This window comes from Telopea speciosissima, chromosome 9, assembly GCF_018873765.1.
Source record: "Telopea speciosissima isolate NSW1024214 ecotype Mountain lineage chromosome 9, Tspe_v1, whole genome shotgun sequence".
NCBI lineage: Eukaryota > Viridiplantae > Streptophyta > Magnoliopsida > Proteales > Proteaceae > Telopea > Telopea speciosissima.
This window is the reverse complement of record NC_057924.1, coordinates 18,299,087-18,370,615: the sequence shown is the minus strand read 5'-3', so window position 1 is coordinate 18,370,615 and position 71,529 is coordinate 18,299,087. Positions and strand designations below refer to the sequence as shown.

General features: G+C 41.9%; 5 protein-coding genes and 1 non-coding gene across 6 annotated transcripts in view; all 6 read left to right on the top strand.

The window, feature by feature from the left end:
* The first annotated feature begins 14,130 nt into the window (after window positions 1-14,130).
* LOC122638707 (probable pre-mRNA-splicing factor ATP-dependent RNA helicase DEAH9) lies at window positions 14,131-14,844 on the top strand. The gene is made up of 3 exons (XM_043831561.1): window positions 14,131-14,291; window positions 14,413-14,557; window positions 14,668-14,844. Exons 1-3 carry the CDS (start codon window positions 14,191-14,193, stop codon window positions 14,842-14,844), a joined length of 423 nt encoding a protein of 140 aa, XP_043687496.1. The 5' UTR covers window positions 14,131-14,190.
* A 4,946-nt stretch (window positions 14,845-19,790) lies between these two features.
* LOC122638706 (secreted RxLR effector protein 161-like) lies at window positions 19,791-21,018 on the top strand. Its single transcript, XM_043831560.1, has 2 exons — window positions 19,791-20,147; window positions 20,953-21,018. The coding sequence occupies exons 1-2, from the start codon at window positions 19,791-19,793 to the stop codon at window positions 21,016-21,018; spliced, it is 423 nt and encodes a 140-aa protein (XP_043687495.1).
* Window positions 21,019-23,320: 2,302 nt separating this feature from the next.
* Window positions 23,321-24,597, top strand: LOC122640140 (trans-resveratrol di-O-methyltransferase-like). The gene is made up of 2 exons (XM_043833285.1): window positions 23,321-24,171; window positions 24,257-24,597. Exons 1-2 carry the CDS (start codon window positions 23,395-23,397, stop codon window positions 24,566-24,568), a joined length of 1,089 nt encoding a protein of 362 aa, XP_043689220.1. The 5' UTR covers window positions 23,321-23,394; the 3' UTR covers window positions 24,569-24,597.
* A 6,582-nt stretch (window positions 24,598-31,179) lies between these two features.
* On the top strand, window positions 31,180-31,251 carry TRNAT-UGU. The gene has a single exon. It is a non-coding gene; the product is annotated as a tRNA-Thr (tRNA).
* An 8,066-nt stretch (window positions 31,252-39,317) lies between these two features.
* LOC122641041 (trans-resveratrol di-O-methyltransferase-like) lies at window positions 39,318-63,858 on the top strand. The gene is made up of 4 exons (XM_043834357.1): window positions 39,318-39,353; window positions 51,392-51,394; window positions 62,617-63,435; window positions 63,534-63,858. Exons 3-4 carry the CDS (start codon window positions 62,662-62,664, stop codon window positions 63,843-63,845), a joined length of 1,086 nt encoding a protein of 361 aa, XP_043690292.1. The 5' UTR covers window positions 39,318-39,353; window positions 51,392-51,394; window positions 62,617-62,661; the 3' UTR covers window positions 63,846-63,858.
* A 3,612-nt stretch (window positions 63,859-67,470) lies between these two features.
* The window catches only part of LOC122641039 (trans-resveratrol di-O-methyltransferase-like), a 12,945-nt gene continuing 8,886 nt past the window's right edge, over window positions 67,471-71,529 (top strand). The window contains exon 1 of the mRNA XM_043834356.1: window positions 67,471-68,332. Within this exon, the coding sequence (XP_043690291.1) occupies window positions 67,541-68,332 (792 nt within the window). The 5' untranslated portion in view covers window positions 67,471-67,540. The remainder of the gene's footprint in view (window positions 68,333-71,529) is intronic.

Below are 71,529 nucleotides of genomic sequence, written 5' to 3'. Positions count from 1 at the left end.
CCAGAGTGGGTGAGGGTGTGGGTCTGAGCCAAGAGCTCATTGCTCGTTCTCCCACCATAGACTTGTTGGGCTCGACCTCTAACGAGCCCGCTGCATTAGAGCCCCGCCAAGCTGATGTTACCGAGGTCCTCCTGCCCCTGGAGTCCGGCCATGGGGCCCAGCCAATTCCTGAAGATCGAGATGAGAGCTCGAGATTGTCCTCAACAGACGATGAAGAGTCAGGCGAAGAGCGATCTTCTGAAGATGGGGTTAGCTCGGTCCAATCCACCACTAACATTCCCGAGTCGAAAGAGGGACGCATCGGGACAGTGGAGAGCATGGTCACCGAGGTCGATCTCCAACTCCTGAGGGCTACATATGCCATACCCGAGGACATCGAGCTCCGAGTCCCCAACCTCGGGGAGATGGCCTGCTTCATTCAGCCTGGCGAGGTGGCCTTGTATGAGATTACATTTAAGTAAGCTCTTAGGTTCCCAGTGCTCAAACTGGTGGACCAAATCTTGGACCACTTTCACCTCTCTCTTGGTCAGCCGACGCCGAATGCGTGGTTGCTACTGTACGGCTTCCATGTCTTCTTCTCCAAGATGGGCCGAGCCACGAGCGTGGCCCTCTTCTCTCGACTCTATTTTCTGAGGAAGTCTTTGGAGAAGGGGTGGTATTACTTTACCCGCTGAACCAAGAAGGGTTCGGCCCTAAGCAGCCATAAGTTCCTGGTCGGGGTATCGACCACCAATAAGCATTGGAAGCCTCAGTTCTTCTTTGCCTCCATCCCTGACTGCCCCTTCCGAACCGAGTGGAAGGAAGTAAAACTGAGCTATGTCAATAGGGTAGTGCCTCTGAATGAGAATGAGCTGACCTCGCTCGAGCTGATTCGTTAACACCCGCCCTTCAACGTCCAGTAGCTCGTGAACAAGGAGTTCTTGCAGAGGTGGAATCTAACCCGGGGTAGGAACTCTGAGCCAAGCTTACTACTTGTGTTTTTTCCTTTATCATACTCTGACTTCTTTCTTTGTTTTGGCAGTGGTTGGCAACATCCCTCAGATGGAACAGGCTCGGCTCTGAGCTGAGCTTCATGAGGAGCGGAGGAGGAAGGCCGCCGAGAAGAAATCCCGAGCCGAGTCCTCCAAATTGGTGAAGGGCAAGGCCGTTTTGCAGACCCTGAAGGACACAGTGGTCGACCTTGAGGCCGGGAAGGGCAAGGCCCTGATAAGCCCGTCGAGGAAAGGGAAGGGTCAACGGGAGAAAGGCGAGATGAGCCCGTCGAGGGATTTGAAACGGTCCAAGATCTCCATTAACCTCACGAGCGGCAACCCCCCTGGGGTCACCTCGCCTCTGGAGATTGCTCGGCTGGCCTTAGGGAGGGTCTCGGCCAGCAACATCCTGGTCCAACTGAGCTAGCGGTTGTTCCTAGGGGACTCGGCTCTAACTTCTGCCGCACACACTAAGAAGTGGCTCGAAGCAGGCCAACTCCCAGCGGACATGGACATGCTGGAGGGGCTGACCGATCTGGAGATCCTCTCCACACTCTTCCAAGACTTTACCATGGTGAGTTTCTGCTCGGCTTCCTCTGAGTAATACTACTTTTCGGGCTCAGGTCTTCTTATGCTCGGATGGCTTTTTCAGGGGTTTTCAAAGGCGGTCGAGACCCTTCGTCGGTTGGAGCGACTTCTAACCACGAACGCCTCCCTTAAAATCCAGCGTGATCAGGCCAATAAGGAGGCTCGCGCGGCTGTCGTGGCTAGTCACAAGACCGCAGAGAAGCTTGTGACTGTCGAGGCCGAGATCAAGGGCCTTAAGACTACGGCGGCGAAGCACGAGGAGGAGGATGAGGTCTTGAGGGGTCCGCTCAACCAAGATAAAAAGAAGGCCGAGGCTGAGCTGGAATGCGTCCGAGCCGAGGTCGTGAGTGAGTACCTCGCATCCAAGGAGTACGAGGAGCTTTGCCATAGTCTGTGAATGCCCTCGTACGAGTCTGGGTATGACGGGGGCCGAGCCGATTGTTGGTTGAGCTCCGAACCGTCTACCCCAACCTCTCTCCGTTCGAAGATGATGCGGCCACTATGGTCGAAGAGTTAGGAGACGAGGAAGGGGTCAAGGTTGTGCAAACCCTGCTGGCCGAAGTCACTCCATTGGCCGATCCCTCCATCTCCACCGAGGACCCCAAGGACCCTCCCACTGAGCATACCACTGAGGGCATTACCGAGGATGTCGCCAAGGACCGTGCCGAGGAGACCACCCCCTAAATGACCCTTTTTCTTCTTCTTTTTGTTTTATTTTTTTTTGATGTACATGTCCCCGTGCTCGGGGTTTTGACAATTTTTCTTCCTCCTTTCTTTTTTCCTTTTGTATGTACCAAGCCGAATGGCTCCTTTTTGTACCGCGCCGAGCCATCGGCCTAGAATGAATGGAACATCTTTTTTCTCCAAATTTATCTAAGTGTTTGAGCTCAGTAATCCTTTTTATTTTTTGTCAATGTTATTCTATTTGCCCGAGCGTCGAGACCGAACGGTCAGCTCGTCCATTCAGCAGAGGTCAAGGACTTGGTAATTCTTAACGATTTTGTCCCTAGCTGTCGGATCAGCCTTGCTATCTGGCAGTAGCATGCAAAGGAGGACCGTGGCCGAGCTCTCGACTGTCCCGATCCTTTGACCCGTTCGTTAGTTTTAGCTTCCAGGTCGGGTCGGCTAGCATGTTGGGCCATGTAACCGAGTTGTTGGCTTGGCTGAGCTCCTTGACTTGGAGGTTTTTTGCTTGGTTTTAGCCTTTGTTCGGCTCGGCCCTGGCAAGAATTAGCCTCGTCAACTCGCCAGCCTATAAGGGGCGGTCTTATGACTTGATCGCCGATCTATGAGGATCAGTCTTTGGCGTCGGCCAACTTATGAGGATTGGTCTTATGACTTCGTTGCCAACCTATGCGGGTCGGTCTTCGTCATCGGCCAACCTATAAGGATTGGTCTTATGACTTAGTTGCCGATCTGCAAGGATCGGTCTTTAGCGTCGGCCAGTCTATGAGGACTGGTCTTACGACTTGGCTGCCAAAATATAAGGGTCGGTCTTCAACATCGACCAGTCTATAAGGACTGGTCTTATGACTCGGCTGCCGACCTATGAGGGTCGGCCTTCAACGTCGGCCAGTCTATAAGGACTGGTCTTATGACTCGGCATGTTTTTTACTCGAAACAAACTATAGAATGGAGGAGAATCTTAATTTATTGACTTTCAAACTGGAAGGAACGTCCGAGCTGGACCATACAAAGTTGAGGTTGAGGCCGAGAACATAGGAGTTCGGACTGTGCCGAACTGAACAAAATACTAATTGAAAAAATTTCTTCAAATTTTCCGAGTTCCAAGGCCTCGGTATCTTCATGCCCCCCAAAGTCTGCAAGCGATATGTCCCTGGGCGAATTTTCTTGGAGACTATATACGGTCCTTCCCAATTTGGCGCTAACTTTCTTTGCTGTTTTGGCTGGGACGCGCTGAGCTTTCTGAGGATGACGTCTCCTTGGCAAAAATGCCGCTCCTTTACTCTCGAGTTGTAGTACTTTGCCATCTTCTGTTGGTAAGTTGTGTTCCGAAGCAAAGCATTCTCTCGGACTTCATCAAGGAAATCAAGATTGGCCCTGAGTCCGTCTTCATATGTCTTCTCGTCAAAGTTGAGCACTCGATGCGATGAGGCCTTAACCTCCACCGGGGTGAGGGCTTAAGTGCCGTATGCTAGCCAAAACGGGCTTTCTCCCATGGGTGTTCTTACTATCATCTGATAGGCCCACAGGACGTTCGGGAGTTCTTCCACTCACCTTACTTTGGCCTCATCCAATCTTCTCTTGATCCCCGATAGCAGTGTTCGGTTCGACACCTCTACTTATCCATTAGCTTGCGGATGAGCGACTGACACTGGGCAAAAATCTATGTAAAAGTGCTTACAGAACTCTCAGAAGCTTTGATTGTTGAATTGCGCACCATTGTCCATGATGAGCACTTTGGGTAGCCCGAACCGATAGATGACCTTGTCTTGGAAGAACTTCTCCATGTTCTTCTTGGTGATGGTGGCCAGGGGTTCGGCCTCGACCCACTTAGTGAAGTAGTCGATGGCAACAACCAAGTACTTTCGATTTTCGGATGCCGGGGTAAAGTCTCCAAGAATATCCATCCCCCACATGGCGAAAGGGATCGGGCTCAACATCGAGTTCAGCTTTGTTGCAGGTAGGCTCAGAATTGATGCGAACAACTGGCACTTCTCGCACGTCTTGACGTACTTCATGGCCTCTTCTTGCATTCTCGGCCAATAGAAACCTTGCCAAAGTATCTTGTATGCTAATGCTCAGCCACCCATGTGGCTCCCGCATATTCCTTCGTGCACTTTGGCCAAGGCACTCTCGGCCTCTTTCGGTCCGAGGCATCGAAGGAGAGGAGCCGAGATAGCTCTCTTGTATAATACTCCGTAGATCATTGTATACTTTGTTGCTCGAATCTTGACTTTCCTTGCTTCGTCTCGATTCTCTGGGAGTTGATCATTTTCCAAGTAGTTGACGATCGGGTCCATCCAGGTCTGCCCGTCTTCCTCTATGTGCTTCACACTTTCTTCCTATAGGGACTGCTTCTCAAGAATCTCTATGTATACAGATCAGCTCAAATTTGGTAGGTTGGCCTCGGCCAACCGTGAGAGGGAGTCAGCCACAACATTTTCTTGCCTCGGTACTCAGATCATTTCAAAGTGCTCGAGCTCTGAGATCATTGCTCGGGCTCGGCTCAGGTATGCTGCCATTCTTTCATCCTTTGCTTCATACTCGCCGTTGACTTAGTTGATGACAAGTTGCGAGTCGCTCCGTACTTTTAGTCGATTGACCCCTATGGCTTTGCTGACTCGGAGCCCGGCTAGGAGGGCTTCGTATTCGACCTCATTGTTTGAGGGTGGGAACTTGAATCTTAGGACGTATTGGATGCAGAAACACTCGAGGCTAACCAACATCAAGCCCACTCCACATCCGTCGAAATTGCTCGAACCATCAACATTCATGACCCACGAATGTTCGGCTTCGGGCTCAACCTCAGCCTCTATCGTTGATTCAGCATCCTGCACCTCGGGGTCGGGTATAATGCATTCCGCTAAGAAATCCGCCAGGGTTTGTCCCTTTATCGCCATCCTCGGCTGGTAGCTTATGTCATACTCTCTTAGCTCTACTGCCCACGCGATCAACTAACCCGACACATCTGGCTTGTGTAGTATCTTCTTGAGGGGTTGATTGGTTAACACCGTGATTGGATGAGCTTAAAAATACGGCCTCAGCTTCCTTGCGGCCATGACGAGGGCAAATGCTACCTTCTCAAACTTGGAGTATCTAGTCTCGGCATTGATGAGAACATGACTAATGTAGTATATGGGCTTTTATGCTCGGCCCTCCTCCCTGACCAGTGCCTCGCTGACTGCGACCGGGGTCACGGCGAGGTAAATTTGAAGTTCTTCTTTAGGCTTGGGTTGGGAGAGTAGAGGCGGATTCTCCAAGTACTTCTTCAGGTCTTCAAAAGCTTGTTGGCACTCGTTGGTCCATTTGAAATCCTTCGGGCTTCGAATGTTCTTCAAAGTTTTGAAGAATGTGAGACACTTGTCACCTGATTTTGACATGAACCATGCTAGCGCCGCTACTCTTCTGTTCAGCCTTTGTACTTCTCGGATTGTCCTTGGAGGGCTCATCTCTTGAATTGCTTTGATCTTTGTCGGGTTGACCTCGATACCTCGTATGGAGACCATGAAACCAAGGAATTTCCTTGAGGTTACACCGAAAGTACACCTTACGAGGTTCAACTTCATTTGATTCTTCCTCAGCATGCCTAAGGCCTCTTCTAGGTCGGCCAAATGATGCTCGGCTTCAACCTCTTCAATAGGATGTCGTCGACGTAAACTTCCATGTTTCTATCGAATTGTTCACGAAATATGTGATTCACTAACCGCTGGTACGTTACTCTGACGTTCTTCAATCCGAACGGTATAACTTTATAGCAAAAATTTTCTTGGTTGATTCGGAAAGCCGTGTAGGACTCGTCCTCTTCGTGCATTAGAATTTGATTATAGCCGAAGTATGCATCCATAAAGCTCAGCATCTCGTGCCCGGCAGTAGCGTCTATCAATAGATCGATCCAAGGCAGTGGGTACTCATCTTTCGGGCACGCCTTGTTGAGGTCAGTATAGTCAATGCACATCCTCCACTTCCCATTTGGCTTGGGAACTATGACGACGTTCGCCAACTAAGTCGGGAACTTTTCTTCCTGGAAGAACCCTGATCGTTGGAGCTTTTCCACTTCCTCCCTGATCGTAAGTTGTCGATCGAGGGCGTAGTTCCTTCTCTTTTGTTGGATCGACTTTTGGCTCGGATCCATATGGAGTTGGTGCTCAGCTATGTGCCTCGGTATGCCCGGCATATCGGCGGCTGACCAGGCGAAGACGTCACCATTCACCTTCAAGAAGTTTTCGAGCCGATTCCTTTGTTCTTCGCTCTGTAATAATCCGAGTTGTACTATCTTCGTTGGATCTTCATCGCTGAGGGAGAATGGGATGAGGTCTTCCATGGGTCTTCTGCGCCTTTCATTGAGCTCATCCCTCTAGTCTTCAGGGAGGTGCTCGACGCACATTGCCATTCCTCGGACATTCCCCTTGTTTTGCTTGACGAAGGCAGCGTAGCACTCCCGGGCTTTCTTTTGACCACCTTGAATTTCTCCGATGCCATTCTCCGTGGGGAACTTCATCTTTAAATGCATTGGTGAGATTATGGCTTAGAGAGAGATCAGCAATGGGCGGCCGAGTATGGCATTGAAAGCCACCATCGACCGTACTACCATGAATTTGACTTAGATCGTCGCTTGACATGGAGCTTGTTCGAACGTGACTACTAGGTTAATTGAGCCCTTGATTGTGGCAGCGGCCCCCGAGAACCCATGGAGGGAAGTTCCTTTTGGCTTGAGTGCATCATCGCCAAAGCCAAATAATCGGTACGCGTCTAGCGACACAAGGTCCACTGATGAGCTCGTGTCGACCAATACCCGATGAACGGGTCTCCTCGCAATTTCCACCTGCACCACCAAAGCATCATCGTGAGGCAAACTTATTCCTTCAAGGTCGGCCTTGGTGAAGGAGATTGTTGCTTCGGACTTTGACCTTTTGCTCGGCATCTCCGCGACCCCAACGAACTGCGCATTCGCCTTGGCCTTTCATGTGGACTCTTGTCCGGGGCCCCCAAGGATGGTGTATATGGGGGCCCCCTTGTCATTGCTCTACCCGAATCCATCATCTTTCCTTTCGGTTCCGTCCTTGGGCTCGTTGTGTTCGGCCCTTCTGCCATCTATCCTTGGCTCGACCTTTCTCCTATCGCTATCCTCGGGTCGCCAACCCCCACATTCTTCTCGGCTTCCTTTGACATATCGCTTCAGGTGCCTTGCCTTTATCAGTTCTTCAATTTATCTTTTCAGTTGATAACAATCCTCGGTGCCGTGACCGGTGTCCTTGTGGAATTGACAATACTTATTGGGATTTCGGAATGACCCAGGCTTGCATCGATCGGAGTCAACGGATGTACCTACCATCCTGTATTTGCGTCAAAATCTCCTTACGTGAGGTATTGAGTGGGGTGTAATCGGGGCCCTGAGCTCGGTGGTCAGTCTTGGGCTGCTTTTCATCTTTGCGGTCATTAGTCGTCGGCCTTTTCTTCTCGGCACTGCCTTCGTTCCCCTTCTGGGTTTAGAGCACCTCCGCCATATTTGCAAACTCGTTGCACCTCTCTAAGAGCTCAACCATGTTTTTGGTCGGCTTTCGGACCAAGTCCTTGATGAGGTCCATGTCAGTGAGTTCGTTGCTCATCGCAGTATGGGTCGTGGCCTCATCCAAATCCTTGATGTCTAAGGACTCTTTGTTGAAAAGCAAGATGAACGCTCGGATTGACTCATCAGGCACTTGCTTCATGCTAAGGAGGTTGACCTTCATCGTCTTGTGCTTCATGCTACTCTAGAAGCGCATGATAAAAGCTCAGCAGAGCTGAGCAAAGCTTGTTATGGAGTACGGCGGCAACCAGGAGAACCATGAGGTCGCCGTGCCCTTGAGAGACAAATGGAAAGCTTGGTAAGAGACGATTTCGATCCCCCATACATGGTCATCATCGCGTTGAAGTAATTGATGTGGTCCGTTGGGTCCGTGGTTTCATCATATTGGTCGAAGGGAGGCTGCTTGAACCCGATCGGTAATGGTGCAGTCATGCTCTCGGGAGGATAAGGCTACCGTCTGTCAGTGAGTAGGCATCCGGTGTCACCTGTTTCTTCAACCCCTCAACCTGTTCAGCCAATTCTCGCAATCTCCTTTCCAGCTAGGTTTCGGGTGCTCAGCCATTCGGCTCGTCAGCTCGGTGTGAGTTATCTTCTTTAGTAGGCCGAGGTCTACCATTTTACCCCTCAGGTCAAAATCAGTTCGCTCGGTCGTCCCGTTAAGGTCGACCATTCTGGTCGGCTCGGTCAGCCTCACCCCTTCTTGTTCCTCTTTCCACTTGGAAGTTAGACCCGCGGGGGCTTCTCTGTTGCTCTTCTTGGAGAAGCGGGTTTCAACGCTGGGGGCTATGGCAAGATCTTTCTCCTTACCTCGTAACACTTCGCCCATTTGGCCCGTCCCCTTGTTCTCAGTGTCCTCTCGGCTGCCCGTCCTCTTTGAGTCGACAAAAAAATACCGATCTTCTCGCTATCGACGTGGCTGGTTCGATCTCTCACAGGGCCCTCTGGCTCCGACGATGCTCCTGCTCATCCCGTCGAGCGCTCCTGTTAGGACACGGGGGAGGAGTTTTTTGACGGGGTGGATGAGATGACTCCCCTCGGCTCAGCTCAGCTCGGCTCAGCTCAGGCCGACGTCAGCCACCATTCTGCTGCAAGTTTCCCTCGATGAGTACTGGTGCCAAGGGGGGTGGAACTGGCGGCTGGCCCAGTAACCCACCCTGGGCCATCTGTCCCATTAAAGTTCGCAGCATCTCATTGGTATGCAGCAGTTGAAGCTAAACGTCCATGAATTGTCGATTGTTCGCCGGAGCTTCCGGATCCAAATTTCTCGGCATGGGTGGTGGCGGCGGCAAATTTTGCCTTGGATGGTTCGGATCGTCCCTTGGCCGCCCTTCTGTCGTCATGTCCAACACACATCTGCCATTCCCACGCTAGGCTGCGCTCCTCCCCCTCGCGGGGGTCTCCTGATCGTGCCTTGCCGTGACGTTTCAGGGGGTGGTGAATGGCTCTCTTGCCTATCAGGTTGCGGCTCATCTCCGAGCGAGGCAAAGCCGTGCTGTCCTGATCTTGTTTGCACCACCATTATCTTCGCTCCTTGGATTGGCAGGAACGACGATGACTAGTTGACGTCGATCCCACAGACGGTGTCAAATCTGTTGCGTGTGAAAACCTCCGTCGCCATGTTCACCCACGGATGAGCCTGTAAAAATCAAGCGAGCGCAAGAGAGCCGGTGTGGCTTCGGCCTAGGACTCTTCGACGCTCAAGTCAGGTCTCCAGTGCAACAACGTAATAGCTTAGTGAAAATCGAGATGAGCGTTTGAGCTCCATACCTGAGTATTTTATTGAATGAGGTGAGCCGGTTGGAGGAGTCCTTGTATGGTAGGAGTCCCCTGTTGGTAGGGCTCTTCCGCGCGGGGCGGAGTGGAGAGTTATTTTCGGGGTAAGACTCTCACTAAGGTAAGAGTCCTTATTGGAGAGCGATTCGGAATCTCGTGGGATCGTGGTTCGATCCTTATCTCGTGATTCTCGGGTTGTGCTGTTGTGGCACCGTGATCCCCGGTGGGGCGTTATGGTAGCTTCTGTGGAGGGCTCGACCTCGGGTGGCCGTGGCCTCAGTGCTCAGCCCTGGGCGGCTGTGGCCTCAATGCTCGGCCTCGGCCTCTGCGCATGTGGCACGGACTTTTCTTCGGATGCGCGGAAGCTCGGCCGAGCCATGGTGTTCTGCGTATGGCCGACTTGAGTGGGCTCGGCAAGCCTGCGCCTCGGCCATGGAATTTGGCCATGATGAGGAGATCACTTCCTTGCCCTACGCTAGGTGTTGCACCGCGCACCGGGTGCTCGGCCCAGTTCTCGGCAGGCTAAGTGTTCGGCCCCGGTGTTCGGCCTGGCACGAAATGAAGTGCTTCCTTTCTTCAGGTGACCGGTTTGGCTCGACCTTGGGGGGATCGGCTCGGTTCTGGGGTTTGGTCTCAGCACATCCACATGGTTACCTCTGGTTGGCTTGGTAGATCCATGACTCATCACTAAGCCCCAAGTAACTTAACACAAAACCATCATTTCCGAGGAAAAGTTCAAAGAAAACTGAGATTTCCTTGATCACTTTAAATACTTTGTTGTTGACCTGAATTTTGTAGTTTCAAAGTTGGTGTAGGGTGTCCTAAGGATAGAAGTTTAAGGCCACTTCAAATGAATTCTACGCAAAAAAAATTATACTTGTTAGTCTTGAAGCTTGATGTTTTATTCTTTATTTAAAAGGGAATAAATTTTCATGATAAATTTCGGTTCACCTAGTTCTATGAAATGTTGCCACTGGATCAAATTTTCTAAAATATTCTTAAAAAATAAGATATACAACTCTTTAATTTATTGCTAATTTTCCCCAGGTGGATAAGATATTGTCAAAGGTAGGAAAGAATGAAAATGAGAGCAGTTTGAAGAAATCATCTCAGCTTGCAATCTTGTGCACTTTTTCAGTTCATCTCTTCCATTCCCGGTTAAATAGGAAGTGTACATGGTCAAATAGTCACACGAAATTGTTATGCCAATTAAGTAAATAAGTCTCAACCAGCCATAACCCACTAGGCAGAAGATCTCATCACTGACAAAGAAATAATTTCTCTTAATCCACTATCTGCCATTTTTTGTGTGCTTTTTATATGTTTTTTTAATTAAATACAGAAAACATGTATTATATTTAACTTTTTTTTCTTGTTTGGTAATAATATATTGGGAAAAGTTTGATGCACTGAACAGCTGAGACAATTTATGGGGCCTTTTAACAACCAAATACAAAAGGACCCTTACTCCAAAATATCAATTCACTTAGTTAAGAACAAAACATTGTTTAGTCTGTCAAAATAGAAGGTGTATAAATTTTACACAAGCGTTGTATGTAATACATAGCACGAAAGAAACAACACCCAAATACAGAGGAAGATGGTCATTCCATAGTAATAGTTTAGTAGTGTCTGGTCCATAAATATTTGGTTATGCACTTGTGGGCCAGATGCTCATTGTGGAGCAACCGAATTCAACCGTGTGCGGTTGTATGATTGGCATGCCCCTGTGTGTGGATTCTTTGATTCATTCCTCGAAATCTTAGCCACCGAGATAAAAGCTTCCAAATGTCTTCCACTGACTGGATGGACATTTGTAAAATCACTGTCCAGGATTTTTGTGTGTGTTGGGTCCCCGGTGTTCGGTGACGCCTTTAAAGCCCTCAGTTGTGCCACCCAAGCTTTGGTCAGCGCCGTCGGAGCTTGGAAGGTGCTGTCGGACTCTTGGCGATGTCGCCACTAGCCCTCGGTTGGCTCTGTTTGGCTTTGTCTAGTCTTCCGGTGATACCTGATCATTTTGTGGGTGTTTTTACAGGTTTTGGGTGATATGAGAAAGACGTCATCTGTACATGTTTGGTTGTCATCATTGTCGGGTGGTGACAAAATTCAATGTCTACAGTCTTTTGGATTTTTTGGCCAAAATTAGCATTTCTAAGCAAACTAGGCCAACCAGGGGTTGCCATGTGGCAAGCCACTGGCGCCACAACCCCCTTTAGACACTAAAATTTGTCAACCTTTAGGACACTCTAGACAATGGGGAATTGAGTCTAACATCTCTCCCAAATATCAAACAACAAATAAATGACTGGTTTGTCCATGGTATAATTGTTGATTGGTGAAGCTTGATCTCAGTTTAATCCAGGAAGTATTGTTTACTTTCTCCAACAATGTTGGTTTTGGTCTTTCATTTCATCATTTAAAGAGCACGTTTAGGCTCTGGTGCAAAGACGATATCATTTGGCCATTATTTTATGCAAATTAAGATTTTTGGGAACCCCCTCTTTGAGCATAGTTTTGGCGGTGTTCCTGTCAATCTTTGCATCATTGGATAGTACACGGAAAAACCTTTCTAACGATATATTGAATACTGGAATCTAATGGCCGGATCTCCATGTTAGAATTTGACGGTCGGATCTTTGCATAATCGGTGCATATTGCTAAAATGCGCCTCACAGACCATGCACTAGCGTATGCTAACATGCATTGGCACACAATGCTAAAGTGTGTAGGCCACAAGCTAGAAGGCTAACATGCGCCGCCACACTTTGCAAACGTGCATTTACGCACACTAACGTGCACCAAAATGCATTCTACGCCTATAAATACCATCCATCATTCAAATAAAAGAAGAAAGAAAAAACTGGAATAATCCATAGAAAAGAAGAGAGAGAGAGAGAAAGAGAAATTTTCGAAAAATTGGGAAAAAGATGAAACCCCCTATGGGATCTTAGAATTTTGTTCGGGAATTCAAGAGGGCTTGGGTACTCTGCAGAACTAGTCTGCACTCCTTATTTGGGCCAAAAATATATATTTTTTCTCTCCTCCCTTATTTTATTTTAGGCCAAATGTTCTTTGTGCCGAGGGCGCAGGTTGTGCCCAGACACATGGGGGTAGGTGAAATGACCACCCTGCCCCCCTGAATGGTAGGTTCATGAGTCTGAGCGCAAGCTGCGCTGCGGCATAGAGAACATCATCCCTTTATTTTATTAAGTAACTTGAATTAGTTAAATATTTCATAAAATCCCTTTTCATTTTTTTCTTTATAAAATATCCATATACACGCTTTGAGTATTACATTTTACGTTGCTATAATGTTAGGATTTTTGTAAATAATTTAAAATATCTGTTATGATGCTAGGATTTCCATAAATAGCATAGAATATTTCATTTTCACGTTGTTGTAATGGCAAAATATCTATGAATAGAATTAAAAAAGTTTCTCTTCGACGAGGGTGCTCCCTGTTGTGCCTTAACCCCCAGGGAGTGAGACACATCATCCTACGTGCTTTGAGTTTGACAGATTACGTTGACCAATATGGACCCTCAAAATATAATTTATTCTGTGGGAGTCCAATTGACGCCCAATCAGCTACATTGGACCTTGACCTAAAAAGCTGGTTTTGACCTTTAGAACCCTCAAATTCCTGTCAGATCCTATCGGCCAATCTAGGCCCTCGAAATGAGATATTCTTTTAGGGAGTTCAATTGACGCCCAATCAATTGCGTTACTCTCCTTGTCCTAAATAGGTAGTTTGGACCTCCATAAACCCCAAATTCTTGGCAGATTCTCTCAATCAATTTGGGTCCTCAAAGTAGAATCTTTGTCTGTGGGAGTTCGATCAACACCCAATCAATTACATTGGACTATGTTTCTAAGGGAAAAAGAACGTTGCTTAATCGCGTGGCTCCTACGCCAAGACATAGGAGTGCATGAAATTACTGCACAACCCCTACTTAAATAAGAATTCTCATTCGTATCTCATTGGCCCTCGCGCTGGTGCAGGGGCTACACAACCAGGCAGCGATCACTTGTCCATAAAAATAATGAGACTCCTAACCTCGGCTCCTCACACCCTACTTCTATGTTGAAACGTCCTATTTCTGAGCATGGTTTTAAATATAAGTATCAATATCTGTATCAGTTTCAGTCGATATTGATACCAATATGTAGCAACCGTATTGGGTCGTATCAGATAGTTTTGCCTTCATTCTTAATAAAAAGAAAAAGGGCAAAAGAACCTTGCTTGACAGTGTGGCGTTTGCGCTTAGACACAAAGGGAGACAAAATGATTGCCTCATCCCTGTGAATGCTAAAAATATCGCTCTTGTTAATGCTCTTGCGCATGTTGTGATTGGCCTGCATTGGCGCAAGGGCCACGCTGCCAGGTGGAGAACCCTCTCCCTAAAAAAATTTAATTTTTGAGACAAATTTAATCTTGCTAAGAATCGTTCCACACAGAATCGGCCAGCTATCAATATCGGCCAAAGCGGCCGATACCGACACCATGCCTGGCAGATTTACAGAATATACACATACAGTAAAACTCATATGTTCCCTCCAAATCCTTGCACACGGATACACACGAAGAAAGCGTGAGACTGCGAGGGATGGCTCAGTTCTGGAAGCCTGGTTCCGATAGGCCTCGCCTTATCGACGATGAAGAAGGCGGAGTTCTCTTCTACGCTACCTCTTCCTCCACCTCCTCCGGGTACCCCCTGTTCATTTCTTCCTTTATCCTCTTATCATTGACCTATTTTGCTTCTTTGATAGTTTTTTCCCCCTCCTTATTCTATCCATTTCATCGTCTCTTCGAGAATTTTTACTCACAGATTCGGTTATTCGAGCATCGAGAAGCAGAGGCAGAGGCTCCCAGTCTTTAAATACCGTACTGCCATTCTCTATCTGGTTGAGACTCACGCCACCACCATTATTGTTGGCGAGACCGGTAGTGGTAAAACCACTCAGATTCCTCAGGTCCCTTTTTTTTCCCCTTTGTTTTGGTGCATTTTTTGTTATCCCAATTCCAAGCATTCTACGGTATACTGAAGGGTTGTTGCCTCATTTTTGCTTTTGACATATTTCAGTTCCTAAAAGAAGCAGGTTGGGCTGAGGGTGGAAGAGTTATCGCTTGCACACAGCCAAGACGGTTGGCTGTCCAGGTTTCTTTTTCACTCTTGATTTCTTGCTCTCCACATATGTTTAAACTGTTGTTATGCTCTTATGGCTACTATCAGAATTTATCTTGTCCGTGGAACACTTAAGGTTCTGTTGCCTGCTTCTGCTCGTACTTATTGCTTGTACCCATTGTCAATTTTTTTCCCCAACCTAGAATTTGGAGTAGTTGTGTAAAAGGGAAATATGTTGAGAGTTCTTTTGCAATTTGTGTCTATTCCGATGATTTTTCATCTGGATATTAGTTACACGGTTGAGTTTTGGGACTATTGCTACTTCTAGGAAGGCTACTTCAATGGGTGGTTCCCCTTTTATACAGCCTTTTCCCTGTTCTATGTATATTAGATTGTTAAAGGAAGATGTAACCATTGGCATGGGATTGGGTAGTATTTTGTGTTTTTCAGGATTTGCAATGTCATAGAGATTCCTCTGGAAGTTCAGAACTTAAGTTGCCATGGAGGATCACTTCATATTGGGGATGGATGAAATGTAATTTGATGGGTAAGAGGCTGCACAGTTGTTCCATGAATCAGGAAAAATAGTCATCAGAGTCTTAGAGTTGGTTAGACGACAGCCTTCTTGTTAAATTTTTTCACATGGTTGTATAGAACAGCCTAGGTGAGCTTGACTTGGGCTATTGCTGTGTTTCCTCATGAGGGTGCTAAGTTGGCTAAGCACATTCCTCGGTTCTTGTTGAAATTCTCAAACAAATTAGAAATTCCTTTGTACTCAACTGTTAGATACCTTGTATCCGGTGGTGTCACCTAGATTTATTTGTTAGGATTTCATCCATTCTAGCCAAGGGGATGGACACTCTGGGTAAATGAACTATATTTAGATTGGGGTCATCAGGTATATGGCCCAGCAATGTAAGAACTCTTGCATGAAAAACATAGAAAATAACAAAAAATTCACATTAGTTTTAAAGAAATATGATAGAAACTCCTCAATTTCTGTATTCAATGACCTAAATGTGAATTAGAAATGTTCCCATGGGTATTATATGGACTCTCTGTAATTCTTATGTGCAATCTTGTTTATGAACGTATAGAAAAGGAGAAGATAAAAGAAGAAGAAGAGAAGAGAAAAATGTGATATAAGGAAAAGAAAAAACAGTAGAGATACAGTCTGTCCGATTTCCTCCCTTCCTGTTATGTTAATATGCAAGTTGAATGAAAGAAATACCCTTGTGGTACAATATTAGAATATGCCATCATTTCACATATTAAAGAGAACCGTGTATTTCACTCATGTCTAGCTTGGAACACATTACGAAAACTGATATATTTGGTAAATACATCACACATATGATTTTCAGGCTTAATAAAGGGTAGCTAGTTTCTTTTTCATCATTTCAACTTTGAAATGCGTTGTACATTCATGAAGTATTGGATAATGGGCTATATGGATTGTTGCATGATCATCACTTCTGTGAGCTTGTGACTTTAATAGCCAAACTGTTGCATTAAGTGTTGATACTTATAATATAGTTTAGAGTTCTAGATGAAATCTAGAAGTATACAAGGCTGCAGAACCATGCTAACAGTCCAACATTGATAGAGCAGAATATGGGCAGAATAGATTGAAAATAAGAGAATTTTTTTGCATAGTGGGCCCCCAGTGGGAGGCTCGCATGGCGGGCTATTAGCTCAGTGGTAGAGCATGGCCCTGATAATTGTGGCGCTCGTTTAGAGCCTTGAAGATCGGCGTCTGGTGAAGTGGACAAAGGACCTAGTCAAGAAGGAGGGTCACTTTGCTAAGAGTGGTGTTAGCATTAGTAAACAATAGATGCTTAATTTAGCTGTTTGGAACATTAGAGGCCTAATTGTTGGGGTTGTGAAAAACAACCTTCTCTTTGCGATGTGAGCAACACACGAAACCGGTATGCGCAAGATCAACTAGAACAAACAAAAGAAAAGAAAAATAAAACAATCACACAAGAGACGAGAGATTTACGTGGTTCAGCAAAACCGCCTACATCCACGGAGTGTGATCCAATTTCACTATAAATCAAGAGAAGAGACAATAGTGCAACCCTTGTGATTTGACACCCAAACCCAAGCACTCATGTACACCCTTCTCTCATCTCCCATTCACTCAACCCACTTTTACCTTGGCTCCTTGCTTAGTCCTTGTACACATGTTGCACCAACATTGTACCTCTTGGACCCTCACTTGGATCCTCACATTTTGGCTCCTCACTTGGATCAACACTAGCCTCACTTTGGAAGAGACATTTCTCTTTTATAAGGTTCATCACAACTTTGTGGTTTTCTCTCTCCTTAGAGAAAACCCACTAACTCTCTCTCCTCTTCTACCTTGTTGAGCAAGACTCATTTTCTCTCTTCTCAATGCTTGTTCAACAAGATTTGACTTTCTCTCTCCTTAGAGAAAGCTCACTCGTACTTCTTCCAAAGAGACTCTTAGAAGACTCCACCAAGCATAATATCTTCAACCACCAAAACCACTTCCATTTTCTTGGAAGTTCCAACATAGTTGAAGACCCAACTCCTCCACTTGAAGACTTCACCTCCTTGGAAGACTCCACCTCTTGCACTTACTTGGAAGACCCATCCTTGCAAGCATCCACTCATTCTCTTTCTTCTTCTCATGGTAGAGAAAATCCACTACACACACATCCCCAAGTGATCCACTCATATGGCACTTGCACACATGGACTTGGACCCATCATGGCCCAACACCAACAAATTCTCTGGCTTCTCCATTAGCCCATCTAGACCATTGAACCGAACCTTCAACCGGTCTAGATAAAAGCAACCAAACCCAACAATCTCCACCTTGGCTTTTATCGTAGCCACCTTGAAGACTTGTTAAAAAAAAACTTATTCAACCGCATTCTTCACCCTGCACACCTCTAGTGCTAGTCCCTCGAATGGTTGAACACCTATCATTCCGGTCTCATTCTTTACCTTGCACATCTCTAGTGCTAGTCCCTTGAATGGAGAACCCTCATTGCCTCGATCCATTCTTCACCCTGCACATCTCTAGTGCTAGTACCTTGAATGACCGACACCTCATCATTTCAGTCGCATTCTTCACCTGACACATCTCTGACTTCCTTACATGGAGCATTTTTATGATATCTGTGGATTCTACATATGCCTTCACAATGGATCTGTTTGGGTACCTTTAGGAATCAACTCCTAATGCCAACTCTGGATGTAATATCATGCCTTGTGACATGCTAATAACTTAATTTTCCCATCTGATGCTATACCTTCTACTGTCTTCATACACAATTCAGGAAGTGGTTCCCCTTGCCTATTTCTTCTTGCCTTTAAAGAAGCTGTAGGGAAATCTGTTGAATAGGATGGAAACCTACAGCCTCTAATCCACAGGAGAAGCTTTCTGTTGCTGTAGAAGGTTAGCTTTAAAGGCATGGATTTTATGAATCTTCCAATCCAATGCTTTTTGTGCTTGAAACTCTCGGACAAAAGGTAGTAGAAGTGGTGAGACATTAGTGGTGAAAGGACCTTGGATGTTAAAGAGAAGAGCTAGCAATTTAATGAGAACAGGAAACTGTAATCTCCAAAGAGTGGAGGCTAATATGCCCCAGTACAGGAAGTTGGTTGAGGGAGATGTTGCCAATAATGGGAGTAGGCATCTGATTGATTAGGTCAATTGTTGTTTCAAAGGCATGATCCCAGTAAGCATGAGGCACAGAGCTTGGAGCCAAGAAAGTGAGCCCGGTCTCAGCAATATGGTGATTACGCCTTTCAATGGTGCCCTGTTGCTCATGAGTATGAGGGCATGAAATACGATGGTGAATGCCAAGAGATGCAAAATAAGAGTGGAGAGAGCTGTACTCCCCTCTCCAATCAGTTTGGATATTTTTTATTTTTGTAGAAAATTGACACTCAACAAGGGCTTGAAATTATTTAAAGATAGAAAAAGCATCAGACTTAACCTTAAGATGATAAAACCAAATATACTTAGTAAAATCATCCACAAAAATAATGAAATAACGATGTCCAAGAAAAGAAATAGTGGGAGAGGGTCTCCAAATGTCACTAAAATATTAAAAACAAAGAAGAACTACTATGACTACTTGATTCACGAAGGGTCAAACAGCATGATTGACCTATTTGACAAGAAAAACATAAGTGAGGAGATGGAGGAAGCTTGACATCATGGAGCATGAGACGAAGTGAACGGTCATCAGGGTGACCAAGTCTTTGGTGCCATTGATCATAGGAGGAGATCTGCATAAGATTGGTGGAGGGACCGAGCAACGGCAATAAGGGTAGATAGTAGAGACCATCCTTGCTAGGTCCCATAAGCAAAATTCAATTGGACGTCGGGTCCTTCACATTGAAATGGGAAGCATGAAATTCAAAAAATACATTGTTGTCAAAAGCAAACTTATGAACGGAAAGTAAAGAACTAGTGAGGGAAGGGACATGTAAAACATCAGAAAGAGATAAAGAATGAGTAGGAGAAGAAATAGAAGAGGTACCAATATGTGAGATCGGGATAGAGTTACCATCACCAACTATCAAACCACAATTACCATTGTACGATGCATATGAAGAGATCGACTGTAGATCAGGTGTCGCATGATTAGTCGCCCTAGTGTCGAGAAGCCAATGGGAAAGGCCGTGAAGATTGGTGGTTGGAGGGTATAATGGGGTTGAGGGTAGTATAGTTGGGGTTGGGGTGTGGGTAGTAAGGAGGGTTGGGCATGGTAAGGTATGTGGAAGGTGAGGGAGAATGGGTGGTGGTTGCCATTTGGGATTGTTGACCTTTTATTGCGATAGTAGCAACCTTGTCTAAAGAATTCGACATGAAAGATCTTGGTGTAGTAGACACCATTATTGGTATGAAATTAAGTTTTGATTGGCAAGGGATCGGTCTTAGCCAAACTCATTACATTGAGAAACTACTTTCTAAATGGGGATACAGTTGCAAATTAATTGAGACACCTTATGACTATAACCAACGGCTGAAACCTAATACAGGTGAAACTGTGAATCAGTTAGATTATTCTAAACTGATTGGTAGTCTCATGTATGCAATGAGTTATACTAGACCAGACATAGCCTTTACGGTAGGCATACTGAGTCGATTCACTAGTAATCTTGACAAAGAGCATTGGGATGCTCTGACGAGGCTTATGAGATACCTTAAGGGTACTCTAAGGTATGTCTTACACTATACTGGACATCCTCCAATTTTAGAAATATATTCTGATGCATTGTGGTGCTCAAATTTGGGAGACAGTAAATGTACCAGTGGATATGTATTTACAATGGGTGGAGCAACTGTTGCATGGAAATCCAAGAGACAGAATTGTATTGTTCTGTCATCTATGAAATCGGAACTTGTTGCTCTAGCTTCTGCAGGAGATGAAGTAGAGTGGATCAAAGATCTGGTTAGGGATATTCCATTGAGAAGTTTGAAGTTAAACTCTCTATCTTTATTCTGTGATAATCAAGCTACGAAAATGATAGTTAATAACTCACTCTTTAATGGAAAGAGGAGGCATATCAGGCTGAAATAGGCCATGCTGAATTATCTCGACCGAATACGAATCATCACTTTGATCAATGTGCGATCGAAGGATAATATGGCGATGCTCTTACAAAGGGATCGGACAAAGATCGAACATTCAAAATCTGCAGGGAAATGGGATTAAAGACCTTTCGGCATGTCTTAATCTAATCCTATGTTATTTTGAATTATTCAATCTCATCTAGCCATAATAAGCATTTGTGACAATTTACATATTTCGATAATCGGTAAGATTACAAAGTATGGAGGTTTGTGAAACCATTCCAAATTTGATGGTGTAGTAAATTTCGTATGACGTTTCCTTATTTTGTTATTCCACAAAGAAATATGAAAATCATTTTGATATGTTTTGTTGATAGTTTGCTTATCTTTCAATCCTTCATAGTATGATGTGTCATTCCAAACTTAATGATACAACATATGTGATTGCTATGATGATTATAATATTCCAAAGGAAACATGATATGGTCCTTCCGAAAGAGATTATATAGGGTCTTGTTCTTGTATAAAAACTTGATGATAATGCTTATTGTTGAATTTTGATTCATTTTTTGCCATTATATGAATTGTACTAAGTTCTTCTGGTTGAACTAGATACTCTTATATTTTATGCAAATAATTGAATTCATTTTTCTTATGAAATTCATTTTTGATAAATTACAGAGGATGACGAAGATGGAGGAGAACGTTTAAATATGGAACTCGATGATGATGACTTACTTGATGAGTAAAGTCATTAAGGATTGCAAGGATTTTTTTCTTTTAACTTTTCACCTGCATGTGGAATTTCTTGTTGTTTGGGTTTAGATTCGATCTAAAACTCAAAGGTTCTATTTCTTGAAGTTTACTTTATGATCCGTTAAAGTTTTAAACATTCTGTTTATTTGGTACAATATTGCGTTTGAACAATGTTTATCTATTCTTGGTGCCGACTATATGTAGAACATAGGAGGAGATTGTTGGGTATATTCTATAACTCTAATATATGTTTTAATATAAGTTTACTTGAATAAGGAATCAAGCTGTGGTGGGCCCCACTGGATAGAACCCATCTAACCTAAAACCCTAGTCTTTCCTATAGATACTAACTGGAGGCAGCAACATGTTTATTCCAAGGTTGATATGCATGGTGTATTGCTTTAAGCAACATTGTGCTTAAACCCTAAACCCTAACAATTTTTAGGCTATTACAACAGGTAATCGACAAAGCACCGACGAACCTAAAGAAATTACACGTTTATGGAATGCCCCACTTTTTATGTACAACTTATAATATTCTTCCACTATCCTTAATTATAGAATGTAAACAATTACTAATACATCTTCACTCTCAACTTTTCATACTAAAACATGACTCACAGGTTGTCTTTAGGTAGATAACATATTAAAAACATATCGCAACAGCCATGGCATTCTATTTGGTCTTCCATTTTGCCCCCAACAAGCAATGACGCCTCGCGCGAAAGTTGTTGCGCACACCTGACTCTCCATTGGGCATAAGAAGCCTTGTCTTTGTTGTTCTGGCGCGCTAGGAGCTCAGGGAGTTTCTTCTTTCTTGCTCCTTCGCTCCACTAGCCTTGATTGGCGGATGGATGTACCAAGGTGCGTCTGATGGTATCGTATATAAGATCACGGCTGCATTTAGGGAGCCTGAAGGGCTTCTTCAACAAGCCGGTAGTGATCTCACTTTCAAAAGAGAGTTTCGACGTGGCGGTGTACATGTAGCTCCATAGCGGAGCGGCTACTGGGCGACCGACCTATCAGACCTGGTAAAAAAGCAAGTGAAAGAAGGATCAATGACGATGAGCATTTTATTCCACCTCATGTCATGCAGCTTAAGAGCTGCACTAGCATCCTATCAATGTATTTTAGAAAAACATTAACAAAAAATGATGTAGAAGAAAATGGAAATCATAAACAAACAATCACACGACGATCACAAGGATTTTTGTGGTTCAGTAATATTACCTACGTCCACACTTTACCATCAATGAAGAATAGGGCTATAGTCGCTTGACTTCACGCCTCTCTCATATTAATTAAAGAGTAAGAAACATCACTATAAATTTATAGCGAAACCCTATAAGTGATGAGAGAGGGTTCCTTTCGACACCGAGTGCAGTTTTGGATGAAGGAGGGTGGTCGAATAGGAAATTTTGTCAAATAGGGGGATATATTTAGGACTTTTTAGAAGGTGGTGCTACAATGGGGCCATGTAGTTTCAGCCCAAACACTGGCGTCATCGGGATCTTTCCCATAAGTAATTTACCGGAATACCGATATAACCCTAAAATAATTATTTTTGGGGCCTACCGCCCCCGAACCCCAACCATGGACCTACCAATTCGTTAACTCTAGTAACGAAGATAAACACGCGAGACCCACCTATTCCTCTGGATCTCTTAACGGCCCTTTGGAATCAGCCTAGTTATACAAGCACCAAAATACAAGACATCGTACCCCAACATGTATATTTACCAAGCTTAATTAAACGGATTAAAATCCTCTGCATCGGGCATTTGGTGGTGCACTCCGTGCGACCTTGAGAGCTCGACTTGTGGAGGAAGCATCATCCAACGGTGCGAACTTGATGGAAAGCAGTTTTTTTTTTCTCTTTTTTTTTCTTCTTGAGCTCGGCACAATTGGATGTGGCATCTTCCACGTGTCCAGCTCTTAAGCCCGTACTACAATGCACCGCAGATTAGGATACCACACAGGATTTTTTCCTAATAGCTAAACTTATCTAACCTGATCCCAATCCTGTTATTGGAACTATGTTTTAATATTTCTAGGGAATGACATATATTAAATAAGTTCAACCTTTTAAACACAAGGTTGGGATGGATTAGATTTGAAATTAGGTGGACCATGAGCGATATGACGCTGTGCCCCCGTTTCCCTACATTAGTGGAAAAGTAGGAAAATATTTCATTTCCCATCCATTGTTATTATTTTAATATTAAACTTAGCTATAATGGGAAAGAAAAAATCACATAGCCTTTTTCCACTTTGAACTCCTATAGATGTATATAGCATCAGTCTCACCTCTCAACATAACCTAGATTTGAGTAAGAGCAGAGAGATTTCTTGAAATAGTGAGAAAATTAATGGATCTCATTGAGAAAGAGAGTGGGGAGGAGTTGTTCCATGCTCAAGCTCATATATGGAACCATATATTTGGCTTCATAAACTCTATGTCCCTTGGATGTGCAGTTCAGCTAGGTATACCAGACATTGTTCACAACCATCCCCAACCCATCACCCTCTCTGAACTGGTCATGAAGCTTGCCATCCCAAAGACCAAGACTGCTTGTCTGTTTCGCCTCATGCGCTTATTGGTGCACTCTGGTTTCTTTGCAACTCGAGAAGTCTGCAAATATCAGGAAGAAGAAGAAGAAGGATATGTGCTCACACCTTCTTCTAGGATTCTCCTTAAGGATAATGCCAAGAGTATGTCACCCTTCTTGCGAGCAATGCTTGATCCGATATTGTTGACTCCTTGGAATTTCCTTAGTGCATGGTTCCAGGGAGATGGTCTTAATCCATTTGAGACCGCACATGGGAGGAACTTGTGGGACTATGCAGGTGAAGACAATGAGTTTAACAAATTCTTCAACGAAGCAATGGCAAGCGATGCTAGATTGGTGATGAGTGTGGTTGTTACAGAGTGCAAAGTTGTGTTTGAAGGGTTAAAGTCATTGATTGATGTAGGAGGTGGGACAGGAACTGTGGCCAAGACCATTGCTGAAACCTTCCCAAGCTTGAAATGTTCAGTGTTTGACCTACCACATGTGGTTGCTACTTTGGAAGGCAATGAGAACCTAAATTATATTGCAGGTGACATGTTTGAATCCATCCCTCACGCAGATGCAGTTCTGCTCAAGGCAAGTGAATTCCCTCTTCTTTTTATTTTTCTTTTGAAGGCAAAGATGTTTGGTTCCTAACTTCATATGGACTTTGAAATGATAGTGGATTCTGCATGACTGGAATGATGAGCAATGCATAAAGATATTGAAGGGATGCAAAGAAGCGATCTCTGGAGGGGACATGGAAGGAAACTCGGGGAAGGTGATCATCATAGAAATGGTGGTTGAGGATAGGAAGGTAGATCACAAGTCAACAGAAACCCAGCTCTTCTTTGATATGTTAATGATGAGTTTGGTCACTGGAAAAGAAAGGACAGAGAAAGAATGGGAGAAGCTTTTCTTGGAGTCTGGATTTACTCACTATAAGATCAGTCCTCTCTTGGGTTTAAGGTCTCTCATTGAAGTCTACCCTTAGTATAAGGTTATTCGGTCAAATCATTTTAGATGTTGTCTCGTATAATTTGAGATTCTTAATGCAAGTGTTGTGATCTATGGTCAGTTTGTAGTGGTGGCCACCTTCAATAATGGACTGACCGTTCCAGCTTTTGTTTTTTGGATTTGGTGGGAATTTTGTTGGCTTGTAAAATTTTATATTTCAAGGCGAGGATAATGATGTGCTTTATCATCTACAACATAAGATATTTTTATTAGAATCGGGTAAAACCCGATCCATGCGCCCACTTAGAGTTGATGTGGGGCCCATGGCCCATTAGGTTTCGGGGGTCCACTAGGTGGTTCCTCCCTCAATATATGAAGATGGAGATAGAGAGGCAGCCATATACGTGAGTAAGCAGCCTGTAATACCCTGAATTTTAGTTTTTGAGATATTCTTATATATATAAATGCATTATATTAAATTTTCATAGTTATATATATTTAATATAGTCAAATAGGGTTTTCAACAAAAGGGAAGGATGGGTCACGTAGCTGAATAGTTGAATAGGTAGATATATTAATGAATATGGTTCAAAAGTAAAGATTATCAACATCAATAACCAAATCTAAATACACTTCTCTCTATCTACACCTGTAGTTGTCATATGGGTGTGTCCCTTCATTGTTTTCTTCTTCCTTAAAACTTCAACAATATTTCTGTCGAGAAAATCTTGCAACGACGATCCTCTCCGTTAAGAGAACTTCTCCAACCACTGCGCATGATTATCTCTGCCATACTTGTCTATTCTTCGTAAATATACACTTTATACAGTAAACCCCTATTTTGGAACCAATTCTCTGCAGAACCAAAGTCATCCGGGATTCACGCGAGTTCTACACCTCATTTTTTCCCGTTTGCATCGGCATTATGTAATAGGTAGGCGGCGGGTAGTATTCCTTTATTTTGATTTTCTTCAATCAACTGGCACTCGCATTAATACCTTAGCCGTTTAAATTATGGCCGGTGCACGTTTCCTTGACTTCCCACTTGGAATTCTATCATCTTCCTCCAACGTAGAGGAGCAAGAGAGAGTCTATAAAGCTAAGGCAGGGAAGGGAATGATCTTCATGCCATTAGCAGAGAGAGTGGGTCGTGAGAATGAGATGGTGAGAAAGTGAGACAAAATAGAGAGACGAAGGTGAGAGGTGGAATAGAGTCAAAGTGTAAAAGAATTTGAGGGAGCTGAGTTGCTTTTGGAATAAGAAGAGGAGGTGCTGTCGCCCACGTAGCAGCTGCGGTGCAAGACTCCACTGTCCAGAACCAGCTTCGCCGTGGAAGACGAAATCACCTGTTAACGTTTCAGGTATCCTTAGCCTCTGTAGTCCTCAACCTTGAGCATGAAATACCCCTGCCCATATGATCATAATGGAGTAGATATATATATATATATATATATATAAACCCACTAGTTTTATTCCCATTCTTTTCACCTTGGTCTTGACTCCGGTCATCTTCTCAAGCCGCGGTGACTAAGTCACCAAGCCTAGACAACCGAATGCTTTCCCTCTTGAATAGTATTGATTTCAACATATTTATTAATTTTATATATTATAAAGCTAGTAGTAGTAGTGGATACTTTTCAATCTATTACTTTATATATATATATATTTATGTTGAATAGTATTACATGACCTCACTATGTTATATTTACATTGGTTTCATTTATTGTTTTTGAATAGTGATTACATCGCCCTATTATTTTATATGTATACGTTTGAAAGTTTGTTTCATTGATTAGTTTTTATATACGTTGAATAGTGATATATCATTTTATTATTTTATATAAATGTTTGTTGGATGTTGATGACATCACCCCATTATTTAATATGTTGGTGTCATTGATGGGTGGTGGTGACCCCATTGTTAAATAGTATATCCGATTCTTAAATGAATATAACCCAACACCCTGTATGTACAATACTCAATCATCCAGACCAACTTCCATGCTATGCACAGGCTAAACCAATCCCCAACTTGAATCCATGTTTGAACTAGAGACCCCTGATTATTCCATGTACCCCATGGTTCTAAGAGGAACACTTGAGTCGCATACCCATCCTACACAGCTTTGCATTCCAGAAGGGTCCAGGAGAGGCTTACGTCCCATCTACCTCAGCACTAATCGAGCGTCCTATTATATTATTGTTGCTCCTATCTAACTCCCTATTATGTTATTGCTGATTGCATGTCTAGTTATTATTTTATGTTAGTTGCTTTATCTAGTTATTATTTTATGTATCTTTCCTATTCTTCTTGTAATCTCGTGAGTCCAATAGCTATTTAATGGTTATTCTATTGGAATGAGAAGACGTAGAGAATATGATATTGATTTCTATTTTGGAGAAGACTCCATTAACGAACCTTGATGAGTCCTTGGGCAAGCCTTGAAGGGCTTCCCTGTTTCTTACCAGTGACCTAGAAGAGTTGCTACCCCCTTTCAACCTTCTTCTCTATCGATCCTGTACTACAAGTAAACAAACAAAATAATGGTTCTTTGATTAGGTGAACCAAAGTCAAAATCGGGGAAGTTGGTAGAACCTAAAATTAGGACTATCTACGTTCTTAAATCATTAAAATTGAGTTAATAAAATGTTTAGATTTTAGATTAAGGAAGGATACCCATGTAGGTGACGTGGACGAATTCACAAGAAACAAGACAGAAAGGGTTTTCATAGAACCGACGTACACATTGCAATGTGAGTGGAATATCGTCATATTATTGAGTTTTATTGCATTTTATGATTAAGCATGTTTCATTGCATCATGATTTATGTTTAAGTGAAATGTATTATATTATATGCCTTAGAATGTTTTAAATGATATATAAACACATGATTTTATTTATGAGGAGATTTTAAGGCTAATATGAATTACATGAAAGAAAGATTGAAATAAATGTTAGACTCATGGAAATGAAACGAAAGGAATGGAGTGGTAAAGAACCCATGTGACTACCACCCCTTTCCAGTAGGGGGTTAGGTATTGGATGAGGTGTACAGATACTAGAGTGTGATCCTTCCCGGGGTTACGATGCCCGGAATCAGGAGTAGATCATACCTAGTGTGATAGACGTCCTCCCCAGGGTTACGATGCCCGGAATCAGGAGTAGACATAGTATATTTTGAGATAGCCCTTCCCGGGGTTACGATGCCCAGAATCAGGAGTAGACTATCCCTTATATACCGATGAGATTAGTCCCTCCCAGGGTTACGATGCCTGGAACTAGGGGTAGACTATCCAATGTTCAGTGATATGGCGGTCCTCCCTAGGGTTACGATGCCTGGAATCAGGAGTAGACCTTAAGTTTATGGCAGTTATGACGACCTCACTTTCTACGTATGAGAGGTAGTTCACAATGACAAGACCAAATTGATTAAATGATTTACCTTAAGAATTAAAAGATGTACTTTATTTTCATTGAGCATGTTTTTAGTGTTATATTTAAATGCCATGCATGATTATATATCTATGATCAAATGTATAATATATTCAGATTCTATCAACCATGTTTCTTGCATCATAATATGACTGTATTCTTCTCACGGGCTAGTTGAGCTCACCCCTCAATATTTTACAGTTGCAGAGCAGGCTCACATGGAGTGTCACTGTACGGAGTGCGTTAAGAAAGCTAGGGGAAAATACTTGATAATTCCTGAGTAGTGGATCCTTGGTTTAATAACACTTAGAGTTATTTCTTTTCTTTTTATGATTCAAGACAGTTGGTGAGTTTCAGTGTGACAGTAGGTGGTCAGTAGCATTAATGTAATTTGAAGAATAGAATGGGATGTAATGCTTTATGATGATACAAGTTGTATGATGACTCAAGTAAGAGGTTTTTAGACTATGGTTATGTGAATGAATTTCTCCTTAGATTTCAGTCATTGACAGAATTACTTAGAATGAATAGCTTCCGCTGTGCATTGAGGTGACTTATGCTTAGTTTCCGCTGCAATTCTATGATATGTGAGTGATTAATTATCCACTGCATATGATGTAAACGTAAGTAAGATGGAAAACCGGCCGTTATCACACGGCGGCTTGCGAGGGCCAGTACCCATATCTCACTAGGAATTGCGGGCGCTACACAGCCTCTCTTCCCTAACTGTTGTTTGATGGCTGTCACTAAGAGGGGGGGTGAATCAGTGATTGAAATTCGTTCAATTTCTTCCCCATAGGCACTGGAAGTTACTACAAGGATCTGAATACAAATCACAAAGTCGTGTACACACCCCAACCATACTCAAAGGCTCTACTAAGTGTGTACACCCATCCTGCAGCCCACGCACTTCAAATGCAAGTATAAACAAACACACAAATCCACGCGCACAATACAAGATATACCTGGTTCGACAAATTGCCTACATCCACGGAGCAATGCCACTATGGGCTTCGTATTTGCTCAATACTCAACTTTTGCTGCACCTACAGCTGGGAGCACCCACATCCAAATTTTCTCAGCATAGAACTGAGAGGGCAATTAATGCTAGTACAAAAAGTACCCACTGCCTGAGAGCACCCACTCCCAGTATTTAGCACCCACTAAATACAGTACAAAATCAATAGGGTTTTGGGCTTATTAGCAATGCCCTATAAATAAACACAAACTAGAATAGGTCTATCAACAATGTTCACCTATTTCTAGCATACATCACTAACAGGGATGAAGCATAAATAAATAAAGAGTGATAAGAATGCTTACAACCCTCACACAAGAGGTTTGAGCTTTACAAAAATCAACTGGAGCCCACTGGAAGTATCAATTCTGTCATTTGTGAAGAGATTTGAGCTTTCAAGTAAGCATTGCCATGAGAGGACCACAATAGCTCATTTCTTCTTGTTTTCTTCATCTTCTTGTATTTTCTCAAAAACTCAATCAACACCCCACTTTCTTCATGAACAATACTTCAATAAACAAGTTGCAATCTTCAAAAACCCATTGAGAATAAGCTTTTAATGCATATGAAATAGCCTTCTCTTTTTCAAAAACAAAGCTTGAGAGAGAGAGATTCATTCCATTTTTGGTTGCTCTGTTTCTTCTAAAAATGGAAAACCCTTTTTCCCTTTTCTTTTTTCTTCTCTTCCCACGATTCTGTAGCTCTACCCATCTGAAGAAGGAAAAACCACTTCTTTTTTCTTTTTAACAAAAGACCATGTAAAGGACTAAATAACCCTTTTTAGATGGGCCAATAGAATTTCAATAAAAGGAATCTTCAAACTGAGCATAGATAAAAGAGCTTCTCAAAAGATGGAAAGAGACTTGCACGGTTTATGATAAGCCTTTTTGGAGGGCTAATCAAAAGCTCCAAAAAGGAATCTAAGACTTAAAAAAAACCTTTTTAACTCATCCACTCACGGACTTCACGTGGGAAACTAATGATCCACTTTTTGAAATCTCTCCAACTTCTTGTTAATTTAAAAAAAAACCCCTTGTTTCACCTATTTATGCCACTGTAGACATAACTAATATTTATTTATAAAATAAACCCCTAAGATAAAAACTGAATCTATGTTGCTGGCCGAAAGCATGAATTGAGTTCCAAAATGGTTTAGATTTGCTTCTTTTCTGCGCACCCATACGAAAAAGTTCATAACTCCCTCGTCTGACATCGGATTAACGAACTGTTTGAACTGATGGAAAGAGGACTCGACGAACTAACTTTTTTCAGTTCAAAGCTCTTTCAAATTCTACTGCGGGACCCATTGAAAAAATCCCTGAAAGTACCACAGCTGCAGTGACCTGTGAATTAGGACACAAGAATGAATTCATAAGCCACCAAACACCTCCAAACGCTTTGTATCACTACTGCCCATGCTTGCACTGCTCTGAACTGCTACCAAACAAAGTTTCCCGAGTCACTGGACACTGCCATAGCCTCAAGACTGGCCATCTCATCATTGCTCTGCTCTTGGTTGCCAACAATGACAACCTATATGCAACACTAACTCTAACTCTCGTCTCTCTCCTTCTTTGATTACGTCAAGGAGTGTGTATCTCTTAGGGAGTCCATCTTCTTCTTCTTCATCTCAAAGTAACCCTCTGTCAATGGCGTTTTCTGAGTCTTTAGCTGCTCAGATTGATAAGCAAGCATTGATTACATGTAAGAGGACGGATTAATCTCAAATGGGTTTTTTCCTCTTTTTTTTTTTTGTCCTTATTCTTGTGATTTATCCTCATTCTCTTTTTTCTTGTTCCTGAGTTTTTAAGGTTTACTAAAGGATAGGGGTGAGGGTAAAATGGACATTTTCATTTAAACACTAATAGTAGACTAACACCGTCAGGTTTCAGGGGGTGTCAAGTAATTTTTGAAAGGTTGGTGATAATAAACAAAATGATCATAGTCTAGGGGGTGTCCAAGTAATTTTCTCTAGATAATCGACAATGCACTGACCACCCAAAAGAATGGGAGAAGCTTTTCTTGGAGTCTGGATTTACTTACTATAAGGTCACTCCTCTCTTGGGTTTGAGGTCTCTCATTGAAGTCTACCCTTAATAGGCTCTCTATGAATTGGTTTAATTATAAATTTCTTCAGTTAAATCATTTAAAAATGTTGTCTTGTTTTATTTGAGCTTTTCTAGTGCAGGTATCTGTGCCTCTATAGCTCAGTGGTAGAGCGTCAGTCTTGTAAACTGAAGGTCTGTAGTTCGATCCTGCATGGAGGCACTGGCAAATTTTATATATAAAAAAATAAGGATTATTAATGTAAGTTTGGTGATCTAATAGTCAGTTTTTATTGGCGGCCACCTTCAATAATGGACGGACCGTTCCAGGTATTAGTTTTTTGGATTTGGTGTGGAGTTTTGTTCCAGCTGATAGTATTTTATATTTTAAAGAAGAGTGATTGATCGCTGCGCGATCCATGTTTTCGTTAAACGCAACGGATCAAGATTAACCGTTGATGTCTTATGAATGAAATCTTAACCATTGATGGTATTTATAGTGATTATCCTAAGGTTACCGGTATCACCTTCTATCTCCGGTTATGAAAAGAATTTAAACGTCATTTGGTTGTTCACATGACTATATGCCATCTCTAACGATAAACCAGTTGGAGAAGGAAATGGAGAAGACGTGCCATATGTATTCTGCAGATCGTCTGCGGACAAAGATGAAAACTTCCTTGTTGGGGATTCAGGGTTCTTTTCAGCTTCTAGCCCTGTGATGCCTTCCCATAGAGATATCTCTATGGATGCTAACCCGTTTCTTTGGTTTTTGATCTTAAGATATTCTGGGGTGTCTTCGTATCCAATGCAAGTGATATCAAGTGAAATAGCACATATGATCAAATCCGGGGATGTAAGTGATACAACCCACCCAGAAGTCGTGATATCAAATGAGGACATAACCAATCAGGCAGGGAATATTGGGGAAGCTGACGTGGATAGCCCAACGACATTCCTTCCACGTAGGAGCATGAGACAAAGAAGGAGAGCCATCACTCTGCGTGACTATGAGTAGCCCGTTAGGATTTTATTCCTTTATTCCGTTGTTCAAATCTGCAATTTCTCTCTGTAATGAAGGCCTATATAATGGCTGATGTTGGGAATGAAAAGTAACCAAAATTTCAGAAAATTCTCTCTTCTTATCTTTCTTCTAGGAGGTTGCTCCCTCGAAAGAGCTCAATCCGACCTCTTGTCTATCAGTAAGTGAAAAACCCAGACCTGGAAACATGACCATAATTAAACAAACCTCCACAAACCTAGACAGGACATCAAATTTCAGGACTTGGAAAGCAGGGAGTGGCGTAAGATTCAAATCCATTACTTTCTTTATAAAAAATTCCCTGGAATTTTCCATCTTTTTTTGATCAAATGGAATTTTCCATCTTAATAGTTTTCTTTGTTCTATTTTTGCCGAAAAAAAATCCATCAAATGACGATCTGCAGAACACATATGCCAGTTATGAAAATGACTTAAATGGGGATTACCTGCTCTTTTGAGCTCTCAATTTCCGCCGACACCGGTGAGAATAGACGAAATGGGGGTATTTCTCCAAAAAGAAGGAAGAACAACGCCGGAAAAAGGGTTTTCTCCACCACCAGTCGAGAAGAAGACCCTTTGATGAGTTTTTTTTTCGTCTGCTCCTCTAACCGGTTAAGGGAAAAGTGTTAGCAGGTTATGGGTTCACATGTTGAACGGCACACATGATTTTGGATTAAAATCAATGGTTGATCTTGATCCGTTGCGTCTAACGTTGTGTTTAACAAAAACATGGGTCTGATGAGCACATTTATGTGTAAAATTATTCCATTTAATTCTGCATTTTTATCTGCTTAGAATGGAGCTATTTGGGTACTTTTCTATATTTTCAAGGTACAAGGGTATTTTCGTCATATTGGAAGTATTGGAGAAAAAAAATGCATTTTCGGAGCCTAAATTGAGAAAACCAATTTGGAGGAGTTCAACACTATACAAGCCCGGCCCAATGAAGAACTCTTGTATTTTCGAGTTCAGGGGATGATCCCCACCTAGCTCCATCGAATTTGGTCTCAGGGATATATTGGTCATTTTGTATGAGGATGATGCAAGCAAAGTCGAGCATAATTTTCTGGGCAAGATGTAATTTTATAAGTTTTGGAGGAGAAAAATGTAAAAAGGGTGTTACAGGGTCATGCACATAAAAGATGCTAAATGGAAGGATTTGATGCAATCTAGGCACCAGTCTACCCATGGATCGACTCACATGTAATTAAAGGTGAGATGGGAAGAAGTTTCATTGAAGACCCAAAGGCATAATCGTAATCTCAGAAAATTGAAAAATTTTCAGAAAATATTTAATTCTTGGATTGGATCCATCCATGGCTAGGATGGAGAGATATTTTCAAAAAGAGGGTTTTGACCAAATTTAGAATATAGGTTGAGTTTTAGATTTAAATACTCGAATACTATTTCTCTTCCCGTCACTCTCACACGTTCCCTCTTTCCTTCCTTTTCTCCTCTCCCTCTCAAATCCCTCACCGGTCCCATCTGTCCTAATTCCATTCCACTTTTCTCTCTCTTCCCTCTAGTATCTCTCCAACTTTCTAATCCCTCACGTTTCTCTCACCCAATCCCGCACACGGTCTCTACTACTCAATTAATCTCTCTCGATTTCCCTTCCTTGGAGATAGATTTTTGAAATCTACTGAGGACGATTCGAGGGGGGGGGGGATTTTCACCATACAACAGCACCATTACCGAACCAGCATCATCTCCATCATCACCTTCTTCCAATGTTTTTCTTCCTGAATAGCAACTCATAGAGATCGCCAAGCACACCTCCATCCAGCGCCTCCATTGAGCACCATCGATCAACATTGCATCAGTCCAGCCTCTTGCGTTTTGACTCCATGGAAGATCACCATTGCTGCCCCTGTCTCTTAGCGCCATGAGCGGCTAAGTATTCTTTATCTTTAGGTGTAGATGAACCAATGGTAGTTGTTGTTTAAAATTCTGGTTTGCATTCTTAATTGCTTGATGTTGAGATTCCATCCCTACTTGGATGATTTTTACTTGAAGTACTTAGTTGAAGAATTTTGATTCTGTGATTCATTATTATTCATTCAAGCAATAGTATTATTTTCTTATGTGGTTGTACCAATGATGGATTATAGCTGGAACTAGTCGTACCAAGCCCTTAAGCAAAGGACAATAGTACTCGTCCAGATAATCCATACCTAGGAGGAACCCTACATTCTGTGGTGTTATTAGACCTGTGGTTGTAATAAACTAAAGCACGCATCAGAATTGAATAATAATTCCATTGGGGATTCAAACCCTAAAGATAGCCTTTTAGGATTATATAGGTATTTTAGTAAATTACTTATAGAGAAAAGATCCCTAAGACGCCAGTGTCCAGACCGAAACTGCACACCCCCACCTAAAACTTTATAGCACCTCTTCTAAAAAGTCCTAAACATGCCCCCTATTTGACAAAATTTCATATTCTACTTATGTAGAGGAGATATCAGCACAATTCCTACTCCTTATATTGGAAAAAGGTGATCCAGTCTGATAGAAAGTACTAAATTTCCAAGGGCCAACTTCCGAGAGGCATAAGTTTACCCATACTCTTTCGATTTACAAGTGAATTAGGTAGAGCATGGGCATTCCTCCAAAATTCCTTTCGTTTTCAAGGCCATCCGATGTTCTAAAGTTTTGGCACCATCTTTTGAATCTTGAATTTTGGTGCACTTGTTGAATTTTGATGCATTTTTTGAATTTCGACTTATACTTTGACCTATTATATAAGATATCTTTGGAGCTTGTAATCATCGATGAACATATTTATATGTGAATTTATTACGTTATATTTATTGTATTTTAATTATTAGAACAGTGCTACTCGAGGTATTTTTCTGTGTTTTCAGGTATTAGATTTATTTTTCCTGAAATTGGAGAATTCGAGCTTAAAAAGATGAAAGACACCAATCCAAGGCCAAGATCAAGAGAGCTGGATCTTTATGGTCCAGAACCAGTCTCATCTTGAACTAAGTTTTGAAGACGAAAGTGCAGCCCATATTTCCATCGATTTTTTAGAAAGGGTATTTTTCACCAAGGTCTATTTGTTGGTGACATATAAAATTCTAGATTTTTGGAGTGAAGCCCAAGTCAAAGTTAGCAACCGAATCATGGAAAGAAATTTTGGAGTGAATCTCTCTCTCTCTTTCAAAATATCTCTTTTTCTTTCTTTCATATTTTCTCTCCCTTTTCCCAAATCTCTTTCCTAAATTCTCTCCTCCCTCCCACGTTTTCTCTCTCTCCCATCTCTCTTGCTTTAAAAAAAAAACAAGGGAAATTTACGCATACCACCCTTGAGGTTTGACAAAAGGATATTTTCACCCCCCAGTTTTGAAAAATTCTGCGTACCCCCCTGAGGTTTGCAAAAGGTAACAAATAGGTCCATTCCGTCAGTTCATGACTAACACTGTTAAAAAGTAGGCTTGAACTGACAGAATTGCCCTTGCCATTGGGGTTTCAAAATGAACTGACCGAAATGCCCTTATCACTATGGGGTTTCTAAAATGACTAGAACGATGAGGGATTTTAGGGTTTGAAATTGGGGAAAATCCCAAATCCTGCAACTCGTCTTCTTCCTCCCAAATCCTGCAACTCGTTCCCTTTATCGAGCCACACTAGAAGAGAGAAGGGGAAGAAACGGGAAGGGCCACCATTGTTGGACGTTATTCTTCAAGCTGCAACTTCTCTAACCTCTGTTCGAAGACCTCCAACTTCTCCAAACTCTGTTGGAGTGGACCTGCAACTTCTGAAACTGCTTCGTCTTCAACTTCTCCAACTTCGGTTTGACCTGCAACTCAAAGCTCTGTAAGTATTGCTTTGAATTTCTTCATCCATTCTCTGGTCCATTGACATCTCGGCATATTAGCTTCTTTTTTTGTCTTACATATGCATACCTAAGAAATGTTAAGTGGTCAATACGTGGATCAAGTTAGGAATTTCTGAATCTAAAAATCGAAACTATATAACCTAAAACATACAGTAGTTCAGTTCAGACCTTAATTAGATAATAGATGGAGAAACCTTTAATGGAATCTTCATTTTGGAAATTTGGGCTGCTCTGTTTGATTATGTGAAGGATACATTGCATTCTTTGATTTCTGGATAATTTGTTGTTTTCTTCTCTTGAATCCAAGCATATTGCTCATATATAATAGCAAACTATGCATTAGAAGAGGTAATCTGATGCTACTTTGTATGCTAAATATATGATGGCTGATCAAAGTGTGACAAAGGATACATTGTATATATGCTCTTCATGCTGCACCAAGATTAGCATAAAAATGCCTCTCCTGCTCTTTGTCGATTGGGTTCTGTCCTTGCCTGGCCATTGGGTACTCAAGGGACTTTCTGGTTATATCCAACAGTCTATAAATTTCTCTACTTCACAATAAAATGAAGGGAACAAACAAGAAAAATCTGAAATACAAATGACATGTTTGAGTCTACAGATGCATTGAAAAAAAAACTGATTGAATTTTTCATCTCACCGAGCTTGAGATGATGATAAAATAGTTATAAAATACATACTATTGGTTTATGAGCACTTTTTATTTGGTTGAATTCGAGTGAGATGATGCTTCTATTACATTTCATTTTGTAAAAAATTTTGTTATTTTGTTTTGTAAGTCTGTTAATCTTTATCACCATTTTGATGACTTCCACCAAACACTGAAACTGTTAGAGTTGTGAAGAGTCTATTGATTGGATGGGTCCTTATTTGTTTTAGTGGCATTCAGAAAGCATTATGCCACCTATTTGGAGAAGCTACATGCAACCTGTTCCCCATGCCCCTTCATAATCTTCAGATGTAGTTGTATTTCTTGGCAAGTTTGATGATAATCCAAAATTTATATACTTGGCTGATGCAGTAATATGTTCTATTTATGTATTTTGTACAATGTTGTTGATTACATGGCAGGATTTGAATAATGGAGAAAACTGTATGCAAGTTGGTCTATCATTATGTGAAGTCTGAATCCAAAATTGTAGATGTGGACAGATTTGGGTACTTGGAAATGATTGGTGACATATATAACTTATTGTTGAGTTATATACCCAAGGGAAGGTCTGTGAGTTTTAGTGTGAAATACATAACACCTGATACGGGTGAAAATATAAACTTGGATAGAGATGCAGATGTGATGAAGATGTTTGATGTTTTGAAGGACCAACTTGAACTGAACATATATGTTTATGATGTGCAAGTGGGTGATCCAGTGTTATGTACTTATGTGAATGGACACACACTTCAAGTGATTGGTGGTGATTCTGCTATTGATAGACCAGGAAGTGGAGAGCCACTACTTTCACCTGCAGAGCTATTTGGTGGTGCTTTAACCAGACAAATTAAGACTGCTCCAACAAAAATTGAGACTTTTCTAAGAGAAATTGAAGAAAGTAGTAGGAGATCAAAAGCAATTGTAAGGAAGGGTGGTGGTACTTTAGGTTTACCCAAGTTAATGAGTGGTGCCATTGGTAGTGTTTCCACTGGTACTACACGCCTTGGTACTACAGCCATTGCAAGAAGGAATGTTGGTAATAGTAGTACCTCACAAATGAATCCTGTTGTAAGGAATGACAATAGTAACACTTGTGTTCTCGAGCCAAGAGATGGAAATACTACTGGTGTGACTGTTTACAACAAGAGTACTGCCAATGTGAGTGGCTGTGGTATAACATTGCAAGATGTTGGGATGTCTACTAGATATGTAAGTAGGGGTCGTGGGTTTCTTAGGGCATCTACCACATGTGCTACCAGTATTGCATTTGAACCTGTTGCTTCACCTACCAAGCTGCCTGACAAGGAGGTGGAAGAAAATCAGATCATCAGTGATACATCTGATGATGAATGGGAAGCTGGAGAGTCTGATGAAATAAGTGAGAGTCAAAGCAGTAGTGAAGATGATGTTAGTGAAGAAGAGTTGGAGAAAGAGGATAACAGTAATGATGACATATCTGAATGTCAATCTGAAGAAGGGGATAATGTGGGTGATGGAGTAGGGGGTGGGGACCAAAATGTCACATTTAGAGTTGGTCAAGAATTCAAGAATGTGCATCATTTCAGGGAGGTCCTAGAGGATTATGAAGTTCAAGAGGGCTTCAAAGCGTTGAGGCAGAAGAATGAGAAATCAAGAGTAACTGTAGTATGTGCTGGAAATGGGTGTGCATGGAGGATCCATGCTTCAGTAATGCCTAGGGATCGTATCACATTTGTGGTCAAAACACTTGTGGACAGGCATACATGTAAGAGAGAAGTTAGCAACTTGAATGTAACTTCAAAATGGATAGCAAAGAAACTTGCTTCCAATCTTAGGGCAGACCCTGCAATGAGCAACAAGGTAATGGAAAATATGTTGAAGGAGAAGTACAATGTGGATACAACTAATATGCGACTGTATAGGGCAAGATGGAGAGCCAGGGATGAAATTGATGGGAGCCATGCAAAGTCATTTAATAAGTTGGAATCATATGGGGACATGATAAAAGCAAAAAACCCTAGCAATTCATATGTTATCCAATACCAGAATGGAAATATATATGGAGAGGAGGATGCATATGGGGTGATGAGAGTAATTCCACAGTTTAAGCGTATGTATATATGCTTTGATGCATGCATACAAGGATTTTTGAAGGGATGTTGGCCATTCATAGGCCTTAATGGCTGTCATCTTAAAGGTTTATATGGAGGAGTCTTAGTTTCCGCAATTTCAGTTGATGGAAACAATGGGATATTTCCAGTTGCATATGGAGTTGTAGAATCTGAAGGAAAGGACAGTTGGCTATTCTTCCTCCACCATTTACATGAGTCCATTGACAGATGCATACAAAATGTTTACAATGGAAGCCCAACCCCTCATGATATACTTACATTTATGACTGACAAACAGAAGGTATAATATTTTCCTTAAGATTAAGTTCAAAATTAGCATTTTTTTCTTAACATCCCTCACTTAAACAAGTCCCTTATGAATATTATATAAATCAATATGCTTTGTACAGGGTCTTATTGAAGCAATTTCAACCATTTTTCCAGAAGCAAACCATCGACACTGCAGCAGACATCTATACAACAATTTCAAGAAAGTGTTTGGAGGTGGGCCTGCATTACGAGGTTATTTCTGGACAGCCAGCAAAGCATACAATGTATTTGAATTTCAAAAGGCCATGGATGGTATTGAAAGCAGAAAGGAATGAGGTATATGAATGGTTACTGAAGACTCCAGTTAATACGTGGAGTCGACATGCATTTGATCACAGAGCCAAGAGTGATCAAATAACCAACAATATGAGTGAGTCATTCAACCAATGGGTTGGATCATGCAGGGATAAGCCTATCCTTACCTTAGTCGATTTAGTCAGATCTAAGCTGATGGGTAGGCTACAGAAAAGGTTTTCAAAGGGTTGTAACTTTGCAAAGCATATCACTCCAAGAATGAAGAAAAAACTTGATGATTTTCAGAGAGGTGTCAGGTATTGTAGAGCAACATTTTCTGGAGGAGATAAGTATGAGGTACAGGATAACAGTGTTAGGTATGTGGTGGACATGGCAAATAACTTCTATGAGTGTGGGATCTACATAGCAACTAGATTTCCATGTAAACATGTGGGAGTATGCATTCAATATAATAGAGTACCTCTTCAGCAATTCTGTGATTCATACTATTCAAAAAAGAGGTATTTACTAGCTCATGAGGGAATGATTGATCCATTGTCTGATCTAAGCACTTTAGAAGACAGATCCCTACTTCCACCACCAATGAAGAGGTCAATTGGCAGACCAAATAAGTCAAGGAGGAGAGAACAAGATGAGGCACCTAAAGAAGACATTAGGAAGAAGTCTAGCACTGTGAGATGTAGCAAATGTAAATCATTTGATCACAATAGGAGGACATGCAAAGGAGGTCCAGTTGCTGAGAAGAGGAAATCTACTTCTAAGAATAAGGTACCTTAACTGATTTTATTATTCTACAATTAAACTCCTTAAACTTTTATGGATTAATATTTAGCATTATTGTTTTGTTCATGCCAGGAGTCATCTCAGTAGAGGTCCTCTCAACAGAGGACACCTAAGAAGGGAACCAGATCTTCTCAAGCCAACTCCCCTCAGCAGAGCTCCCCTCAGATGGTAACCAGATCCTCTTAGCAGAGATTACCTCAGATGGTAACCAGATCTTCTCAGGCCAGGTCCCCTCAGCAGACCTCCCCTCAGGTGGTAACCAGATCCTCCCAGCAGAGATCACCTCAGATGGTAACCAAAGCTTCTCAGACCAGGTCCCCTCAGGTGGTAACCAGGTCCTCTCAACAGAGGTCCCCTGAGCAGAATGTTGGTGTCAAGGTAGCACTATTAATTGAATTATCATTTTCATTTTAGAGTTTTGTACATAAAACTTGAAATTTTACATATATGTTTTGTTGATGCAATTGTAGAGGAAATCAAGGAGTGATACACCTGATGATATGTCATCATCTCAAAAAGCAACCAGATCCTCACAACAGTCATGTACAACTGTACAAGATGTGATTCACAATAGGATGGCAGCAAAGGCTATGAAAGAGAAGGCAAGGAGAGCCAGTAGAGCTACCCAATGAAATGGTGAGTGGAGTTGCTGTCGAGGACCAGTCTAACTGCACAAGATGTGATTTACAATTTTAAATAGATGCCTGAGTTCCTGTAGCAGTAAAATGATGGGATGTGTTTTTGCCATGTACAGTTCATTTGCTGTCTAGGACTAGTCCATGGAGCTGATGTATTATGGAGCTGAAGGTTGGAGGAGCTAAAGTGGAGTTGCAGTGTTGGAGCTGAAGTGGAGGCTATGGGTTGATTTATGATTCAGCAAGTTCTATTGGATTTATTTGGAAAACATATTGTAACTTAATAGTTTCACTTGGATTTTTAATGGTTTGACTTGGATTTGGATCAACATTTGGTATTATGCAAATGCTGTTATGATGTATGGACCAATGTGCTTGGAAAACAATTACCAATGTAATGGTTTGCGAATGGTCTGATTTTTAATCCTAAAATTTGGTCATTGAGCATTGTAGATCACTACTTAGCTAAATATCTTCATGTTGATGATGCTGTCTCCTAGCTCCCTCAGTGTGTAAACCATAATGGTAATAGCAATGGGTTAACCAATTACCATCATCATGTAACCATCATGCTAATACTAATGGGTTAAATCACAAAATGTTTAGGAGCATTGGATTAGGGGCTCAATTATTGTATATGTGAATAACACTGGTAGAATTCCTCTGTGCTACTGTTGCTGCCCCTGCTCATGTGGGCTGATGGCCTCTAAAGACCCTCACATAGTACCCTGTGATGCTTTGTCATATCTTTAGAAGGCTACCAATACTTGAGCAGTGACCCATTGACCCACATGAGCCATCATAGCAGAGGTCATGGAGCAGGTAGTCTATTGAGATACTCTCTAATCATAAAATTCCAACACTTAAGCAGTGGACCCGCAATATATTTTTCACATTCAAAATACCATCACATTCCAAATACAATACACTAAAATTCCAAATGCATTCATTGAAAGCAAATTGTTCATTCAAATTACCAAACATCCCCTTCCCATACATTAGGTGAAACTCCCCTTTCCATACATTAAGTGCCCTACCCCATACACTCCATCATATTTTTAGAACAATTACAACAAAGTTCAAGACAAACAAAGCAACCATCATTTGACAAAACATCTTCATTGCAGCATTTGACTTTTTCAACTCAATCACTCTATTCTTAAACCTACAGAATTCTTCCTCCTTCTGTTGATCCCTCCTCTGTTGCTCCATCCTCTGTTGCTCCAGTCTCTGCTGTTCTTCTACACTAATTACACCTATAGTATTTGTTGGACCTGGATGTGGAGCTGAAACATTGGTGAGGCTACATTGACCTGGTTCACTCATGGTACAACACCATTGGAAGAAGTTGCAGCCACCATTATTTTTGTCTGCACAGTTATAATATAGCCTGTTTGGGTTATCTGTTGAGTTCGAGATCCTCACAGCAGCTCTTTTCCTACAGAAGCACAACTTGTTCTCAAACTTAAGGTACCCTGAATAGCTCTCATTGACACTACCATAAGACATTGTACCTGCAAACATTACATTGAATCTAAGCATTAATAATAGTCCCATCAAGGAATCAAATGATCTATTCCAGGAAGAACTGATAATGAATTATCGGAGAACAAGGATGCAAAAGCATATTAAGCAAGTAGAACCATATCCAAGACAGAATAATTCACATGAATGAACCCATGATGATGCTGATGAAGACTATTCATACACCCATTCTCATGTGGTCCACTTCATCTCTCTCCCTCTCTCTCCCACGCAATTGGTCCCATGTCTTTCCTTACCATTCAATTGCCCTCAAGATTTGTGCACAAACCCATCATCAGAATCACTAATTTCAAGGATAGGCCATTTTACACCAATCTACAAGAAGCTTCTATTGGCTTGGCCCCCTCTTGAACCAGATTTTAAACAAGATTAAACCCAATTAATAATGATGGAAATTGGAGTCCCTACATCTGTAATATGCAAGATTAACCTATTACTATCCAATAAAAAAGTTATAATTGCCATCATCCAGTAAAGAATCCGGTTTCATGATACTTTAGCCAAAATTGGCATTCCATATACGATAAAAATTGGCTTTAATTGTTAGAAATACCATGGACAGCTCCCTTTCCTGCTGCAGAGATTGAAGCTAGGGACATTCTCCTTAGCATTGCTCTGTAATTATACTATAGAAACCCATATCTTTTTTAGTTTCTTATTTGTAGCCAACCTAAAAGAATCACTACTTTGTGATTCTTGACAGATTGTCCGATACACAGTGAAGCATCCATATATGTTTAAGAAGTTTGGCATTTCTCCATTTAGAGTTCTCTTCTGTGGGCCTTGTGGATGTGGTAAAACCCTTCTTGCAAAGAAAATTTCTAGTGAGTGCCAACCCAACTTCATCAGTGTGCAAAGACCAGAATTGCTCACCATGTGGTGTGAAGAAAGTCAGCCAATGTGTAAGAGATATTTGACAAGCAAAACCATAAAATTGTATAGTTTATATCCAATTTTGGACAGCATTTTTGGGCTTTAGTGAGTAGCGAGCAGTGAGCTTTACTCACGGTCATGGGTTGGACAGATATTTCAATTTTGGAGTTCAAAACTCATATACGATTGCACAAGCTGTTTCAGTTTTTCCAATATCAGAAACGATTGAGAATGGATGAAGAAAAAAGCAATACTTACAGAGCTTGGAGTTGCAGGTTGAACCAAAGTTGGAGAAGTTGGATAAGTTGCAGGTCAAACCGAAGTAGGAGCGTAGGAGAAGTTGCAGGTCCACTCCAACAGAGTTTGGAGAAGTTGGAGGTCTTCGAACAGAGGTTGGAAAAGTTGCAACTTGAAGAATAACGTCCAACAATGGTGGCCCTTCCCGTTTCTTCCCCTTCTCTCTTCCAGTGTGGCTCGATAAAGGGAACGAGTTGCAGGATTTGGGATTTTCCCCAATTTCAAACCCTAAAATCCCTCATCGTTCTAGTCATTTTAGAAACCCCATAGTGATAAGGGCATTTCGGTCAGTTCATTTTGAAACCCCAATGGCAAGGGCAATTCCATCAGTTCAAGTCTACTTTTTAACAGTGTTAGTCATGAACTGACGGAATGGACCTATTTGTTACCTTTTGCAAACCTCAGGGGGGTACGCAGAATTTTCCAAAACTGGGGGGTGAAAATATCCTTTCGTCAAACCTCAGGGGTGGTATGCATAAATTTCCCAAAAAACAATAAAGGAATGAAAGAAAACATGATGGGGGGGGGGGGAGATATTTCCTTTTTTTTTTTTTTAAATTTTCTCTTCCTTCTTTCTTTCTCTCCAATTTCTTTTCCTTTTTTTTTCTCATGCCACCTCACCTCCTCCCTCCAACGATTTTGGCTTCTCCCTCCTCTATAAAAGGATCAGCCCCCTCATTAATAAATATTCTTCTCTCATTCTCTTTTCTTCCTCTTAAAAAAGGGATTCATTCTTCTTAGGCTTTTTAGCTTTCTTTCTCTTATTTTTTCTCTTTTCTAGTTTCTTTGTCTAAGCTTAGAATTTCAATGTAATTTTGTCTTTTTCATTCCTAGATCTAATATAATTGAGGATTTTTAATGCCCATCCCCTTCTTCTATTGATGTACTTCAAGTTGTTGATTCAAATTTAAGGTTGGAATTTTTTCTTCAATAGTTCAAGTTCAAGTTGAGCTAAGTTATTTAATCTTTTGATTTTATTTTTTATAATTTAGTTTTAATGTTCTCTTCATCAACCCCCTCTCCTTCCATCAATTTTCCCATGGCCAACTAAACCCTCAAGTCTTGGGGTAGGATGAAGCCATGAGGGAAGGATGAGTTGATGATTTGCATGCTTGTGTATTAACATGTTCATTGTTTGGGCTTACAATTGTTTACCGCCGTAGTGTGCATGTCATCCAATTGGACTAAATGCAATATTGCCGCCGTAGCCATTGTGACACCATTCATGTTCATGATTTTAGGATCTAATTGTGTATTGAATACGTACTACTCATAGGATATGTTAGCCATTTTCGCCGCATCTCCTATAGACCTAGACTATGATATATGCAATGCTTTGATGTGTTGATCATTGACTTACCCCAACCTTGTGGTGGATTCCATCCCCAAGAGCCCATCTCAATTTCAATCTATCCATCTCATTCTCTTACTTTTTGTGTTAATTTTGTTTATCCTAGTTTAGCTTAGTTTCTTAATTTGATAGTTGATCTTGGTATTTTTCTTAGTTTAAGTTTAGAGATATAAATTGCTTGTTGAGTACACTTTGCCTATATTGAGAGTAAAGATTTAAGCAGGTGCACATGGTGTAGAGGAGGGTGCGCTTGCGACTCAGGGTGTCTGCCACCATGTTTTGTGTGCCAAACTTGTGCTTGATAATAAAATTGAATTCTTGTAAATATTCTGCCCACTTGGCGCGCTTGGAATTTAATCGCTACTGCCCTGCAATATATTTAAGTGCCTCGTTATCAGTGTAAAGCACAAATTCCCTGTGTATCAGATATTGTCGCCAATGCTCCAGGGTAAGATAAAGTGCATAGAATTCCAAATCATAGGTGCTATAGCGCTGCCATGCACTCGTGAGTTTCTCACTAAAATAAGCAACAGGTAGACCCCCTTGACTGAGTACTGCACCAATACCAGTGATGGATGCATCGCAATGCACCTCAAATAAAATGGTAAAATCAGGGAGTACTAAAATAGGGGTTGTGCTCAACCAGTCCCTTAGCTCTTAAAAACTTTGTTGTACAGCCTCATTCCACTCGAACTGGCCCTTCTTCATGCAGGCGGTCAACGGCGCTGCAATGGAACTAAAGTGTGGAATGAACCGTCGATAAAATGATGCCAACCCATGAAAGCTTCGGACTTCATGAATATTTTTTGGAACCAGCCACTCTTAAATCACCCTAATCTTGGCATCATCGACAGAGATGCCCTCGCCTGACACATTGAACCACAAGAATAAAATCCGCTCCTCCATAAAATAACATTTATTGGTGGCAGCGAATAAATGTTCCCTATGCAAGACAAAAAGGATCTCCCGGAGGTGCTGCAAATGGTCGTCAATAGATTTGCTATAAATCATAATATTGTCAAAATAAACGACTGTAAACCTCCCAAGATAAGGGCGCAAGATCTGAGTCATGAACTGCATAAAGGTGGATGGTGCATTGGACAACCCGAATGGCATGACCAGCCACTCAAACAGCCCATCATGTGTCTTGAAAGCGGTTCTCCACTCGTCCCCCTGCTGGATACGGATCTGGTGATACCCGCTCTTCAAATCTAGCTTGGAAAAAATGGTAGCACCGGAAAGCTGATCCAATAAGTCGTCCAATCTCAGAATCGGGAAGCGATATTTTATTGTAATTTTATTTATCGCCCGACTATTAATACACATGCGCCAGGCCCCATTCTTCTTTGGAACAAGCAAGGCCAGGATGGCACAGGGGCTAATGCTCTCCCGTACGAAGCCTTTTTCCATTAACTCTGTGATCTGTCGCCGCAATTCCTCATGCTCGGAGGGACTCATGCGATAGTGGGGTAAGTTGGGGAGGGATGCTCCAGGCACTAGGTCTATCCGATGCTGAATATCACGCATGGGTGGAAGACCTTGGGGTAACTCATCGGGGAACACATCGTTGAACTCCTCCAATAACAGCTTGACCGATTCGGGCACGGGCAAGGCAGGTGCTTTCTCGTCAGATTTGTTCAATAAAACATACATCACCTATGTGTCATTCACCATGCTGCGCAAATCTTTCAGAGACAATAGTTTAGGATTCTCAGCAATGGGAGTCTTAAGAGGCTTCTTAGATGGGGCTAAGGCAATTTTTTTGTCATTACATTCGAACGAGTAGGTATTCTTATACCCATCATGTACTGTCTTCCTATCAAACTGCCACGGGCGCCTCAAAATTAAATGACTCACATCCATGGGGAGGATGTCACACCAAACTTTGTCAAAGTATGTATTAGAGATGGATAACGATACCTGACATCGTTTGTTGATGGGTTACCTCAATCCCACGCTTTAGCCAGGTCATTTTATAAGGTACTAGGTGGTCTTGTTGTTCCAGTTGTAACTTGTGCACTGCCTCCTCCAAGATCACATTTTCATAGCAGTCAAAGTCAACAATCAACTGGCACACCTTGCCTGAGATAGTACAAGCGGAGTGAAAGATGTTGTTGTGCAGCCACTGATTGCCAGTCTCTTGTCTAGGTGTGAGATAAATCTTGCGCATCATTAGAAGTTCACCAGAATCCGCCTGCAACACATGCTCACCCTTGCTATCATACCGCGGATCTCCAGCGGGTTCATGATAGGATGGCTCTTCCTTATGGCCTTCTGACTCATATTCCAATAAGAGGCCCTTCCCATTAGGCTTCTTTTTGGGGCAGTTGCTGGAACGATGCCCAAGCTCTCCACAAGCATAGCACCGCAACCCAGGGATCAGGTTTTGATTGTCAGCCCCCAAGGTGGCAGAGCGATTTGGTGGCTAGGTTTGGGAGGGTAGCACGTCCCCCTTATTGGAGCTGTTGGCAGTTGGGATAACCCGATTTGCAGTTGGAAAGGTGGCTTTCTGAGAACGGGCCTGTTCAACCTTCAAGGCTCTCTGGTGCACATCTCTGAGGTCCCAAATATCGAGTACTTCGAGAACACTCTGGATGTAGGGCTGTAATCCCCCCAAATACTTATGTACTAGCATCTCCTCCGAGTCAGTAAAGTTATTACGAACCACCAAATCATTAAAGTCAGAGGTATATTGCTCCACCATGTGGGTTCCCTGCTACAAATGTTGGAACTTATGTTACAGATCGCGGTGATAGCTGCGGGGAAGGAAGTGTTTTCGAATCTTTTCTTCCATCTTACTCCAACGCGTGACAGGTGCCTTACCAGCATTGGCACGAAGCTGTTTGTCATGCCTCCACCATGCAACAGCCTTCCCATGAAGTCGCATAGCAATGATGACAATGCGTCGGTGCTCAGGAACCTCCTTGTATTGAAAAACCTCGTTGACTAGTGCTAACTAGTCGATGATCTCATCAGGGGATGTCGTGCCTGAGAACTCGGGAATGTTGCGACGAACAATTTTATCCCATTCAAGCTCTCGTTGTTTCTGAGGGACGAACCTGTCATGGTGAGTCCTCCTCTCCCACACAGGTGACGCGTCATTAGAAGAAGGTGAGTTCTGATCGGACGTCTCCTCGATCAATCGAAATCGAACGTCGAACGACAGTCTTCAACGCTTCGTTCTCAAGCCGCAGGGCTGCAACTTCTTGCTGCAGGCGCAAGACCTCATCTCTTGCATTAATTTCCTCAATAGGGACTGCGTGACCTCCGCATCATCGGGGTGGCATTCCGTCGCTCGTTCTCCGCCCAAAGCTCTAATACCAAAAATGGCGCAGCCTTGTGAAGGCTTGGATCGGGAGATTCGAGTTCGCAAGGAGTTGATTAATCGAACAAGAAGAAGAAGAAAACTTGCAGAAACTCTAATGGAGTTCCAAGCTGTAAAGAGAAATTTTCATTCAATATCCAAAATTTGTCTTCTTTCCCTCCTGGTACATTTTCATGTAGCCCAGAATTACAAGAAAGAAGAAAAAAAAAGGAAACTACAAAAAGGGAAACTACAATCACCCAAATAAGTTGGGATTTATTCACACTGGAATCTTTGATAGGGGGATCACAATAAGATCTTTATTGGGGAAGCCAATCTTCCCTTATTACTGAGGACCAGGCTTCTCCTTGATCCGAGCCGATCTCCGTAGGGCCTTGGGGTGTGTTGCCGTGGCTTCCACCTTGTCACCCTCCATGCTGGCTGCATCACATGTACCACAAGAAAATCATCAACTATGTTAAGGAAATAACGTGCACTAGACAAAGTAGGGGTCCGATAGGGACCCCAAATATCAACATGTATTAATTCAAAACAATGCGTACTAGTAATCGTACTGAAAGAAAATGGAAGCCATTTTTGTGTAGCTAAAGGACAAACAATGCAAGTGCACTTATTGAAATGGTAGAGTCAATATTAAGGAGATGGGGTTGGAGAAAAGAACTAGGGTGGCCCACACGCCAATGCCATAGAGCAAAATGTGCCCTCGAAGATGTCGTAGAAATAAATGGTGATGTGGGAGAAACCTCAAGAAAATAAAGGCCGCCATGTCTCTTACCCGTCGCTATAATCTTCTTCAATTGTGGGTTCTAAAACACATAAGTATCACAAGTGAAGGTAATCAGAAATTGAGAACTGGCAGTCAATTTTCTAATAGAAAGAAGATTGTATTTAAAAGATGGGACAAGCAACAAATGATATAAGGAAATATCGAGAGTGATCGATATGGCCCCGATTTGAGTCACAGGGGCGTTGGATCCGTCCGGTAATGTAATCAGTGGAGAAGTTTGATTAGCATCGATCTTGGTGAATAAAGAATCATCAAAAGTGATATAATGTGTGGCCCCGGTATCCAAAATCCATGTGGAAGATGACTATAAACAAATCGGTTTACCTGCCATGTTGACAAGAAGATGGTTACTTGATGGAATAAAGGCAAGAAGATGTTGAAGCTTAGCAACTGTGAGAGTAGGGGCAGAAATCGGTGTGGAATCTGTGGTGGCAGTAGCCGCAAGAGGCTAGGAAGGAGATGGGCGTGTACCCTTCGAAGCGATGTCATTTGCAGTCCGTTTAGAACCATTTTGCTCTTTCCACCAATCTGGATAGCCATTTTTTTTTTGAAATAGCGGGACTCTGAATGCTCATCTTTACCGCAATGGGAACAATGATTGAAAGGCTTGGTAGAAGAACCAGACCGAGGGTTACCAGTGGTTATATGAGCAACAGCCATGGTAGTCAAATCGGGCACAGTCGAACGATCATCATGAATAGAACGTTGGCGTTCCTCTTAAAGAAGTAAAGAATAAGCCTTGTTAACACTAGGCAATGGCTCCATAAGTAAAAGCTGACTATGAACAGCAGCATAGCTTTTGTTTAACCCTTGTAAAAAATCCATGAGATGGTCCTTGACAAAGACAGTCTGCAAAGTAGTCATGGCACTACAAGAACAAGAGGGAAGAACAGGATACGAGAGTAACTCATCGCGATATCCCTTGGTTTTGGTGTAATAAGCAGATATTGCATCGGTTCCTTGAACGTGAGTGGAAATAGCCCTGTGGATCTAAAATATTCGAGCAGCATTCGATCCAGAGAATGCTATGAGCCATCGAAGGGATAGTTGACTGCACTATCCAGGAGTGCACCATGCAATTGCAGTGCACCTAATGAGGATAATCGGTAGATTTGAAGTGAGGTATGGCGAGGAAACCATCTAGAAACGGTAATTTGTTCTTCGCCTCTAGAGCCATAAGCATGGACTGATGCGAAGTGGGATAATTATCCCCATCAAGAAGAAGAGTTCCCAAGGATGAACATGGTTGATCAGAAGAATGCAGAAAATGAAGAGAGGAAATGGGAACCACCGAAGTCGTGGTAATGGTGGAAGCTATGGGATCACCCATTGGAATGGTGGAAGATTCCAATGAGAAGAAGAAAACAACCTAGGCTGATACCATGTTAATTGGTAACACTAGGATATGGAGCTTTGGAATAGCTTGATTTCATTGAGAATGAACGAAAGATTACATACACAAAAGTACATGGATTAGATAGCATGATCCTCTCCCTAATCTAATGCTAGATTGGGTCTGTACACTCACACTTTACAAATATAGATACAAGGATAAGAATTAATGAGATGGCATGCAGTGGCATGATAAGAATGGTGCCAAAACTTTGGAACACCGAATGGCCTTGAAAATGATGGGAATTTTGGAGGAATGCCCATGCTTTGCCTGGTTCACTTGTAAATTGGATGAGTATGAACAAAGTTATGCCTCTCGAAAGTTAGCCCTTGGAAATTTAGCATTTTCTGTCGGACCGGGTCACCTTCTGCCCATCCAGGGTGTAGGAATTGTACTGATATCTCCTCTACATCAATAGATTATGAAATTTTGTCAAATAGAGGGCATGTTTAGGACTTTTTATAAGAGGTGATATAGTGATTCGGGTGGGGGTGTGCAGTTTTGGTCTGGACATTGGCGTCTCAGGGATCTTTCTCTATTAGTAATTTGCCAAAATACCTATATAATCCTAAAAATATTTCCTTGGGGCCTGCCACCCCGACCCTAGCCATGAACCTGCCAATTCATTGCCATAAACGTGCAAGGCCCACCTATTCCTCTAGGTCTTGAGGCCTATGGCCTTCGAAATCAGTCCAATTATGCAAGCGATGTAATACAAGACATCGTACCCCAACATGTATATATTCCAAGCTTAATTAAATCCAAGCTAAACTAATGTAACCTGATCCACTCCGGTTATTGGTAATATGTTTTTATTAACCATGGTATAATTGATTGTAATAATCCTTAATTGAATGAATAGAATATTAAAAAATATATAGAGGAGAGTTTACAAGTATAGCACATCCTATATTTGGTATGCACAATTGGTATATCCTTGATTGAATGATTTTGTGGATTCTTGTCTATAGCTGAGGTGGAAGGATAGAACCAAATATTGGGTTCCCAAGTTTAAGAGGGAATCCAATATTTGGTCAATACATCGCCTCAAGTGGAAGGCTTCGAGCAGCAAAGCTTCAACTTGTCACGCAAGAACTGGAACCGGGCCGTTGCTAGGGCCTTTGTGAGGATGTTTGCTAGTTGGTCCTTGGTGGAGATAAACTGGACTAACAATTCACGGCTCGCAACGCGATCCCGGACGAAATAGAAGTCAATTTCAATATGTTTCATCTGGGCGTGGAAGACTGGATTGGCCGATAGGTACGTGGCTACAATGTTGTCACACCAAAGTATTGGCGGGACAGATAGAGATATGCCAAGTTCGGTGAATAAAGATTGGAGCCAGATTAGTTCAGCGGCCGCATCTGCTTGGGCCTTATTTTTGCCTCTGTAGAAGAGCGTGCAACAGTGCATTGTTTCCTTGATATCCATGAGATAAGATTGGTCCCAAGAAAAAAATTGCGAATCCGCCGGTGGATTTTCTGTCATCGCCGCAACCAGCCCAGTCAGCATCACTAAAGGCTTGTAACCTGAGATCAGATCGACGATCGATCAAAAGGCCATGTGATTGGGTGCCTTTGAGATAGCGGAGAAGCCGCTTTACCAACCCCCAATGAGTGTTAGTTGGGGCATGCATGTACTAGCAGGCTTTATTAACCGCAAAGGCAACGTCTGGGCGAGTCAAGGTGACATATTGAAGTGCCTCAATGATGGAACGATACAATGTAGGATCAGCCATAGGGACACCAGAGACTGCAGTAAGGGCCACAAAGGTTGCCATTGGAGTCTGTAGAGGCATACCGGCCCTTGTCAATAAATCACCAATATATAGGGATTGGTAAAGAAGCAGGCCCTGGTCATGGGGGAGAACCTCAACCCCTAGGAAGAAATGCAGTGGCCCAAGTCCTTGATAGCAAATTCCTGTGCTAGTTGCTTGAGAAGACTGGATATGAGGCCCTTGGAATTTTTGGTGACAATGATGTCATCGACATATATAAGAACAAACGTAGTATTGGCAGCCTCCCGATATATGAATAATGATGGATCCGTTTGCGATGCCTTGAATATAATGGTAAGTAGGAACTGGGAGAGGCGTGTGAACCAAGCCCATGGAGCTTGCTTGAGCCTATAGAAAGACATCAATAATTTGCACACATGATTAGGCCTTGTCGGATCAACAAATCCTGGAGGTTGGGACATGTAAACCTCTTCTTGAAGTACGCCATGTAAGAAGGCGTTATGAACATCTAGTTGGCGCATGGCCCAACCATTGGAGATCGCAAGTGAGAGAACGGTATGAATGGTTGTGGGCATAACAATCGGACTGACGGTTTTAGTGTAATCAAGGCCGGGTTGTAGGTGGTAGCCCTTTGCCACAAGGCGGGCTTTATAATGCTCAAGAGAGCCATCTGCTTTCCTTTTGACCCGATACACCCATTTACGACCCACAATATTTTTAGATGGGGAGGGGGGTGGTACAAGATCCCAAGTGCCATTTTTTAAGAGAGCATTGAATTCTTCTGTCATTGTCGTATGCCATGTTGGAACTTTGTTGGCTTGAGTGAAACAGGTGGGTTTAAGGGTGGGGTTTAGAGCAGTAGAAAGAGCGGTGGGGATGGGAGAGGTGTGTTGGTATAGGTCATGGAGAGAGCGGATACGTCGCTTTGGGGATGGGGTACTATTCAGCTAATGTGGGGAGGGAAGGTTAGGGCTGGGTCATGGTCGAGAGGGTGGGTGGGTAGAGGAGAGGGAAGGGGAGTGTGTACGGGATGGCTAGGTGGTGGTGGTGGCGGATTGGGAGATGGTGGTAACTTGTTGGGAGCAATTACCCATGGAGATGATGGTAGTGGTGCCGGGAATGAGGTTGAGGGGGGGTGTGATGGCAAAGGGAAACCCAGTTTCATTAAATCTTACATGCCAGGCTAAATAGATCCTATTGTTAGAGTGGTCAAGATAGATATATCCCGTATGAGAGTTACTATAGCCTAGGAACACACATGGAGTAGACCGATAGTTCATTTTATGTTTATTGTAGGGCCTTAAAAAGGGAAAACATAAGCACCCGAATACAGGAAGAAAAGAATAATCGGGTGCTTTATGAAATAAAAGTTGAAATAGGGAAAGGTCCATTGAAGCTCGGGATGGCATTCTATTTACTAGATAGACTGCGGTGTCAAATGCATTATGCCAATAGTGCTGGGGAACTGAGCTATGGCCAAGGAGAGAGAGGCCGGTCTCAACAATGTGGCAACTACGCCTCTCAACAGAGCTTTGTTGCTCATGTATATGGGGGGCCGAAATTCTATGGCGAATTCCTATTTGGTCAAAAAAATGTGGGGAGAGTACAATACTCACCCCTCCAATCTGTTTGGATAGAAAGAATTCGACAGTAAAATTGTCGTTCAACTAAGGTTTGAAAACGGCAAAAATTTTGGAAAACCTCGGATTTATTAGTCATTGGATAAAACCATATGTACTTCAAAAAATCATCTACGAAGATGATTAAATACCGATGACCAAAAATCGAGGAAATGTGGGTGGGGCCCCAAACATCACTAAAAATGAGTTTAAGTGGAAATAAACTACAAGAGGGGGAAAGGGATAAATGTAAACAACAAGATTTCCCTAATTGACATGCCTTACAAAGGGGGGGGATAGGGATTTATTATTACAAGGCACTTTATTTATGCGAATCATGCGATGAAGTAGGTCTTTATGGGGATGACCCAGTCGGCTATGCCACCATCCAATGTTGGTCCCACAGCAATATTGGCACTCATTTGAGAAGAAATCGGGGAAAAGACATACAATCCATCTTTACTCGGGTCGGACAGAAGAACCTCCTTGGTTGTTCGATCCTTCACAAGAAAGAAAGAGGGGTAAAACTCAAAAAATGCATTATTATCCTTCGTAAATTTTTGAACGAAAATGAGGGGTTTAGAAATGCAAAGAACATGCAACACATCATTCAAATGAAATGAAATAGAAGAGGAGGGAGAAGTGATTGTGGCGGAACCAATGTTAGAGATTGATAGCCCCTTACCATTACTTACAAAGAGCTGCTCATTACCACCCTAGGAGTCATAGTTGGCAAGGGAGTGAAGGTCCGGCGTAACATGGTGGGTAGCCCCCGTATCGAGGTACCAAGTTAAGGCCGCGGATGGGGGGTTGGAAGGGGTGGGAAGGTAGGTGGGGTGGTTCCGTGGTAGGGAGGGCTGGGGAGGGGGGACGGGTTGTGAAGGAAGGGGTTGGGGGAGGTGTAATGGGCAACAGGGGGTCCCCTTGGACGATAGTAACATGTGGCATCCGAATGATTGTTGCGATAACAATGAGAGCACCACTGGCGGCCTTAACCCTGCCCCCTTTGAAAACGGCCAGAAACAAGCCTCCATCGGCCATGTGAAGCCCCGTGGCCAAAAGAAGGGGGCTGAGTGTCTGGGTTATCTTTGGTTGTCATGTGTGTACTGGAAACAACAGCATTTGGTGTCATAGATGTGGGCTGATGTAGAGAAGAGTTCTTTAAGAACTCATGGCTAAGGAGCATTGGATGGAGCTCAATGAACGGTAGAGGTTCAGTCTATGTGAGTAAAGAAAGGACAATGCCCTTCAATTCGATCTTCAAATCACGATAAATATGGAGATTAAAATTGTCAACAGAGATTGGTTGACCGGCGGAAGCAAGTTAATTCATCCGCCAGAGCTTTCAGACGGCAAAGGAAAACAGAAACACTTTCATCTGGTTGTTGCATAGAGTCTTTGAGACTGATATGAAGCGCCATAAGGCGGGTCTGAGAAGTTGATCCAAAAGTTGTGTGGAGGGTGTCCCAAAGAGCATGGCTTGTTGGTTTGCCTATGGCCAATAGAACCACCTCCTTAGAGAGAGAGACAATTAGTAAAGAGCGGAGCAAGGCATGTTGTTGGTGCCACAGCAGTAGCAATGTCCGTGGGACAAGGAAGGGATCCATCTACATAGCCATATTAGTTCGGATTTTTATCGTCTCAATTACATCTTCTTCAATTACACTTCAAGTGCACACCTAAGATGAGGACACGTGGCATAGATGAATCTCACGGTTCAAATTAAATTGAACGATTTCACTTTCATTTCACACATTGCGATTTTTCCCTCCATTCTCTCTCTCCCTCTCTCCCGCCTCTCCTCTCTCACGACTACCTGACCAGACGACGGTGGAGGTGGTTTCCGTCACTGTAATCTGCATCCTCAGGCCGGCGCGGCAACCTCACGTCGACGGAGCACCCTCACAAACCTCTTTCTTTTTAAATCCCTAACTCCCTCTCTGCCATAGCTCCAGATTCGAATCATTCTTCTTCTTCCTCGCACAAACAAAGCTATTGCCCCTGCAACTTCAGGTATGGGACTATTTCAGTCAAAGAATCATGGTTTTCCCTAGCCCAAACCCAGCTTTGTTCTGATTTTGCGTTTATTTTGCAGACCAAACCCTATCTCCTCTCCGGCGACTCCTCTCCTCCAAGGCAGCGGCGGCGGCGACTACGGCGACTCCTCTCCATACTCCAGGTATCACCATGACTCCTCTCCTTCGATCTCTGTTACCTTTACATTGCCTCTTTGTTTGTGTTTTTGTTTTTTGTTGTCATGGTGTCGATTTGGAACTAAATCAATCAGTGATTATTTAGTGGATTCTGAGTGGTACTTCTGGGGATTCAGAAGTGAAGACCTGGAGGATTCCAAGTGAGGCTTTGGTGGATTCCTGTTCTGTTTTTAATTTTTTTTCTTTCTTTTTTATGTATCCCTTTCTATCATTCAAGCAAGGTTCAGGTTAGATTTGTTAGTTTCTAAACCCGATGGCTATAGTGTTTTACCTGAAATTACAGTTTCAAATTTGCTTCCATTCTTGATTCTAGCTTCTGATTTGGTTATTGATTGTTTCTTGCCATACCTGAATGCAGTTTATCTCTTTCTCTATTTTCAGTCTCTTTTAGATTCAAAACTTTCCATCAATTTCTGGTTTTTCCTGGTTCATGTCAAATTTTTGTGTCGATTTGGTAGAAGATAGAACGTAAACTAGATACAAATGTTAAACCTTTAAGACAAAGTTTAACTTTTATCAAGTTAAGAAGGAAAATTGATTTAAAGTGGGACAGCAATTCTCTAGTTTGGAGGTCTTTATGTCATTGTGAAAAAGCACATAATAGATTTGGAAACTTGTCTATTTTGGCATCATCATCAGTAGCAATTTCAGTTTGACTTGCTATTGCTAACTGCTTCCATGTCCATGCATTTAGAAACGTCCTTAGAAAATGCCAGATTCACGAGGCTGTACAAGAGAAAGAAAAGGGTCTGGATGCTTTAGGCAAGTTACTTAGATGGACTGCCTTATCTTTCTTTCTTTATGATTTATCAGCTCTGAATCATTTTCAATACCTAACATTAGAGTAATTGAAGATGATGGATCAAATTGTCAAGAACTATAAACACAGACCTGAACCTGGCTGTCTCTGCTCAGTGCTTACAAACTACACTTCCTCACTGTTTCCTCATGATGGTGCTTCCTTGTTAGAATTTTAGTAATGTACAGGGGAGGATCTATATGAGCTGAACCCAGTGCAATAATATTCATGAAGATATCTCTTTAACAACTTGAGTTTTATTTTGGGTTCTGAACACCATTTCTCATTCCATTTGATTGGGATCCATAAGAGCTAGGACCAGTCCAAGTTCCCTGCATTAAAGCCACCTTTGCCCTCTCTCTCTCCCTCTCTCTCTCTTTCCCCATATAACCCCCATCTAACCAAAAAAATTTACACTGATAGACACCTCATATAAAAACAACACACAGTAATAAAGTGTCTATTAAATGTGAGTCTTGGAGAATTTGTTCTTATCATATTAACTGTGGTTTTATTTTGTTTGTTTGCAGGGATTGCTCTGTGAAACTGTTGAGGAATTCCCTGAAAGCCTTGCGAACCCATACTCAAAGAAGTTCTTGTGGGCAGAGATCACTCCAAGAGGGCCTACTTGGTCTTATGTGGATGACATGGTTCTTAGGGAGAATTATTACAAGCGTCCTATGAAGAAGAGTACTCCAAGGGGCTTGAAGCTTATTTTCTGGTTTCATAATTCTTAATATGGGCAGACCAATTCAGTCAATTGAAGAACTGTTATATGTACTTCATGTTGTAAAACTTTTATAAATGGTTGATATGTGAGGATTGAGTTCCTTTTTTGTCTAGTTTGTCTGAAAATCCAAACTTTTATAATAAAAAAAACAAAGGGGTTCCTTTGACTTCTCTTTCTTGGGTTTTCTATTTCTAGTATGTTCTTCACTCTTTTACTCATTCTGGGAGTTTGAAGTAGTAAAAGAGTTATGTTACTTAATATCAAGGCAAGGCCATGCTTGTACTAAGGGAAGCAGTATAGTTCATCCAAGGCAGCTTCTCTGTGCTTTTTTATTTTTCTTAATTTCAATGTTCTTACTCAAGCTTTCATGGAGGTATGTTGGCCTATTTCTGGAAACCAGATGATTAGGTTGTTCATCTTAATCTTGAAGGACTATTGGTGCATGTGAGTTTGGTCGATGAGAATATTTCTAGTTTGTTCATCTTAATCTTGAAGGACTATTGTTGGGGAGGATACTATTACTATGCCAGTTTGGAAGGATAAGGATACTATTACTATGCAAGTGGTTTTTTAGGATGCTTGAAATGTATTTATGTTTTATGTTTGTTGGTTTCCAATTTATCGAAGGACAAGCATCATAAGTCAATACTTGGAAGTTGGGCAGAAATGATAAAATTCCAAGAAGTTGGAGGGGAAAAAAAACCCAAGTTATTTGTTGTATCTGTCACGTTATGGTTTAGCTTCTATTGTGGAACCTTTGTAAAAGCTTGGAGATATGATGCTTCTTTGCTTAAGCTTTGATGGGAACAAAAATTCTTCCTCTTATATTATTAATTGGTATTGAGCATAAATTGGAAAGATCTATGATGGATACTGGAAAGATAAATTTTCAAAATTTGTGGTTCTATCCAAAATTAATTTGACCCCTTTGGTTCCTGTTTTGTACTTTTTCATGAGCTTTATCTTTGGTGGTTGACAGCTCAATGAAGACAAAAGGACTTGAAGAGAGCTACAACAGTAGAGCAAAGAAATTGTAGAAGGAAAACTAGATTGTCCCAATCAAACCAAAAATTGAAGAGCCTGAACTAGCCAGGTTTAGGACCCTTTGACTGAAAAGAAAATGTAATGAATTGCACCTTGAATATTTTAGCATTTTGTTCTCTCCAACGATTCCATTGAAGTAACTACAATTAGCATCTTTTCGTTGCAACTAAAGCATTTATTTATCAAAAAAGAAAAACAATTGCTAGTTCTGGGGGATTATTTATGATAAGCCAAAATAGTTAAAGTAATGGAGCCCCATTCTAACTTTCTTCTCTATTCATTTTCATCCTATTGGGAGTTGAGAACCCAAATTCAAATTCATCAAAATCTTCTTTCTTTCCATTCTCTTCCACTGACTGGCTCAAAATCACTAGCATCTTCCTCAACTTCAGCAGGACCAACAGGTCTTACAAGGTAATCTGTTCTCATATCCTCCTGTGTAATTAACATAACATAATGTCAGAAAACAAAACAGCTAGAACACGAGATCAGGAATGCAACATAAGAAAAGTATGCACATTAAGAGGTGACAAAAAAAAAGAGAGAAAGAAAAATATTCCAAGCAAATCATTAGACTCCAAAAAGATAACAAAATACATATATGTTAATATGGATGGATCGCATATGCCAAAAGAGAACCCTATCTGGGCAGTGGCGCAGTTACGAATAAACCAGCAAATTAAACAGGGTAGCACACAACCAAAAAAACCTATAAAATTCCAACCTATAAATAAAAAAATTAAGATTACCCACATGTATTTGAAATAACCCACACAGCAATTGGAATGGGAAAAAAATGTGCTCGAGGTATAGATAGTGGAAATCACATGCAAGGGATGCAGAGGAGATATATGAAGCTTCTTGGTTTCAACTATGATTGATCCTATGTAGTCTTCATTGTCGGCCATCTAGAAAATGCTTCCTCTAGTAGTCCATTAAATTATTTCCTAGCCTATAGTCCATTAAATTATTTACTGTTAGGCTATCAGCAGCAGTGGTGTAGTTAGTTAATTGCCTTCAATAAAAAAAATAAAAAAATAAAAAAATAAAAAAAACCAGAAGAAAACCTGATTTCTTCTTCTCTAAATCAAATATATATGTAGAAAACAGGGCCCTATTTCAAATCAAATGAAAGATGTTAACCAAATCAAAACCCAGAAAAATTTCAATACATTGACATGAACATCCAACAGCACAACATTGTCTAGGAAATACCACTCTTGGCTAGATCACCTACCACATCATTTCCAAATCTTGGTCCAAGGGAATGAGATGTTCATCAGGGAAGCCAAAGCCCAAAACATTATGAGATAGAGAATCTTCCAGCTCCTAGGGAGGTTAGCTCATAAATTGATTAACAAGTTTAGTAGTTAAACTCAACACATGAATATACTAAGTTTTCTTTTGATGCAAAGGGTTATATCATCTTTTCTTTGAAGAGGGAGGAGGATGAAGAGTCCTCCCAAAACAGAGAAGCCTAGTATAATTATATGTTTTGCTGTAGATTCAGAATCATGGAAAAGCACGTATTTGAGAAGGTAGAAGATAATAATTAAAGAAATAAGAAGGTAGAAGATAAGAATTAAAGAAATAAGAAGGCATTACAGAAAACCACTTGTACTACTCATTGAACATTGTTTTCACCTGTCATTTGAGAAATTGTTCCTGATATACAAATAAAATGCTGGTACCCAACTTTAACCTAACAGTCACTCATCTAGCAATTGAGATTAGAATATCAATTCAAGAGCTATTACTGACCCCAAAAATGCAAACTTTCTCTATTCTGAAATATGGCTGTTTTCGTCACGTGTCCCAAGCTGTTGGTCTAAGCAAGCAACCCAATATTTTGGATAACTTCTGAAATCTCTCAAATTCCAAGCCTCTCTGGTCTTGCTCAAAACTACCCCAGCAATCTGTGTAGCATCAGCTTGCCAGCTTTAGTATGAGAATAATAGAAGGCATTAAACAACATAAACAAAGAGGATTTCATTTTCTTTTCCAATATCTAGGTGAATTAATCCAAGAACCTTCAATTGATATGAAAACTGGGATACAGTTCAGGTTTCACAGTCCAACAACCTTCAATTAAATTATTTCCTAGCCTATAGTCCATCATGCATGAACATATCAGCCTGAATTTACAAATAAAGGAGGTCATGTGTTCATCCACTTGTGCTCAGTATATAATAGGGAAGAAAGAAGACCGATGTTTTATAAGTTCAAACAGTTTAAGTGACACAAATGGCTAAACTAGGAAGAGAGCAAGATAGAGCACCCACAAAAGGTTTAGAAATCGATACAAAAATGACAAAAAAAAAAAAAAAAAAAAAAAAAAACTACACAAACAAAAACAGAGGCAATGTAAAGAAAAAAGAGATCGAAGGAAAGACCATGAGAGGGCAAGATGGCATGGGGATACCTGGAGTGTGGAGAGGAGTCGCCGTCTTCACCGCCACCGCCTTGGAGGATAGGATTCGCCGCCGTTGCTGCCGCCTTGGAGAGGAGTCATTGAAGAAGAGATAGGGTTTGGTTTGCAATCTGGAGTTATGGCAGAGAGGGAGTTAGGGATTTAGAAATGGAAACACGATGAAGATGAACGCCGGCGTGAGGAGAGGTCAGGTCAGATCAGGTTGTCGTGAGAGAGGAGCTCCACCGTGGAGCACAAGAGCAGAGACGGGAGAGACGAAGAGAGAATGGAGGGAAACTTTTGAAAGATAAAATATTCTCTCTAATTTAGACTGTGAGATTCCACTATGCCACGTGTCCTCATCTTAGGTGTGCACTTGAAATGTAATTGACGAAGGTGTAATTGAGGCGACAAAAATCCTATAAGTTCTGCCCTTGAAAAAAGGGCTCCAGTTGAGTCCTCTAGAGAAGGTAGTTTGTGGGTGTTAACTTGAGAGAAAGGAGATGGTGGGTGGAAGTGGAAGACGGGGTGGAGAGAATGGCAGTGGGGGTGAGGGCAGTGAGTGTTCCATTAGGTGGAGATTGGTCTCCCATTGTGGAGGGATGGAGAAAGGATGAAGAGAAAGGAGATGGTCGACAATGGGGAGAACGTGGGTGGCTTGGGAAATGAAAAGAGAATGAAGTGGAAGAGGATATTATTTAGTAGAGAAAAAAGAAAGAAGAAGAAAGTGGGTGGGAGAGAGGAACGTATTAGGAGAAAAAGGGAAGAAAGTGGGTGGAAGAGAATAAGATCAATGAGGAAAAAAAAAAAACAGAAAAAGAAAGTGGCTGGGAGGGAGGATCAGATTTAGGCTTTAGCCTAAATGTGGCTCATGATACCATATTAACCATGGTATAATTGATTGTAATAATCCTTAATTGAATGAATAGAATATTATAAAATATATAGAGGAGAGTTTACAAGTATAGCTATAGAGAGGCCAACACAGTTGCAGATATTATTGCTCAAAGGTGTGCATCATCTCATACCACCCAAAATTGGGAGGAAGCCCCACCATTCGCTCACTATGAAATTGAATGGGATGTACAAGAGAGGAGTCGATACCGATTCAGTTGATCTCTGTTGGATACTTTAGATTTTTGTACTAGTGAAGGTGCACTCCCTTGAGTTCTTGTTGATGGCAATGCCGAAGGTGGGATCTCAAGAAGGCCTTACATATAGCTTTCTTTTTTGAAGGGCCTAGTGCCTTTGTTGATTCTGTATCTCTGGCGTCCTTTTATGGGGTGCCAAAGAAACTTGTATTTTCTCTATTACTTAATACATACTTTGCTGACCTTTAGCAAAAAAAGAGTTTACAAGTATAGCACATCCTATGTTTGGTATGTATAATTGGTATATCCTTGATTGAATGATTTTGTGGATTCTTGTCTAGAGCTGAGGTGAAAGGATAGAACCAAATATTGGGTTCCCATGTTTAGGAGGAATCCAATATTTGGTCTATAGTTTTAATATTTCTAGGGAATGACATATATTATATAAGCTCAAAATCTTAAAGCACGTTTCATTAATGTCTTCAAGTATTTATATTACAAGATTAGATCTAACCAATCAGAATAAACAAGACAACTAACTCACATGGGTACCTGAGATAGTCTTCTCCTTTACGTTCCCATCCCTTGTCATTATATTAATCTTTGAAATGAGCATATCCTTTTTACCAAAAAAAAAAGAAAAAGAAATGAGCATATCCTTTTTCAACTTTGAACTCCTATAAATGTATATAGCATCAGTCTCACCTCTCAACATAACTAGATTTGAGTAAGAGCTGAGAGATTTCTTCAAATAGTGAGAAAATCAATGGATCTCATTGAGAAAGAGAGTGGGGAGGAGTTGTTCCATGCTCAAGCTCATATATGGAACCATATATTTAGCTTCGTAAACTCTTATTCACTTGGATGTGCAGTTCAGCTAGGTATACCAGACATTGTTCACAACCATCACCAACCCATCACCCTCTCTGAACTGGTCATGAAGCTTGCCATCCCAAAAACCAGGACTGCTTGTCTGTTTCGCCTCATGCGCTTATTGGTGCACTCTGGTTTCTTTGCAACTCGAGAAGTCTGCAAATATCAGGAAGAAGAAGAAGGATATGTGCTCACGCCTTCTTCTAGGATTCTCCTTAAGGATAATTCCAAGAGTTTGTCACCCTTCGTGCGAGCAATGCTTGATCCGATATTGGTGACACCTTGGAATTTCCTTGGTGCATGGTTCCATGGAGATGGTCTTAATGCATTTGAGACCGCACATGGAAGGAATGTGTGGGAGTATGCAGGCGAAGACAATGAGTTCAACAAATTCTTCAACGAAGCAATGGCAAGCGATGCTAGATTGGTAATGAGTGTGGTTGTTAATGAGTGTAAGGTTGTGTTTGAAGGGTTAAAGTCATTGATTGATGTAGGAGGTGGAACTGGAACTGTGGCTAAGACCATTGCTGAAACCTTCCCAAGCTTGAAATGTATAGTGTTTGACCTACCACATGTAGTTGCTACTTTGGAAGGCAATGGGAACCTAAAATATATTGCAGGTGACATGTTTGAATCCATCCCTAGTGTAGATGCAGTTCTGCTCAAGGCAAGTGAATTCCCTCTTCGTTTTTTTTTTTTTTTTCTTTCTTTTGAAGGGAAAGATGTTTGGTTCCTAACTTTATATGGACTTTGACATGATCACAGTCGATTCTTCATGACTGGAATGATGAGCAATGCATAAAGATATTGAAGGGAAGCAAAGAAGCGATCTCTAGAGGGGACATGGAAGGAAACTCAGGGAAGGTGATCATCATAGACATGGTGGTGGAGGATAAGAAGGTAGATCACAAGTCAACAGAAACCCAGCTCTTCTGTGATATATTAATGATGACTGTGAATAATGGAAAAGAAAGGACCGAGAAAGAATGGGAGAAGCTTTTCTTGGAGTCTGGATTTAGTCACTACAAGATCACTCCTCTCCTGGGTTTAAGGTCTCTAATTGAAGTCTACCCTTAGTGAGCCACATGAATTTGTGGTCGAGCTTTTGTTCTTGGATTTGTTGGGAAGTTTTGTTGGCTCGTAGTATTTTATATTTGAAGGCATGGATCTGATTTTAGTGCTGTTACTTTTTTTTTTTTTTTTTAATTATGTAAAATATCTTTGATTATAGTTGGTGATAGAAGCTGTTAATCGTTTGGGCTTTTGTTTAATAGCGTGCATTACCATCTACAACGAAAGATACCAATAGCAACAACAACCTCTTTATATTAAAGACATAAAAAAAAAAATAAAAAAAAACCATTTTTAGAAGTTTCTTTTGCTATGGAAAACAGTGTGACGGCTATAAATACTTTAAAGGCAAAAGGTTCTCTGCGGCTAGTCACACAACCGTTGGATGGGGGGGGGGGGTGTTAAGGATCTACAATGCACCTGTCATCACCCCCATCCTACAACTGTTAACTGTATGCATGGTAGTGTACCATGCACGATCGTGTACAACAACAAATAACAAACTCAGTCTTATCCGAACTTAATGGGGTCGGCTAGATGGATCCAATTTAAAAAAAAAAGGATGGGGACAGAGAAGAGAATATTATAATTGGGAGAAAGCCAAAAACTCTAAGTTTGATTTTGTAATCCACATGTAATTGGGATTGATGAACCAAATTGTTACCCGTCGAGATGGGTGCCTAACTCCTTCCCACTCTCGTAACCTGACAACTTACCCAAATTCTCTAAGCAGACCATATGAAATCATGTAACCCTTTCCACTTCCGTAGATAGGGCTACCCCCATTGGGTCCTAAGCCCTACTCCTAATCCTAGGTGACGATTCCATTTTATTTTATTGATATATATTGCATGATCTCAAACCCCCCCAATAGTTGCCAAAGGGACCACATGTGTAGAACACTAACACAATGTAGAAGAGTAAAGGAAAATTCAAACACAATCACAAAATGTGCATAAGGATTTACGTGATTCAGCAAGGTTGCCAACGTCCATAGTGAGATGAGATCTATTTCACAATCAATGGAGAATAGGGTTACAGTCGCTCGTTCCTCACGTCTCTCTCAAATTTTCATTACAGAGAAAGAACTCTCGCTACAAGTTTATAGCGAAACCCTATACAAAAAATTTTCTGAAATACCTATGTATGTGTTTCTGCTTGTTGATGAGGTAATTTTTTAGAAATCTAAGAAGCTTACTTGTGTATCTACTTCCACCAAGGAAGTAGATTTTGTAGCATAATTTGAGGCCACATCTTGGAAATATGGTCATTATCTCAGGACTTCGGGTGTCGATGCCAATATGTACTTCGAGTTCAAGTGGAAATAAACTACGAGAGGGAGAAAGGGGTAAATGTAAACGACAAGATTTCCCGAATTGACATGCCTTGCAAAGGGGGGATAGGGATTTATTATTACAAGACAATTTATTTATGCGAATCATGCGATGAAGTAGGTTTTTATGGGGATGACCCAGTCGGCTATGCCACCCATCCAATGTTGTTCCCGCAGAGATATTGGCACTAATTTGAGAAGAAGGCGGGAAAAAGACATACAATCCATCTTTACTCGGGCCGGATAGAAGAATCTCCTTGGTTTTTCGATCCATCACAAGAAAGAAAGAGGGGTAAAACTCAAAAAATGCATTATTATCCTTCGCAAATTTTTGAACAGAAAGGAGGGGTTTAGAAATGCAAGGACCATGCAACACATCAATCAAATGAAATGAAATAGAAAAGGAGGGAGAAGTGATTGTGGAGGAACCGATGTTAGAGATCGGCAGCCCCTTACCATTACCTACAAAGAGCTACTCATTACCACCATAAGAGTCATAGTTGACAAGGGAGTAAATGTTCGGCGTAACATGGTGGGTTGCCCCCGTATCGGGGTACCAAGTTAAGGCCGCGGATGGGGGTAGGAGAGGGTGGGAAGGAGAGGTGGGGTGGTTCCATGGTAGGGAGGGGTGGGGGGCGGAACGGGTTGTGAAGGAAGGGATTGGGGGAGGTGTAATGGGCAGCAGGGGGTCCCCTTGGACGATAGTAACATGTGGCATCCGAATGATTGTTGCAATGACAATGAGAGGACCACTGGCAGCCTTGACCCCGCCCCCTTTGAAAATGGCCAGAACCACTCCCCCATCGGCCAAGTGAAGTCCCGTGGCCGAAAGAAGGGGGTTGAGTGTCTGGGTTATCTTTGGTTGTCATGTGTGCACTGGAAACAGCAGCATTTGGTGTCATAGATGTGGGCTGATGAAGAGAAGAGTTCTTTAAGAACTCATGGCTAAGGAGCAATGAATGAAGCTCAATGAATGGTAGAGGTTCAGTTTGTGTGAGTAGAGGGGACAATGTCCTTCAATTCCATCTTCAAAGCACGATAAACATGGACATTAAAATTGTCAATAGAGATCGGTTGATCGGCGGCAGCAAGTTCATCCGCTAGAGCTTTCATGCGGCGAAGGAAAACAGAAACACTTTCATCTGGTTGTTGCACAGAGTCTTTGAGACTGATATGAAGCGCCATAAGGCAGGTCTGAGAAGTTGATCCAAAAGCTGTGTGGAGGGCATCCCAAAGAGCATGGCTTATTGGTGTGCCTATGGCCAATGGAACCACCTCCTCAGAGAGAGAGACACTTAGTAAAGAGCGGAGCAAGGCATGTTGTTGGCGCCATAGCAGCAGCAATGTCCGTGGGACAAGGGATCCATCTACATAGCCATATAAGTTCTGCCCTTGAAGAAAGGGCTCTAGTTGAGTCCTCCAAAGAAGGTAGTTTGTGGGTGTTAATTTGAGAGAAAGGAGATGGTGGGTGGAAGTGGAAGATGGGGTGGAGAGAATAGTGGTGGGGGTGAGGGCAGTGAGTGTTCCATTAGGTGGAGATTGGTCTCGCATTGGGAAGGGATGGAGAAAGGATGAAGAGAAAGGAGATGGTGGGCAATGGGGAGAGCGTGGGTGGCTTGGGAAATAAAAAGAGAATGAAGTGGGAGAGGATATTATTTAGTGGAGAAAAAAAAGAGAAGAAAGTGGGTGGGAGAGAGGATTGCATTAGGAGAAAAAACTGGACGAAAGTGGGTGGAAGAGAATAAGATTTAGGAGGGAAAAAAAACAAAGAAGAAGAAGAAAGTGGATGGGAGAGAGGATCGGATTTAAGCTTTAACCTAAATGTGGCTCATGATATCATATTAACCATGTTATAATTGATTGTAATAATCCTTGATTGAATGAATAGAATATTACAAAATATATAGAGGAGAGTTTACAAGTATAGCACATCCTATGTTTGGTATGTACAATTGATATATCCTTGATTGAATGATTTTGTGGATTCTTGTCTAGAGCTGAGGTGGAAGGATAGAACCAAATATTGGATTCCCAAGTTTAGGAGGGAATCCAATATTTGGTCAACAGTTTGAATATTTCTAGGGAATGACATATATTGTATAAGCTCAAAATCTTAAAGCACATTTCATTTATGTCTTCAAGTATTTATATTACAAGATTAGATCTAACCAATCAGAATAAGCAAGACAACTAACCCACGTGGGTACCGGAGATGGTCTTCTCCTTTACATTCCCATCCCTTGTCATTATATTAATCTTTGAAATGAGCATATCCTTTTTCAACTTTGAACTCCTATAAATGTATATAGCATCAGTCTCACCTCTCAACATAACCTAGATTTGAGTAAGAGCTGAGAGATTTCTTCAAATGGTGAGAAAATCAATGGATCTCATTGAGAAAGAGAGTGGGGAGGAGTTGTTCCATGCTCAAGCTCATATATGGAACCATATATTTGGCTTCATAAACTCTTATTCACTTGGATGTGCAGTTCAGCTAGGTATACCAGACATTGTTCACAACCATCACCAACCCATCACCCTCTCTGAACTGGTCATGAAGCTTGCCATCCCAAAGACCAAGACTGCTTGTCTGTTTTGCCTCATGCGCTTATTGGTGCACTCTTGTTTCTTTGCAACTCGAGAAGTCTGCAAATATCAGGAAGAAGAAGAAGAAGGGTATGTGCTCACACCTTCTTCTAGGCTTCTCCTTAAGGATAATTCCAAGAGTTTGTCACCCTTCGTGCTAGCAATGCTTGATCCGATATTGGTGACACCTTGGAATTTCCTTGGTGCTTGGTTCCAGGGGGATGGTCTTAATCCATTTGAGACCGCACATGGAAGGAAGTTATGGGAGTATGCAGGAGAAGACATTGAGTTCAACAAATTCTTCAACGAAGCAATGGCAAGCGATGCTAGATTGGTGATGAGTGTGGTTGTTACAGAGTGTAAGGTTGTGTTTGAAGGGTTAAAGTCATTGATTGATGTAGGAGGTGGCACTGGAATTGTGGCTAAGACCATTGCTGAAACCTTCCCAAGCTTGAAATGTTCAGTGTTTGACCTACCACATGTGGTTTCTACTTTGGAAGGCAATGAGAACCTAAATTATATTGCAGGTGACATGTTTGAGTCAATCCCTCATGCAGATGCAGTTCTACTCAAGGCAAGTGAATTCTCTCTCTAGGATAATTCCAGTATTTCACCCTTCTAGGCTTCTCCTTAAGGATAATTGCAGTATGTCACCCTTCTTGCGAGCAATGCTTGGAATTTCCTTTGTGCATGGTTCCAGGGTGTTGAGTAATATTGTAATCCCTTAATTGTTTGATCTCCAAACGTGGAGTTTAAATATATTACAATAGTGTGATCTTAGAGAATCACATATAATAAGAAAGACAAGATTAGAGAGCAGCACCCATATCACATGTGATCAAATCTAATATTGCATGTGATATGGTTGCTTTACAAGGGAAGAGTCACGTGCCAAGAGGTTTAGTGAGGATGTCAAAGATCAGATCTTTGGTTGAAATAAATTGAACAGACAGTTGGTATTGGGCAACCCGTTCACGGACAAAATGAAAGTCAATTTCCACATGCTTTGTTCTAGCATGGAAAACTGGATTAGCCGAATGATACATGGCCCCAATGTTATCACACCACAAAACTGGTGGACTAGGAAGAGGATGACCAAGTTTGCGAAATAGAGATTCAAGCCAAATCAATTCAACAGACACATCAGCAAGCGCCTTATATTCAGATTCGGTCGACCAGCGAGCAACTATTTTTTGTTTATGCGATGACCAAGATATAAGGTTGGGCCCCAAGAAAATTGCATTATTGTCAGTTGAGCATCGGTCTGAACCACTGCCAGCCCAGTCCGCGTCAGAGAATGCTTGAAGTGTGTGAGATGTGGACCAAGAAATATGTAATCCATGATCAATGGTGGCATGGAGATACTTGAGAATGCGCTTGACCATGGTCCAATGAGCATCAGTTGGAGATTCCATAAACTGGCACACACAATTGACCAAAAAAGAGATATAAGGTCTTGTCAGCGTAACATACTGTCGAACCCCAATGATGGATCGATACTGGGTAGGATCTGGATGTGGTGCACCCCTTGAATCAGTACCCAAAGCAATGGTGGCCATGGGTGTTTGAACTGGCTTATAGTCAAACATGCTAGCCTTGTTTAGAAGATCCCGAATATATCTGGGTTGAGACAATAACAAACCATTTTTGTGGCGAGTGGCCTCAATGCCTAAGAAAAAGTGAAGATCACCAAGATCCTTAATGGAAAATTCGGCTACAAGGCGCTGAAGAAGGAGAGAAACCTGCTTGGAGTCACTACTGGTTACCAGTATATCATCAATATATACCAGAACATAAACCACATGAGAACCAGCCCTGAGAATAAACAAGGAGGGATCCGTCTTATTGGCAAGGAATCTCAATTGAAGAAGAAAGTGCGATAAATGATGAAACCAGGCACGTGGTGCTTGTTTCAACCCATAGAGTGATTTATGGAGGCGACATACATGATCTGGATGATTGCTGTCCTCAAAGCCTGGTGGTTGAGACATATAGACTTCTTCGGTCAGGAAGCCATGAAGGAATGCATTGTGTACATCTAGTTGCCGCACCTGCCACCCTTGAGAGATTGCAATGGTCAAAACAAAACGAATGGTGGTAGGCTTAACCACTGGACTGAATGTATCATTGTAATTGAGGCCATAGAGCTGATGGAAGCCTTTTGCAATAAGGCAAGCCTTATAGCGCTCTAGAGAACCATCAGCCTTTCTTTTGATGCGGTACACCCATTTACAACCAACAATATTGGTCATGGAAGAAGACCGTGGAACAAGGAACCACGTACCATTACGAACCAAGGCATTAAATTCCACACTCATCGTAGCGCCATTCATAGTGCTTTGAGGCCTGCGAAAAACAAGTAGGCTCAATAGTAATAGTAGTCGTGGTTAGGGCAGTTGGTGGTTTGGTACATGGGTGGAAAACCATGGGATGTCGTGGTAGGGCTGTAGTGGGTGAGGGGACAGGTGGGTCAGAAATAGAATTGGTGGGAGCTGAGATGGGTGTTGGGGCAACCTGATATAAATCACAAACCGAACGAGTCCGAATAACAGGTGAAGATGTAGTGCTTGTAGGACTGGTAAGGGATGTGGCTAGGGGAATAGGAGACGAAGACGGAGATGACCCTATAGGAGAGGGTAAAACCAGACTAGGGGAATGAACTCTAGAAGGCACCAAAATAGAGGTAGGGTAGGTTGTGGGTGGTGGAGGCCGAATAAAGGTAACGGCCCAGGGAGATGGGAGAGATGAGGTTGGTACTGGGGTACGCACGACAAGCAAATAAGAGAAAGGGAACAGTGATTCATCAAAACGCACAGGGCAATATACAATCTATTATTTTTGAGATCAAGACAACGATAGGCAGAGTGAGAGGGGCTGTAGCTGAGAAACATGCACGGTTGTGACCGAAATTCCATTTTATGACAATTGTAGGGACGAAGGAAGGGACAACACAGACAACCAAACACGCAAAGAAAGGAATAGTTAGGTGGTTTGTTGTGAACCATCTGAAAAGGGGAGAAGCCACCAGAAACCTTGGAAGGCATTTTGTTAATGAGGAACACAGCAGCCTCAAAGGCAAAGTGCCAGTAAGACATAGGTACAGACCCATGAGCAAGAAGAGTAAGGCTAATTTCAGTGATATGGCAATGACAACGCTCAACAGCCCCTTGTTGCTCATGGGTGGGGGGGTAGCAATCCGATGCATAATTCCAAGTTTTTGAAAATATTGGGGAAGAGAACGAAATTCTCCACCCAATCAGTATGGACAGATTTAATTTTCTTGGAAAAATGGCTTTCAGACAGAGCTTGGAATTGGACAAAAGTAGAGAACACGTCAGATTTATGTAATAATGGGTAAAACCAAATATACTTACTATGATCATCCATAAAAATTACATAAAAACAATGTCCAAATAAAGAGGGGGTAGCAAAGGGACCCCAAACATCACTATAAGTTAAATCGGCTAGACTTTCACAATTGACAAGACTGGCAAACGGGAAGACCAATATGACAAATTACTAGACTTCAACATATGGCGAAGAAGGTGTTCATTTGGACGTCCCAAACGGCTATGCCAGCCATCAAGAGTGGTGCACCGGCTACAGAAACCGAAGGAGATGAAATAGAGGAAAGGGTGTAGAGTCCGCCATTACTCGGTCCGGACAGCACTGTTGACTTAGTGACCTGATCCTTCACAAGAAAATAAGAGGGACGGAATTCAAAGAATACATTATTATCTTTGGCAAACTTTTGAACAGAAAGCAAATTCT

Bases quoted from the DNA above. Each gene is read 5' to 3' on its own strand.
- LOC122641041 (XM_043834357.1), top strand. From the start codon at position 62,662: ATGGATCTCATTGAGAAAGAGAGTGGGGAGGAGTTGTTCCATGCTCAA. The intron at 63,436-63,533 runs GCAAGTGAATTC...ACATGATCACAG, and splicing joins TAGATGCAGTTCTGCTCAAG to TCGATTCTTCATGACTGGAA.
- LOC122640140 (XM_043833285.1), top strand. From the start codon at position 23,395: ATGGATCTCATTGAGAAAGAGAGTGGGGAGGAGTTGTTCCATGCTCAA. The intron at 24,172-24,256 runs GCAAGTGAATTC...TTGAAATGATAG, and splicing joins CAGATGCAGTTCTGCTCAAG to TGGATTCTGCATGACTGGAA.
- LOC122638707 (XM_043831561.1), top strand. From the start codon at position 14,191: ATGGCTCAGTTCTGGAAGCCTGGTTCCGATAGGCCTCGCCTTATCGAC. The intron at 14,292-14,412 runs GTACCCCCTGTT...TTTTACTCACAG, and splicing joins TCTTCCTCCACCTCCTCCGG to ATTCGGTTATTCGAGCATCG. The intron at 14,558-14,667 runs GTCCCTTTTTTT...GACATATTTCAG, and splicing joins AAACCACTCAGATTCCTCAG to TTCCTAAAAGAAGCAGGTTG.
- LOC122638706 (XM_043831560.1), top strand. From the start codon at position 19,791: ATGAGTTATACTAGACCAGACATAGCCTTTACGGTAGGCATACTGAGT. The intron at 20,148-20,952 runs GTTAGGGATATT...TAAATTACAGAG, and splicing joins TAGAGTGGATCAAAGATCTG to GATGACGAAGATGGAGGAGA.